Source organism: Rutidosis leptorrhynchoides, chromosome 10 (genome assembly GCF_046630445.1).
Source record: "Rutidosis leptorrhynchoides isolate AG116_Rl617_1_P2 chromosome 10, CSIRO_AGI_Rlap_v1, whole genome shotgun sequence".
Lineage (NCBI taxonomy): Eukaryota > Viridiplantae > Streptophyta > Magnoliopsida > Asterales > Asteraceae > Rutidosis > Rutidosis leptorrhynchoides.
The window spans coordinates 150,788,302-150,860,390 of NC_092342.1; the positions used below are offsets into that span (position 1 = coordinate 150,788,302).

Here is a 72,089-nt window from a genome sequence, read left to right on the forward strand (position 1 = left end):
TGTTGGACTAAATATTAAGACGGGGTTATTGGGTTTTGGACCATAATTGGGGTTTGGACAAAAGACCGACACTTGTGGAAATTGGACTATGGGCTATTAATGGGCTTTATATTAATTAAATGATATCTCGTTGATTTAATATAGGGATTTATAATTTGATGTATTTATTTATAACCACATACGCTTGACTGGGTACGGTGGGCGGGATATCTATAAATACTAATAATTATTCATTTGACCGGACACGGGGATGGATTAATAGTCACTGGACTCATTAAAACAGGGGTGGATTACATTCAAGGGTAATTGGTGTAATTGTTAACAAAGTATTAAAACCTTGGATTACACGCAGTCGATAACCTGGTTTATTCATTAAACAAAGTATTAAGACCTTGTTACAGTTCGAATCCCCAATTAGTTGGAATATTTGACTTCGGATATAAGGTTAATTTGGCGAAGACTCTCGCACTTTATAATTATGACCGATGGACTATTATGGACAAAACCAGATGGACACATCGAATAATCCAGGACAAAGGACAATTAACCCATGGTAATGAATTAAAATCAACACGTCAAACATCATGATTACGGAAGTTTAAATAAGCATAATTCCTTTAATTTATATCTCATCGTACTTTTATTTACCGTCATTTTATTTATAGTCATTTAATTTATGCTTTAAATTAAGTTGTATTTATATTTAATATTTTACATTAGGTTTTAATTGTGACTTAAGACATAAAATCGACAAATCGGTCACTAAACGGTAAAAAAAACCCCCTTTATACTAATAATAATAATAATACTACTTATATATATATATATATATATATATATATATATATATATATATATATATATATATATATATATATATATATATATATAAATATAGTTTAAAATATATATAGCGTTAAACTCAGCTAGCTCCCTGTGGAACGAACCGGACTTACTAAAAACTACACTACTTTACGATTAGTTACACTGCCTATAAGTGTTGTAGCAAGGTTTAGGTATATCCATTCTATAAATAAATAAATAACTTGTGTAAATTGTATCGTATTTAATAGTATTTCGTAGTAAAAAATAATAGTATTACGTACCCCTTCGCTTTAACATCATACCACCTCGGTGATAATTTAAATCCAAAACCATAAGTACAGTTTATACCAAATCGTACTTTTACCACAATCGACCAACGTAGGTCTCAACGCTAGCTCCGAATCCATATGAACATCGTCTAATATCAACACACTAGAACATCTTCGTGCGAGAGTACAAACTCCCCCACTTAAACTTCGTTCCATAACCACATCTTTGTTGACTCAGTCGACCGTCGAGTCCGTCTCCGTCTCACCGAGACTCATACAACCCACATGTTAAAGAAAGACAAGATCTATCTGTCTCGTATTCCATAATGTACCCATCACGATACCTTGCTCCAACCTTGAGCACACGAAGGATTTTAACCTATCCTTAATTACTTCGAACGAAGAGTTCACCACAAATTACACAAACTTAAATCTTGCAATTCTCCGATTGCTCTAGCTTGTCAAATTTCCACCTAGTCACTCATGTACCTAAGGGTTTCTTTCCGGTACCCTAAGTACAATGTAACCGCAACACCATCGGAGTAGAATACTACGCTAGTAGGTATGAAAGAGGCACCTAACATCGCATCACGTAGACTCCGTTACCAACACACATCGAGATCAAACACTCGATCCTTAGAGTTTTATCCACCCGTCGAACCTCATGGTTCGCCATCCTAAACGCAAAAGCGAACACGTTCTTAATAACCGAACACCAAAGCCTACTCCCATGGCTTGGTAGAAACATTTCCCAACACTAAGGAATGCTTGGTTGCACCAAGGCTTACGCCCTCCGTCCATTTATCAAAACGTCATCATATGGTATTTCCATTAGGAATGTCACCCATGTCAACAATACGCACAACACAATCGGAACCTTAAGGGTCTCACTAGAACGAGCTTAACGACCCGATATCAACCGAATGCCTAAGCACCTGAAGACTCGCACAATAGAGTCAAGGCGCAACACACCACTCATACACTCTACTGAGTGCATATCAATATCACAATCGTAGGCCGACCACCCGCTACTATTATCTCCAATGGAGAATAAAATTTAGCCAAGCCCTACACTCACACTGCATTTAACACAAAAGTACGTTATGCAAAAACAACATAATTGTACCTCATCGTCTCCTCGTGACGTTCGCCGTCCCTAGCGCGGGACACTCCGCTTTGCAATGCCCTCTTCCACGACAATTAAAACACACAACATCACCATCACCCGATGCCAGGCACTCCCAAAACTTGTGGCCTCTTTCGCCACATTTGAAACATCTAGACGCACTAGAACTCGATGTTCCTTTCCCCACATCACTCGTACCTCCAGTTGCGCTTTTGATTCTCTTACTCATACGAGTCAACCGTTCTCTTACTCAGAGCATTATTGATCCTCTCCCAAGGATATGGCTCAAAACCCTTAGCCACGGCAAATAGCTCGACAAACGAGTTCACTTGCCCAAGGCTTATCTTCCCACGTAACTCATCATTTAAAGCCTTACAGAAGTCTTGCATCAACAACCTTTCGTTATTCACGTACTCGGGGAAAAATCGCGCCTTAGACATAAAGGTAACCCGTAGAGTATTTAGGTCCATAGACCCTTGTCTCAACACGCGTATCTCCTCACGCATTCTTGTCAAGTCGGCTTGCGTTCGGAATTCTTCAAATAATTCTTTCTTAAAATTGCCCCATGACAAACTCATGAACGGTTCTTCGCCCGTATCAATTTTACCATCCAACCAATCCTTCGCACCATCTCGCAACAAACTAGTAGCGATTCTCGTTTTCTTGTCCGGAGGACACTCACTTGTACGAAAACATCCTTCGATAGCCGAGATCCAACGAGTACTCACTAACGGATCCGGTTCTCCATGATACATAGGAGGTTTAGTCACTCGAAACTCCTTGTAACTAAACTCCTTCTTACCATTACCTTAAGGCTCGATAAGCCTTCTTTCGAACTCTTCTCGAATTGTTTTCACTTGTTTTGCAACCTCGACCTCAACCCTCGCCGCAAACTCATCGTTGTTATTTCGTTCTCCGCTTGATGTACCATTTCCCGTCGCCATTCTAAATAATGCAAAAACGATTAAACACGGAAAAAAAATAAAACCACGCGCACCAAACCGCCCCATCTTTCTCAACACTCACCTTACATCACTTGTTAGACACGATTTACACCCGTAATAAGGTTTGAAAGTCCTTATTACGCACACACGCCGTATCAACTTGTTAGTACAATGACTATCTTGCTTGATGATATTCGCAATGCAAACAATAACAAAACACAACGCAATAGTATATTAATAATATCCGCATATTAATATAAACGTTAGCCCACCTACAATTAAGGCACTAGCCAAATTCTCATTCCGACCCGTAATCCCTACAAGTCCCGCAACAAATAAGCACACACAAAAGTCTAAGTCTAGGCACCTATCTCAAGTCACCTAAATCCCTTAGACCATGCTCTGATACCACTTGTAACGACCCAACCCATTATCCGACCAAAAACACGCCTTAATTTTTTTTTTGTGAGACTGTGCATCTGGACGGCGTCCAGTTATCTTGACGGCGTCCAGTTCTGAAGGACTGGACGGCGTCCAAGCCTTTTGGACGGCGTCCAAATGAACTAAATATTTCTGATCAGTTTACCAATTTTACGCGGGCGGAAAACCCGCTTCCCGACAATTTTAAACGAAAAGGTTTTCACAACACATTAATATAATTATAATTAAGAGATTCCCACATTAAAATCGAGTTTTACAACACCGGGCCCACATCGACCCAAATTACGACAAAGTGACCATTTCGAACCATTTTAGTTTCATACAAAACATAGACCGAGCATGGCGATTGGGGATACGCTACCCAATCCTAATCAATCCAAAAGCAAGATCTTCTAATCCCCACGCTTACCCGAGCCGCCAACACGCGAACCTATAAAAATATCAACAACGAGAGGGTAAGCTAATGCTTAGTGAACGTAAAGATACTATACACATACATATGCATAAAATGACTACGCATCACCAAGCACAAAGAGTAAACACATACCACCACCGCATACAAGCAAGCTATAAATAGGCACATACACAAAGTAGCTACACGCTACGAAAACTCCAAGCTAACGCCACATGATTAGCTACAACACAACAATAAGTATATACGTGCATACACAAATAATATACTCAATAACATTGACAAGGTTAACCCCTTAACCTAAACCACATGAAGGTTGGCCGAACATCACGCGCCTTAGTGAATCCGGATTTCACGCGACTCACTACCTCCAAACCACTTGACTATTAAGGATGGCCGAACTTCACGCGCCTTTATGAATCCGAACTTCACGCGATTCATAACTTAGTCATACATCACAATAGGGTTGGCCGAACTTCACGCGCCTTAGTGAATCCGAACATCACGCGATTCACTACCCGAATCATCACCACGACAAAAGCTAGCAAAACCCATCGCCAAAGGGTTTATCCAATACACTAGCCAATCACAACATCAAGGGTGGTAACCCAAACGCATAAGCGTATCACATGGACCCGAAGCACAAAAGGAGTCTATTCGCCCACACATACATAGAGCAAACCCGAGCAAGGGTCACTCCACACACACGCACCCATCCTATGCATACATACACATATAGTAAATTTACACTCACCTTAAACGCCTCGATGAAGTGCAATCCAATCCCGCAACTCGCCAATGGAACGTACATATTCCATTTAACACATAACAACCAACACAATTAGGGTGGATTTACAAACCAACTTAATTGACACTCAGTGCAATTTCGACCCAAATGCACTTCCAAGCACAAACCGCGCCCAAACTAACCAATAATCACTAACACAAGTGAAAATGGTCCTAAAACACCAATTGAACCCGAACACAAGTGTTAAACACTTATCTTGCCCAAATTGACATACAAACCCTAATTTTGACCCATTTCAAAATTAATCAACCAAACACCCCCAAATGGGTTCCAACACTTCCATAATCACTAACACTAGTGATTATACCCAATTTACAAACCCTAACCATGGCCAAGTCGGTTTCCAACCCAAAACCCACCAACAACAATAATAAACCCGATTACTAGCATCAATGAACTCACTTCAAGAGTTTAAATGGGTTTCTCAACATTTTAAGTTCAAACCCTAACTTGAATATCAAATCAAACAATGAAATTCGGAGTTAGAACTTACCACAACAACCACAACATAGTCAAGAACGAGATGAACAACTTTAATACTCGAGCTTTTGATCAATTCAAGCTTCTTCTTCCTTTTCTCAAGCTTTCTCACTCTCTAAAACTTGAGGTTGAAGATGAGAGGATAAGTTGGGTGAGGATAAGGTTGAATGAGCTCAACCTTGCCCATTTGTGGCTTAAAACCGGCCACCAAGTGAAAAGACCAACATACCGCTTTTAAAGTCTTAAAATTACACAGCTGGCCCGTCAGACCATTTGGACGGCGTCCAACAATCTGGACGGCATCCAGTCCTTCTCCAATGGACGGTGTCCCAAAACTTGGACGGCGTCCCAAAACTTGGACGGCGTCCCAATCAACTGAACTAAAACAGGGTCTTACAATGTAACGACCCTGGTTTTTCCAACATTATTTTATTAATAATTATTATTATTAATACGTGTGATTAAACGAATGTACGTTATTACATTTACTTGTTTCCATGATTGCCCGAACTTGACTTTAATTGCCCGAAACGCCCTTGCGACACCCGGAACTTGCACGAATAATATTTTCAAGTATTATTTACATTCATAATTAATTTTATTAATTATTTTGATTAACTATAGTTATTAGTTAATTACTTGGGCTTTAGATGGATTAATTTGTGAATTACTTGAACTTGGGCTTGTTAAATGTTATGGACTCATGATTGTGGACTTATAAGCCCACCCTACACTTTAATGGACTTAATTAGCCCAACACTTATGTAAGTATCACTTTAGGAGTTACCTAGATGAAAAACATGGTAAGAAACTTATTTACCACTTACTTGCACACTTACCCCACAAAGTTACCCTTTAACCATTCACCCTTAGTCAAAGAAGCATGCACATTGAGTGAGCAACTCCCTCCCCCATTGGTGGGAGGTTCACGGCCAAGAGAGCATGGGGAGGGGGGTTTTTGGTTTCCAAGTTTGACTACATAATCTCTTGCTTTCTCATTTCTCACACACACTTCAAACTTGCAACTAATTTCTCTCCTTTTACTCTCTAGTTCTTGTAAGTAACTTTGAGCAATTCCCTCTTCTTCCTCCTTGCTAAAACCGAACCAAAACACCCCTCTAATCATCATCATTTACTTGTTGTTACTTGTTCTTGTTCTTGTTACTTACTTATAGTTGTTTTGCTTACTAGTTCCTTGATAATACATACCAATTACTAAGGAGCAAACTTTCTAGTTTGATTCTTTATTTATCTTGTGTTAGCAAGAACATGCAAGAACAAAACTCTCTAGTTTATGTTCTACCTTTATTGTTTTGAAGGATAAAAGTTCATGTGTTGTGAGCATACTTGTGTTCATGAAGTAAACTTAAAAGTTTACTTTCTAAAGATCAAGACTTAGGCTTGAATCTTTAAAAGTATGAAACCCATGAACTTACTACTTGTGTAATTACTTTATTTTTCTCATTTGTTCATCTTTTAAAATCGTGATTTTGGTTGTGGATGGTCAAGTGTTACAAGTTAACTTTGATCTCGTTTCTCTTGAACTAAAGATTAACTTTAAAAAGGTTCAAGAACATAAAATTTACTTACAACTTTAGACCAATCTAAAAACTATGTACTACCACTTAAGATCTTGATTTATTTAGTTTATTTTCAAATTATAGTACAATGTTATTTTTACATTACATGCATGTGTTGAATCTATGACCTTGATGCAACTTTGGTTCATCAACCTTCATGCAACTCTAAAGTGAGTTGTGCTTCATATCATAGACTCACACAAGGGTTATGATGGTCAAATCATGGTCAAGATGATGCTAACACATCAACGAGTTGTGCACTTGAAGCTATATGCATCAAGGATGAGAACCGTGATGAGCATCAAGCACCAAACCACCGGAATCCATTTAAAACTTACTGTTTCTGTCCAACTTTCTGATCAGCTGAATTCGTAACAGACCAGTAGGTCTGGGCTGATCTAACCTTGATTTTTGGATAGAACTTTTCTAGTAGATAACTTTTCATATAAGACTCGTCTTCATACGAGTTACGGTTTAGAGTCTATGGCCCTCCGATCGTCACTAGGTCCATTTACTTTTCTGTTTCCTGTTTCTGTTTTCTGTTTACTGTTTTCTGAGTCAGACCCGAACACCTGGGCTACTGTAACTGTGATATTCAGTTATCTCTGTTCGAGTAGATAATTTTTCGTTTAGGACTCGTCTTAATACGAGTTACGGTTTAGGATTTATGGCCCTCCGATCGTCACTAGGTCCTTTAATGTTGTGCAGAAAATTCTGACCTACTCGCACTTAAACCGTCGCCACGGTCAAAATAAGACGAGTTTGCTTCTGAGATTTTTAGCACCCTTAAGGGACTCATAGACGGAGCCATGGCCACTGGTCTCACCTTATTTCAGTAGGTATAGAGACCGTGGTGACTGACCGAAATCAGCCTTTGTTTTAAAACTTCTTTTATGAACAAAACATACCTATACTTTTCGTTTGATGATGATTGATGATGACCCTTATGACCTTATTTACATACTTATAAACCTTTTAAGACAAGCTACTGACTTGGTACTATTTGACTTAGGTTGAGGACTTTTGGACCGATTACTTGCACACTTTCCCGACTCTACATTACTACTATTTTACCGCTACTTATCATTGTGAGTTATAGCTTTCCCTTTTTACTTTAACTTATTTTGGGAACTGAGAATACATGCGCATTTTATGTTTTACATAATAGGCACGAGTACTTAAACTTTATATATGTGTGGGTTATATAACGGCAGAAACATTCCCTTTAGCTCGGTAACGTTTAATCATTGGTTTTTGAACTGTGAACGCGAATCTTAGATATGGATCCATAGGGTTTGACATCCCCACTCGGGCTAGTCGCGCTAGCATTTAACGAGTGTTTAATACTTCGAGGTCATACGCACTTGCCATGTGCACTTTCAGGGGGTACATAAACGTTAAGTTAGTTACCGGGTGCCCGCGGTTAAGCATATACTTTTACATACTTTTGAAACGCTCGTTGTAGCACCGAAATCTCGTGGCCTACTTACATTACTGTTATACTTAAACTATAGCTCACCAACCTTTGTGTTGACCTTTTTAAGCGTGTATTTCTCAGGTGCTTGAAGTCGCTTCCGCTATCATACTAGTCGTGCTGTAGAACCCGCTGCTTAGAGTTGTTATCGCATGACTACTTATCTTGCATTCAAACTTATTTACTTTTGAAACTATGTTATGTAACGACCTTTGTGGTCACGTACACTTATTTAATGCTTCTACTTAGTGAAGCTTACTTTTGGATTGTAAAACATTCGACGTTTGATATGACGTCACTTTTATTAATGAATGCAAACTCTGTTTTGAAAACGCATATAGTACTTAACCTTGTAATGATCCTGTTGATGATGGTCCGTACGTGATGATTTAGTACGGGGCGTCACATTTGGTATCAGAGCCTTGGTTGTAGGGAATTAGGATGCATTAGTGAGTCTAAGACCGACCCAAGTAGGATTCACTAATAGGACTAATCTACAACTTGCTAGTTTACTTGTTTCCGCTGTGTTTACTACATGTTGCTGCTTACCTTTACTGCTATATGCCGTATGTTACTACATGTTTTCACTACTGCATGCTATTATTTGCTTTCGATTGCATGCTACTTTCATACGATTTGCTGTTATTGCCATGCTAGTTACTGTTATACATGATTTAAACTATTGGCCAATTATTTGCGTGCTTTATGACTTACTGACATGGAAAAATTTATTTTTCCTTGTTCAGATGTCGGACGTTCCACCTGCTGGCATTCCGGGCAGTACAGGCTCAGACCCCGTTGTCCCACCTACTGCTATACCTGCTGCTGCTGCTGCTGCTGCCGATATTTCGGCCCCGACACCCACTGGCGATCCCGGCGCTTCCACTTCCGGAGCTAGCTCTAGTGCACCTGCCCCAGCGTCTTCTTCCAGACCCCCGAGGCAACTGGCTCGCATTGGTGGTATGGAGATCCCCGCGGAGTTCGGGGAGGGTCCTTTTCGTAATCACTGGCGCACTCCCTGCCGACGCACTCCCGACGAATACCTAGCAGTGATTACGCCAGGCCAACACCGACAGATGTTGGCCGCCTTCGGATATCCAGTTGAGCCACCCGTGTCACCACCACATGATTCAGACGACGGGTCTTCCACCGATGCTCCTTCAGACGACACCACATCTGATGACTCCAGTGATGAGGAGGATCCCGCTGACAGACCGATTCAGGCACCCTCTACCCCGCCGAAGAAGCGGTATCGCTTCGCTGGCATTATTCCGGGTCGTACTATCACTGACGCTTTTGGTCGGCGTCAGAGGATTACTGCTCGTAAACGGCTGGTGCCGTACCCTGCTGACCCACTGATATTACCATCTCCACCCAGAGCCGGACCATCTACTTCAGCACCACTAGCACCACCTGCACCGCCAGCACCACCTGCCCCACCATCTTCCTCTAATGAGGGACTGAGGCGGGAGATTGAGATCCTTCAGGCCCGAGTTACTGAGCTTGAGGAGCAGTTGGCTCAGGTTTTGGACATCTTGCACCCACCATCACCGTAGGACTTTGTATTAGATTCTGTATTGTAATCTCTTTTGGAATTTCATATTTCCCTTATGTATCGTACGAACTTATTGTAATGTATGGAACTTATTATCTTTAATGAATGGAAATTTGTGTTGTTTACTTTTTGCACAAGTGTTCTATTTACATTATCATGGTTTTGTGGTACTTATATCTGCTTGCGTTACTTAATCAACATGTGTTGTGCTGTTTTCATGTTGATTGTTATACACTATATTATTATTATTTGCATACTGGATTTTGACTTGAGTCAAAATGTTTGTTTAGAACATCATGGCCAACGGGAGATCAACCCCTACCGCAGCACAAATTGAGGAAATTATTAACGAGCGTGTTGCTGCTGCTCTAGCTGAAAGGCAACCCCAAGCTCCACCACCACCACCACCGGTTGTTCCACCCGTCCAAATTGGGTGTACATATAAGGAATTCCAAAGCTGTAAGCCGCACTACTTCAGTGGCACTGAGGGACCAGTCGGTCTCACAAGATGGTTCGAAAAATTAGAATCGGTATTCAGGGTTAGTAATTGCTCTGAGGCTAACAAAACGAAATTTGCATCTTGCACGCTTTCCGATGGCGCGCTTACATGGTGGAATACCATGGCCCAAGCACAAGGAATTGATGAGGCGTATGCTACGCCTTGGGAAGAATTTAAATCTGCTATGATCGAGGAATACTGTCCGAGGACCGAAATCCAAAAGATGGAAATTGAATTTATGCAATTGAAGACCGTAGGGAACGACCTTAACAGTTACAATCGTAGGTTTTTGGAGTTGGCTCTTATGTGCCCGACCATGGTCACCCCCGAATTTAAGCGCTTGGAAAAATACTTCTCGAGACTTCCTAAGTCCATCAAGGGCAATGTTACCTCATCCAAGCCACCAAGTGTTCCCGAAGCAATGCGCATGGCGCATACTCTCTTGAATCAAATCATCCTTGACGAGCCGGAGAAGGCTAAGTTTGAAACTGGTAGTGGCGAGAAGAGGAAATGGGACAACAACCACAACAACAACAACCGAGGTAGAAACTATGATCAAAACCCGGCAAAGCGACATGAAGGTTTCAGGCAAAACAACAACAACACCAACCCCGGCACAAGCTCTAACCCGAACTACAAAGGAACTTTACCACAATGCAAGAGGTGTTATAAGCACCACACCGGGTATTGCAATGTTGTCTGTGAGAAATGCCAACGGACTGGGCATGTTGGTAAGGATTGTAAGGTTACTACTTTGAACGTGAAGCCAAACCACAACAACAATGGGCCTAGGAAATGTTATGAGTGTGGAAAGACGGGGCATTTCAGAAACGAGTGCCCAAACAAGCGTAAAGATGGCGGACCACCACGTGCTAGAGCCTTCAATGTTAATGCAAGGGACGCACGCGACAACCCCGACTTGGTGACAGGTATATTCAAAATCAACAATCTTTTAGCTTCTGTCCTATTTGACACTGGTGCCGATAGGAGCTATGTGTGTAGACATTTTTGTGATAAGTTAGATTGGTCGTTAGTTCCTTTAAAGGAAAGTATGCTTGTCGAGGTAGCCAACGGAAAACTTGAAAAAGTGGACCAAATTGGCCGAGGGGCTATTATCAACATAGCCGGGGTAGACTTTGAGATAGACTTGATACCCATTAAGTTGGGGAGTTTTGATGTTATTGTTGGCATGGACTGGCTAACTAAGATAAGGGCTGAGATTATTTGTGGAGACAAAGCACTCCGCATACCGCAAGGAGATGACGAGCCATTGATCATTTATGGGGAGAGATGTAGCTCTCAACTGAACCTCATTAGTTGCGTGAAGGCGCAAAAGATCATGAAGAAGGGACGATTTGCTGTCCTAGCTCATGTGAAAATCGTAGGAACCGAGGAGAAGAAAGTAGAAGATGTGCGTATTGTGAACGAGTTCTCCGATGTCTTTCCCGAAGAATTGCCTGGATTACCGCCACCGAGGGCAGTAGAATTTCAAATTGACTTAGTGCCAGGAGCTGCACCTGTAGCTCGCGCACCCTATAGACTTGCACCTTCCGAGATGCAAGAATTGCAAAGCCAGCTACAAGAGTTACTTGATCGAGGGTTTATTCAACCGAGTTCTTCGCCGTGGGGCGCGCCTGTGTTGTTTGTAAAGAAGAAGGATGGATCCTTCCGAATGTGTATCGACTACCGTGAGCTCAAAAAATTAACAATCAAGAATCGATATCCTCTACCACGAATTGACGATATTTTTGACCAACTGCAAGGATCGTGTGTTTACTCAAAGATCGATTTACGGTCCGGCTATCACCAGTTGAGGGTGAAGGAAAGTGACGTGATGAAAACTGCATTTAGAACCCGCTACGGACATTATGAGTTTCTTGTAATGCCATTCGGTCTGACCAATGCACCTGCTGTATTTATGGACCTTATGAATCGTGTTTGCAAGCCGTACTTGGACAAATTTGTTATAGTCTTCATAGATGATGTCCTCATCTACTCTAAGAGCGAAGAAGAACACGAGCATCATCTCCGATTAGTACTTGAACTTTTGAGACGTGAGCAACTTTACGCAAAGTTTTCCAAGTGTGAATTCTGGTTGAAGGAAGTTCAGTTTTTGGGTCATGTTGTGAGTGACCAGGGCATCAAAGTTGATCCCGCCAAGATCGAAGCTATCAGCAAGTGGGAGACCCCCACTACTCCGACCCACATCCGCCAATTTTTGGGCCTTGCCGGTTATTACCGAAGGTTTATCGAAGGTTTCTCTCTGATTTCACGTCCGCTAACCGCACTCACTCACAAAGGAAAGAAATTTGTTTGGGGAGACGAGCAAGAGAAAGCGTTTCAATTCTTGAAACGGAAGTTAACCACCGCGCCTATCCTATCACTTCCTGAAGGTAATGACGATTTTGTTGTTTACTGCGACGCCTCGAAAACTGGTTATGGTTGTGTGCTTATGCAACGCATGAAGGTCATTGCCTATGCTTCTCGTCAACTTAAGATCCACGAACGAAACTATACTACACACGATCTTGAACTTGGAGCCGTTGTATTCGCGCTCAAATTGTGGAGGCACTACCTTTATGAAACTAAATGCACTATCTTCACCGATCACAAGAGTCTCCAGCATATATTCGATCAGAAACATTTGAATATGAGACAACGAAGGTGGATTGAGACGCTAAATGATTACAAGTGTGAACTTCGCTATCATCCGGGTAAGGCCAACGTTGTTGCTGACGCCTTAAGCCGAAAGGAGAGATCGGCACCTCTTCGCGTTCGAGCATTGAACATCACGATTCATTCCAATCTCCAGAACCAAATCCGAGCAGCCCAAGAACAGGCTCTCATAGAGAAGCACTTACGATATGAATATTTGAACATTCTCGTCTCTAAATTCGAGGTTAGAGAATCCGGACTCCGATGTTATGCCGGAAGAATTTGGGTACCACGCTATGGAGACTTACGGAGCCTCATATTGGATGAAGCTCACAAGTCAAGATATTCGATTCATCCCGGAGCGGGCAAGATGTACCATGATATTAAAGAACAATATTGGTGGCCGAATCTCAAGAAAGACGTTGCAGCTTATGTTAGTAAGTGTTTGACTTGCTCAAAGGTTAAAGCCGAGCATCAAAAACCTTCTGGGTTACTTCAACAGCCAGAAATCCCACAATGGAAGTGGGAGATGATAACTATGGACTTTATCACCAAACTGCCAAAGACAGTGGGCGGATACGATACCATTTGGGTTATTGTTGACCGTCTTACCAAGACTGCACATTTCTTAGCAATGAAAGAAACCGATACAATGGAGAGACTTGCTCAACTTTATATTAAAGAGGTTGTATCACGACACGGTATACCCTTATCGATCATCTCCGATCGCGATCCTCGATTTGCTTCTAGATTTTGGCGTTCTTTGCAAGAAGCCATGGGAACTCGTCTCGACATGAGCACTGCATATCACCCTCAGACTGACGGTCAAAGTGAACGAACAATTCAAACCTTGGAGGACATGCTACGTGCATGTGTTATTGATTTTGGAAAGGCCTGGGAAAGGCATTTGCCACTCGCCGAATTCTCTTACAACAACAGTTACCACTTGAGCATTAAAGCTGCACCTTTTGAAGCATTGTATGGCCGCAAGTGCCGTTCTCCTCTTTGTTGAGCCGAGCTAGGTGAAGTGCAACTCACCGGGCCCGAGATAGTCCACGAAACATCAGAGAAGATTGCCCAAATTCAAAACAGACTCAAGGTAGCTCGTGATCGCCAAAAGAGTTATGCTGATAGTAAGCGTAAAGACTTTGAATTCAACATTGGTGACCGCGTTATGTTGAAGGTTGCACCTTGGAAGGGTGTGATTCGTTTTGGAAAGCGCGGAAAGTTAAACCCGCGGTACATTGGCCCTTTTGAAATTTTGGAGCGTGTTGGACCCGTTGCTTATCGTCTTGACCTTCCAACACAATTGAGCTCAGTTCATCCTACCTTCCACGTATCAAACTTGAAGAAGTGTCTTGCTCCACCTGAACTGATCATACCATTGGAGGAATTTACTATTGACGACAAACTTCACTTTGTGGAAGAGCCTGTTGAAATTATGGAACGTGAAGTTAAGGAGTTGAAACACAATAGGATTCCGATCGTCCGAGTTCGATGGAATGCCAAACGAGGACCTGAGTTTACTTGGGAGCGAGAGGATCAAATGAGACAGAAGTATCCTCACCTTTTTCCACCTCCTCCATCACCTTCAGATTCAGCTTAAAATTTCGGGACGAAATTTTCTTTAACAGGTGGGTAATGTAACGACCCTGGTTTTTCCAACATTATTTTATTAATAATTATTATTATTAATACGTGTGATTAAACGAATGTACGTTATTACATTTACTTGTTTCCATGATTGCCCGAACTTGACTTTAATTGCCCGAAACGCCCTTGCGACACCCGGAACTTGCACGAATAATATTTTCAAGTATTATTTACATTCATAATTAATTTTATTAATTATTTTGATTAACTATAGTTATTAGTTAATTACTTGGGCTTTAGATGGATTAATTTGTGAATTACTTGAACTTGGGCTTGTTAAATGTTATGGACTCATGATTGTGGACTTATAAGCCCACCCTACACTTTAATGGACTTAATTAGCCCAACACTTATGTAAGTATCACTTTAGGAGTTACCTAGATGAAAAACATGGTAAGAAACTTATTTACCACTTACTTGCACACTTACCCCACAAAGTTACCCTTTAACCATTCACCCTTAGTCAAAGAAGCATGCACATTGAGTGAGCAACTCCCTCCCCCATTGGTGGGAGGTTCACGGCCAAGAGAGCATGGGGAGGGGGGTTTTTGGTTTCCAAGTTTGACTACATAATCTCTTGCTTTCTCATTTCTCACACACACTTCAAACTTGCAACTAATTTCTCTCCTTTTACTCTCTAGTTCTTGTAAGTAACTTTGAGCAATTCCCTCTTCTTCCTCCTTGCTAAAACCGAACCAAAACACCCCTCTAATCATCATCATTTACTTGTTGTTACTTGTTCTTGTTCTTGTTACTTACTTATAGTTGTTTTGCTTACTAGTTCCTTGATAATACATACCAATTACTAAGGAGCAAACTTTCTAGTTTGATTCTTTATTTATCTTGTGTTAGCAAGAACATGCAAGAACAAAACTCTCTAGTTTATGTTCTACCTTTATTGTTTTGAAGGATAAAAGTTCATGTGTTGTGAGCATACTTGTGTTCATGAAGTAAACTTAAAAGTTTACTTTCTAAAGATCAAGACTTAGGCTTGAATCTTTAAAAGTATGAAACCCATGAACTTACTACTTGTGTAATTACTTTATTTTTCTCATTTGTTCATCTTTTAAAATCGTGATTTTGGTTGTGGATGGTCAAGTGTTACAAGTTAACTTTGATCTCGTTTCTCTTGAACTAAAGATTAACTTTAAAAAGGTTCAAGAACATAAAATTTACTTACAACTTTAGACCAATCTAAAAACTATGTACTACCACTTAAGATCTTGATTTATTTAGTTTATTTTCAAATTATAGTACAATGTTATTTTTACATTACATGCATGTGTTGAATCTATGACCTTGATGCAACTTTGGTTCATCAACCTTCATGCAACTCTAAAGTGAGTTGTGCTTCATATCATAGACTCACACAAGGGTTATGATGGTCAAATCATGGTCAATATGATGCTAACACATCAACGAGTTGTGCACTTGAAGCTATATGCATCAAGGATGAGAACCGTGATGAGCATCAAGCACCAAACCACCGGAATCCATTTAAAACTTACTGTTTCTGTCCAACTTTCTGATCAGCTGAATTCGTAACAGACCAGTAGGTCTGGGCTGATCTAACCTTGATTTTTGGATAGGACTTTTCGAGTAGATAACTTTTCATATAAGACTCGTCTTCATACGAGTTACGGTTTAGAGTCTATGGCCCTCCGATCGTCACTAGGTCCATTTACTTTTCTGTTTCCTGTTTCTGTTTTCTGTTTACTGTTTTCTGAGTCAGACCCAAACACCTGGGCTACTGTAACTGCAATATTCAGTTATCTCTGTTCGAGTAGATAATTTTTCGTTTAGGACTCGTCTTAATACGAGTTACGGTTTAGGATTTATGGCCCTCCGATCGTCACTAGGTCCTTTAACGTTGTGCAGAAAATTCTGACCTACTCGCACTTAAACCGTCGCCACGGTCAAAATAAGATGAGTTTGCTTCTGAGATTTTTAGCACCCTTAAGGGACTCATAGACGGAGCCATGGCCACTGGTCTCACCTTATTTCAGTAGGTATAGAGACCGTGGTGACTGACCGAAGTCAGCCTTTGTTTTAAAACTTCTTTTATGAACAAAACATACCTATACTTTTCGTTTGATGATGATTGATGATGACCCTTATGACCTTATTTACATACTTATAAACCTTTTAAGACAAGCTACTGACTTGGTACTATTTGACTTAGGTTGAGGACTTTTGGACCGATTACTTGCTCACTTTCCCGACTCTACATTACTACTATTTTACCGCTACTTATCATTGTGAGTTATAGCTTTCCCTTTTTACTTTAACTTATTTTGGGAACTGAGAATACATGCGCATTTTATGTTTTACATAATAGGCACGAGTACTTAAACTTTATATATGTGTGGGTTATATAACGGCAGAAACATTCCCTTTAGCTCGGTAACGTTTAATCATTGGTTTTTGAACTGTGAACGCGAATCTTAGATATGGATCCATAGGGTTTGACATCCCCACTCGGGCTAGTCGCGCTAGCATTTAACGAGTGTTTAATACTTCGAGGTCATACGCACTTGCCATGTGCACTTTCAGGGGGTACATAAACGTTAAGTTAGTTACCGGGTGCCCGCGGTTAAGCATATACTTTTACATACTTTTGAAACGCTCGTTGTAGCACCGAAATCTCGTGGCCTACTTACATTACTGTTATACTTAAACTATAGCTCACCAACCTTTGTGTTGACCTTTTTAAGCGTGTATTTCTCAGGTGCTTGAAGTCGCTTCCGCTATCATACTAGTCGTGCTGTAGAACCCGCTGCTTAGAGTTGTTATCGCATGACTACTTATCTTGCATTCAAACTTATTTACTTTTGAAACTATGTTATGTAACGACCTTTGTGGTCACGTACACTTATTTAATGCTTCTACTTAGTGAAGCTTACTTTTGGATTGTAAAACATTCGACGTTTGTTATGACGTCACTTTTATTAATGAATGCAAACTCTGTTTTGAAAACGCATATAGTACTTAACCTTGTAATGATCCTGTTGATGATGGTCCGTACGTGATGATTTAGTACGGGGCGTCACATACAACGCCCAAGATTGGTATGGTTCCGTATGGTTGTCGTGTTTGCTTGGTTCTTCCCGCCATATGCACGGTCACACTCCTAGCGTGTGTGGGTATGAACGGGTATGATGTAGACAATCATTATAAGAAATTCTTAACGCAAAGAAAGCCAATGAGATTGATCGTGTGATCTCATTTGTTTGTTTGTAGATAGAATTGTACGTGTTATGGGTTGAACGAGATTCAAGCCGGAAAATAGTTGAAATTGCCGGTATGACATGAATAGTCTTCAATCGTAATCCATCAACTCGAAAGTGATGATATATAGTTTATCGGCCAAATTTTTATTTTTATTTTTTTATTTGGCGAAAAAACAAAGAACGTATATAACCAAGGATTTTTCATCAAACGATGAAAAACCTATCAAAAGATACAAGGGGACCGGAAAGTCTCGCGACTAGAAAGCGTAACCTAACATCCGAAAACAAGCCATGAAACGGCTATCTACCCGCGAGCTGAGCCGAAAAGGAATACAAGGGACTGAGCGAAAACCTATTCAGCACAAAACAACCAAGCACAAACGACCCAAAACAAACAAGCACAAACGACCCAAAACAAACAACTAAAACAACAAAGCTACACAAAAGCAAAAGTAACGTACAAACATAAAACCTCGACTAGATACAACAAAAGACCGCATCCAACCGACATCATCAAAAGGACATCTTATTGCAAGTCGGCCCGAGAAGATTTCATTCCCTTCAAATCCGGTCTCTGAACCTTACCCTCAACCTTATCCTTACGAAAATGTTTACCCCCACGAGACTTAATAAAAGACGAGAAGGGCGATTCGAAAGATGAGAATCGCACAATCTTGCCAATATTCGAAGACTCATCCATCACTTCAACATCATCACCACGAACAACAAATGGGACGTCACACCCGAACCACTCACCTTGTTTTTAATGAATTTATCCGATGTAGTCTCAAAACAGTTTGAACCAATACGTACAATATCGATACTAGACATTACCAAAAGAGATTTCAAATTCACCACCTTACTCCTCTCCTCACAAACATTTATTGGTTGATAAATGGACCATTATCTTCCAAACAAACATCCTTGGCAATATTCACCACTTTTTCACTTAAGGGTCAGAAGAACCAAAATTCGAAAATGAACGAGTACCTCCATCCACGCGTCCACCGTTACTTCACGATGCACTCAAACTCAACATTAAAATTACGCATAAACCGCGACACCTAAATACATTTTCTTCTCGCACTTTTTACCGGCACATGGGAACGATACAAAATCAACCTTAGATTGCGAATCATCTTGCTCAGAAGCTAACGAAGAGTGATGAGCAGCACGACTTGTTTCCACAACGAAAGCACAGCCCGACCCAACACTATTACGATCAGCACTAGAGCAGAACCCCTTGGCAACCAAAGCCGTCCTATACGATTTTTCGTGATCCCAATAAACTACAGCCGTAGGGCGATCTAAACCAACCACATTAGTAACACATCTTCTTGTAAATTTATTAATGAAAACTTCGGATTATTTGATTTTGAAAAATCTAGTAAATAAGACAAACAGACGTAGATCTATTATTTTTAAATCTGTATAATTATTAATAAATAATAATTAAAAAGTAATTCATGATTGCAAAATTGTCACAAAAAAGGAACCCGTAAAGGTATATACCCAATATAATTCGTTCTTTTCTGTTATAACAACTGAAATTGAACACTTTGCTGCATCAACTATCAACTAATTGATAAAAAAAAAAAAAAAAAAAAGTTTCATGGGTACTACTATCATGGTAATTACTTCAATATCCTGATCTCAACTGTTAGGGTTTGATTTTATCAACACAAGTTTACTTTTCTGGGTAGGTTGCCACTATATGTACTGAAGTTTCTGTTATTTTGCTTTATTTGTAACAAACACATTATATGATTCTTGATTTGTTTTAATTACAGGGAAGGATGTTTAAAGTTGCAGGGTTCAGTTTGGTAGCAGGGTTGTTTATTTTATTGAGCCTAAAAGAAGTGGCATCACATGGAGATCATGCTTTTGCAAAGATTGGTATATATCAAGTGACATTTGCTATAAGTGATGATGCTTCAATCAAAGCTTTTCCTACAATTCTTGGATTAAAGGTTAATAAAGTTGAGTTTTAAGTTTGGTAATTCATATTCATATTATAATATATTTATTGCCATGTTAGTTCTTATACCAGTTTTGAACTTGAAATTAGCGACTGAATAAGTGTGATTTTTTTAAACTTATGCAGCTTTTTTTTGTTTTTTTTTGTTTTTTTTTTTTTTAGAACCAAAATACTGAATGGGTGACTGTAGATATTAGCAACTTGAATCCATCAATTGATGATTGGATTGGAGTATTCTCCCCTGCCAATTTCAGGTTCTTATAATTTTCGTTTTATTTATTACACCAGTTTTTCTGATGGGGCAGGACCAAGGTTGTAAAAGTCATGAGCCGGGGACGAGTCGGTGGGGACCCTCGAGAACGAGTCGGCGTTGACCAACTTTGACTTTTAGTAATAAATAAATTAAACATTTTTATTACACATAAATATATCAAACGTATATATTTCAAAGAAAGATTTTTGACACAAAATATATTATTAAAAATATAAAATTTTTACCTAACTTTGACTTTGACCTACTCAGACCCGACTCGGACCACTTTGAACGAGTTGACCGAGACTTTGACCGGACTTTTTAGCGTTGACTGACTTTTAAGGTAATTCAGAGACGGGCTAGCCCCGAACCGACGCGTCGGCTGACTCTGCGGACTTTTACAACAGTGTCTAACAATTTTATTGTTTTCAGTGATTCTACATGCTTCCCCGAAAACTCAAGATTTAGCCCTCCGTATTTGTGCACTGCGCCTATTAAGGTTTGTTTACTTGGGTCCTGGCTAGTTTCATGTATTAAGCGGTGTTTAATTTGTTTTTTTTTTCATCACAATATGTTTAGCTAACTTTGCAACTTACTTTTTCAGTACCAATATGCAAATTACACCAATCCTAATTACAAAGTTACAGGAAAAGCTACATTAAAACTTGAGTTGATCAATCAAAGATCTGACTTCTCTTTTGCATTGTTCACAGGCGGATTATCGACTGTAATTTTTCTCTTAATCCACTTACCTTTTTTTTATATAGATTTTTTAAATTTGCATCTCTTGGTCGAATTTAATTTAAAAAATTTCGGTCATATGTGGACAGCCAAAGCTGGTGGCAGTTTCAAATACAGTTGCTTTTGCAAACCCGAATGCACCAAATTTCCCCCGGTTAGCTCAAGGAAAGATGTGGGATGAAGTGAGCTCCACCTCTATTTTATTCGTATATGTATACAATTATATATGTATATACATGGGCTAAACTGCATAGACTTATATATATATATATATATATATATATATATATATATATATATATATATATATGGTCATAATCAAGAGGGAAGTACTTTTTTGGGGGAAGGGGGAAGCAAATTTTTTTTTTCTTTCGTTTTTTGAAAAAACTTTGTTCACGAATATTATAGATTAGATGAAAATATGAACATTTAAAAAAGACACTTTGTGATGAATGTCATTATTTTGGCGGGAAAACGCTCAAAGAAAAAAATAAAAAAAAACATTCAATGCATTTAATGTTATGCTTCTGAGTTTATTTGCATCGTTTTGTTTTCATCTTGTGTGAAGTGTTTTTTTCGAATTTAGCCCGATTTAGAGTTTAGGGTTTAGGGTTTAGGGTTTTCGGGTTTACTCCGTAAACCCTCAACCCAAAACCCTAAACCCAAAACCCAAAACCCTAAACTCTAAGCCGTTCGTGTTAAAACTTTTAATCTAAACCTTAATTTCTAAACCCTAAACCCTAATTTCTAAACCTTAAACCCTAATTTCTAAACTCTAATAGCTAAACCCTAATTTTTAACCCCCTAATTTCTAAACCCTAATTTCTAACCCTTTAAAAAAAAACTCTGAATCAAAACATTCAATGCATTGATTAAATCTCTCTCTCTCTCTCTCTCTCTCTCTCTCTATATATATATATATATATATATATATATATATATATATATGGGCAGGCTCAATGGGGAAGTAACCAATCGGGGGGAAGCAAATTTTTTTTTTTTTTTTTTTTCGTTTTTTGAAAAAACTTTGTTCACGAACATTATAGATTGGATGAAAATATGAACATTTAAAAAAGACACTTCGTGATGAATGTTATTATTTTGGGGGGAAAACGATCGACAAAAATAACATTCAAGATAATATTGTTCGTGAAGAATGTTAACGTTTTTTTTTTTTTTTTTCATGTTTTGTGAAGTAAAATTTAGCCCGATTTAGGGTTTAGGGTTTAGGGTTTAGAGTTTGGTGTTTTGGGTTTATTCCATAAACCCAAAACACCAAACCCTAAACCCTAAACTCTAAACCGTTCGTGTTAAAAACTCAATCTAAATCCTAAATCTAAACCCTAAACCCTAAATTTCTAAACCCTAATATCTAAACCCTATAAACCCTAATATCTAAACCCTAATATCTAAAACCTCAACATACTCTCGAAAAACACGATAATTGTTATATATTACTTCTTCGAGCGTTTTCCCGCCAAAATAAAAACATTTATCACAAAGTGTCTTTATTAAATGTTCATATTTTCATCCAATCTATAATGTTCGTGAACAAAGTTTTTTCAAAAAATGAAAAAAAAAAAAAAAATATTTGCTTCCCCCCGCTTCCCCCGATTAGTTACTTCCCTCTTGATCCTACCACTATATATATATATATATATGACTTAATTTTCAGATGACTGTAACATGGACCAGTGGATATGGAATCGATAAAGCAGTGCCGTTTGTCGAATGGGGGCAGATAGGTGGAGAGCAGAGGCACTCTTATGCTGGAACGTTGACTTTTGACCGCAATAGCATGTGTGGTGTGTATAACATAAAGTTTATTTATAAAAAAAATTAATAATTATGGGAATTTCATATTTTGGAGTGGCACGTTTCAATTTTATTGATGTATACGTGTATGTGTATGTGTATGCAGGTGCACCAGCAAGAACTGTGGGTTGGCGTGATCCTGGTTATATTCATACTACCTTCTTGAAAGACTTATGGCCCAATCAAATGTATGCTATACCTTTTTTATAAAATAAATGAAAGCGGATACCGTATATCGGCACTATCAATAGTCTTATAAAGAATTATACAGTAGGTGGGCAGGTGGCAATTTCTATCCATTAACTTATGAGTTGGTCAATGTGGGTTTTGTTCTAATGTTGTTCTGTAGTAATAACTACCTCGTTAACTATTCATAAAAATAAATATAAGGTACAAGTGTGTGGGTTAGCCAACCTGACTCGGTTCAACGTCATAAAATTTGACCCTTTTTGGCAGACTCACCCTTTTTGGCAGCGTTTCAAACGTCTTGTAACAAAGATTTATATTTAACATGTTTATATAGGTATACATACAAGCTAGGGCACAAATTACCAAATGATACTATCATTTGGAGCAAAACGTACCAGTTTAAATCATCTCCATTTCCAGGTCAAGACTCTCTACAACGTGTTATCATTTTTGGTGACATGGGAAAGGTTTGAACTTTATTATTCAGATCGCGTTTTTTTCAAGCGAAAAATCAATTGCTTGTGTTTATATATGATATTTATGTGAACTCAATGCAGGATGAGGCCGATGGGTCCAACGAATACAATAATTTTCAACCTGGATCGCTTAACACTACAAAGCAACTAATCAATGATTTGGAAAACTTCGATATCGTCTTCCATATTGGAGATATCTGCTATGCAAATGGGTATCTTTCACAGTGGGATCAATTTACTTCTCAGATTGAACCAATAGCCTCAGTTGTACCCTATATGATTGCTAGGTATCCTTAGATTCTATTCTTTTAATTGTAATCAATCATCGAGAAGGACCATTGAGCTAATAGCTCAGGGGTACCCGTTGCCTTAGAAGCTAGGGCCTGCCGATCTACACTGAGGAGTTTGACTCTGAGGTCAAACAACTTTCTACATTTACTTGATTTTTTAAAATAGCTTCTAAGGTATTTCTTGTTTTACTTGTACGCAAATTTTATGTGGTTACCAAACTTTTCTCAAAATCAAAGTTATTTTATAGCGTTAAGAAGTTTCAGATTAATGCTTGACCTCAAAAGTCAAATCAACTCTTGATCTTGCATAACTGATTTGGAGTTACTAAACTCAAATTTAGTACTTCCAACGGTCAGATGGAATAAAAAACACGAATTTAATATTTTTGAGAAAGTTGAAGGATATGTTTGACCCAAAATCCAAAAATGTGTCTCTTATTCTTGGAGGTCTTTGTTACAGTATTAATTTTCGATAATCAAATGATAGTCTTTTCTTTGTAGTGGTAATCACGAACGTGACTGGCCCAACTCGGGATCCTTTTACGAGAACAATGATTCTGGAGGAGAATGTGGTGTTGTGGCTGAAACTATGTTTTACGTCCCAACTGTTACAAGAAATAAAGTCTGGTACATATCAAGTCTTGTACTTCCATAATAATATCCTTAAATTAGGTTGATGTAAACTAACATTGACTTTGATTTGATTTTATTTGATTTTATTTTTTTGTTTTTTTATTTCAGGTATTCTACAGACCATGGGATGTTTAGGTTCTGCGTTGCTGACACGGAGCATGATTGGAGGGAAGGCACAGAGCAGTACAATTTCATTGAAAAATGTTTCGCATCTGTAGATCGACAAAAACAACCGTGGTTAATCTTTATCGCACATCGCGTACTCGGATATTCGTCCTCGTTGTTTTATGCAGTTGAAGGTTCATTTGCAGAGCCAATGGGGAGGGACAGCCTTCAAAAGCTTTGGCAAAAATACAAAGTTGATATAGCTGTTTATGGTCATGCGCATAATTATGAGAGGACCTGTCCAGTTTATGAGGTATGTTTATAACCACGATCGCTAGAGGTGATAAGATGGATGGGTTTGGTTACATGTCAAATTGGGTTGGGTTGTGTTGGAACATACATATTAAATAGATATCGACATGGGCCAGGTGGTTGTTACGATAATAAATAATATGTTAACTAATATAATAAAAATCATATTGTAACAATAATGGTGATAATAAATAATATATTAACTAAAATAATAAAAATCATATTGTTACAATAATGATGTAATTCTTCGAATAAACAATTTAGGAGGTTCTAGGTTGTATGAATTCGAAATAGACTTTGACCAACTTTGACTCGACTTATTAGCGTTGACTGACTTATTAGGCTTTTTTGTGGGCGATTCGGGACGGGATAGACCCCAAACCGATGCGTAGGCCGACTTTTAGAACAATGTCTAAAATAAAATATCATGTGTTACATTCTTATAGATAATGTAAGTATTGATTGTAATGAAAACTTGCTGATTCAGAATATTTGCACGAACAACGAAAAGAACCATTACAAAGGCAGTTTAAACGGGACAATACATGTGGTGGCTGGGGGAGGAGGGGCAGATCTCACTCCATTTGCGCCATTTAATACCGTTTGGAGTATCTTTAGAGACTACGATTACGGGTTTTTAAAACTTACTGCGTTCAACCACTCGACTCTTTTGTTTGAGTACAAAAAAAGCAGTGATGGGCAAGTGTATGATTCGTTTACGATTGCTCGGGATTATAGAGACATCTTGGCATGTACGATCGATAGTTGCTCGAGTACAACACTGGCATCTTGATGATTATAATGATTCGACTTTTTGGTGCTTTCGATCTGGCATTAAGCAATGGGGAATCATGATATACACACACAAAAGAGAAGTCCGGGTTGTTAATGTATCAATGGATAATAGTATAGGGGTATGGTGTATATTTTATTTGTAATTATTGAACTAGAGAAACTAATAAATAATGGGGACTTGTGCTTGGTTGTCATGATTTTGATGTTTTTATCTATAAATTTAAGAAATATGTATAACATGATCTAGTATCATAGAACTCGGAATTACTCGGATAGTACTCGGTCAAACTCAGTCGAACTCTGCCAAAACTCGAGTTTATTTGGAAATTCGGTCAAACTCGGTCAAAATTCTGCCAAAACTTGGGATACTTGGAAAATCAGTCAAAACTCTGCCAAAACTCAAGATTACTTGGTAAATTAGTCAAAATCGGTCAAAACTTAATCAACAAAATCAACCAAGTCAATCTTGGTCCATCTGTGTACTCCTAAAAAAGTCCCACCCGAGTACTCCTCGAGTAGTGAATTTTGCAAGACTCTGGATTACTTGGAAAGTCATTCAAAATCGATCAAAAAGCCACAATCAAACTTGGTCCATCCGAGTACTCCATAAAAAGGTCAAACTGATAACTCCTCAGAGTAACGAGTTCTGCATCCTTGACATAATCTTATGTAACTGAAATCTTTATTTTTAATATTTTATAGAAATATAAATTTAAAGTTCACACTTGTTTGTTATCTATAGATTTTGAAGGGTGAATGGATAACAGAGGATATAACAATGTCAATGTCAAAGATTATTTTAAGTTTAAGTTGGCTAGAAAATGAAAATAGATGACCTGAGGACCTCATTATTTTAATCCAGTCATGTGGCTTGGAACATTGCATATTAATGTTGAAAATGACTATATAATAAACAAGAGCTTTCAAAAAACTCTCTTTATTCATTATTTGAATCTATAATTTTCTTCTTTTGTTTTCAACTTCTTCCCAAATGGATTATCTTTCATAAATTCATAAACAGATGCCAGTTTTCAAGTGAAAGAATCCAAACATTTTTTTAATAAAAAACAAATACTTTTGAAAAAGCTGGATTGTGTTGAAGTTGCAGAAAGATAGAAATCATGGAGTTTTGGGTTGTTGCAGCAGCTACTGGTGCTGGTTATGTGGCCAAACACTGGCACAACTTATCAGGAGGAGATAAAGAGAGCCCCCCGTCGAAGATTTCGTGTGACCTATCACCACAGGTGCAGCCAGAAACATGCCAGCTGTTAGGTAAAGTTCCTAACTCGGTTTTCGTGTTGCCAAAGTTAGCAAAAGGATGCCTGTCAGAAGGAGATGGTTCGTCAGCTGAGGATGAACATGATGAATGCTTTGACAGTTATGGAAATCCTTTACTTGAATTCAGAACTAAGAGCTTGAAGCGAAAATCTTTCTCGAACCTAAGGTCTTTAGTGGTAAACGAAAATAGCGTAGATTATCAAAGAAAACAGACGACACAAATTAATGATGTGAAAGATGATAAGATCATGTTCATGGATGAAAATGGAGCATCGATGGAAGCTGAGTTCTTTGAGCCAGCTTCAGTAATGCTCCCGAGAAGACCAGAACATATTTCAGTCAAGAAGTTTGAAACACGAGAGCTTCATTCACAAGGTTCGCCATTGCTTTCTCAAATTTTTAAACATACATGTGACAAAGTGGTCAGGTTGGGTCGGGTCCAAATGGTTCAGGCCAGAACGTGGTTCGCCTCTTGTCCACCTGAGTTGTTTACTTCATTTTCGGACCTGAAAAACCAATGACTCTTTTCTAACTGTTCAAAACAAGTTGGTTGGGTAGACATGCAAAATTAGGGTAAAAATTAAGGGTAAGACCATGAATAACAAGCCCGAGTTAGGTTCATGTGCTCCTAGCACTCACCGAGCATGCCCCTAGCACACACCGAGCATGCCCCTAGCAAGGGGTGCTGGTGGTCATTTGGGCTGAGCGTGCTCGTTGGTTGCACAGAGAGATAAGTGAGCGTGTAGGCGACGTGTTTGTATTCCATATTTCATTTTTTTATTTTTATATCCCTTTTTTACACTTCCAATCATCTTTTACCACATCACCCAACACGACACTCAATACGCCACTCCATTATTTACCAATTTACCAGCACGTCCGCCAAGCACCCCACCCATATTCCTCAACACGCCACTTTTACCCATCATTGTTAAAAATGCTCTAACAGAGATGGACTCTAACCATAGGGACTAAATTGCATGTTTAGGTAAAAGTAAAGGGTAATAGAGATAGATTTTAACCCTAAAAGTAAAGTGGGACGGAGGGAGGGTAATAGAGATATATTTTAACCCTAAAAGTAAAGTGGGACGGAGGGAGTATTTTTTTTTTTACCCAATTTAACTAATAGAGATAGACTCTAACACTAAATTGCCTCCTATGGTAAAACGAGGAAACGGAAAAGGTTTTACCTTGTTTAGGCTACCCGAGGGGAGGGGAGTATTTTTTTTACTTAGATGTACGCTGCCTATTTGAATATCCCGTGATCATTTCCAACCCTTTTCCCCGACCAAGATATGCATCCAACGAGGTTTGAAACCGAGACCTCTTGGGAAGAACTCAGCAAACACTAAGCTATCTTGGGATTGGGATGGTTAAATTGCCACCTCTAGATTAGATATACAATTTTCCGTCTGTACTAACCAAAATCGTTTGAAACAGGGAATGACATGGTGTCCATATTCCTTGGGATTATAATCGGAATATTGTCAACGATTGTGACTAATCAACACGAAATTCAGCATCTAAATGAGCTATTAGAACAAGCTGAGAGCATGGTTCAAGATCTACACAAAAAACTTGAATCAAAAGATGGGTTTACCACACACGAGAATGGGACTGAGCCACATGGAACTGCAGCCGATAGTCCAAATGTTGATAACATTGGGTTCATGAGTGACATTGAGGCAGAACTTGAGGCCGAGCTTGAGCGATTAGAAGAAAATATGATGGGTCCCACCCTGCACAGATTGTCTAATGTTGTGGAGGTAAGCTACTAATTGCAGACGTGGCAACTTTAAAGATTCGTTTATAAATGGGTCAAGTTGGGTTATACTTTGTTTATAAATGGGTCAAGTTGGGTTATACTTTGTCTCTAATGGGCTAAACGGGTAACGTTAAACAAACAGTTAACTAGAAATAAGTGAAATGAGTCAAATTTCAGCCAAACTGTATTTGTAATGCATAAAACATTCTAAATCATTTGATTTAGATTGTTTCTGAACCTTCGTTTTTGACACAAACTATTTTTAACTAAACAAGTATTGGAAAATTGACTAAATCTTCTGGGTGAATCCACCTGCAGCGGTTTGTGTTTCGACCCACACCAGAATTACCTGTTTTGACACCCACCCCTACCAAGTTTGTCACCTTTACAAGTCGTGATTTTATGTTGCAGATTGATTCAGACGTCGAAGCAGACATGGCTAGAGAAAACTTGAACCTAGATGCACTCACATGGCACCTTGATAGCCGATCAGAATCTGACCAAGTTGACCATAAGGTCAAATGTGAAAGCACCGGGAAGCCCATTTACAGTCCCAATTACACCGTTTCATCGCTAGATTTAAGATTACGTCTTCATGAAGTAATTGAGTCAGAACTCAGAGCACGTATTGAGGAGCTGGAGGCAGTTCTAGAGAAACGATATAGTCAAAGTAGGCCCCACTCTCTAGAACAACAAGATAATAACTCTGTCTGGGACTTCGACCACACGAGAATTGAATCTTTCTCATCAACCCCTTAAGCTGCATACTAGTTATCATAGAGACAACCATTGAAGCATATTGTACATATCAAACGGTATATATGAAGAAATGAAAGTATTTAAATTAGCAACTTTTCACATTTCTTATCCATGTAGATAAAAGTATTTACTGATAGAAAGAAACATGTTACTTACATGTTTAATGTTGATCATATCTTCTGTTTTTGTGACGAAAAAACTTGAACTATTTCCTTGAGTTTTAGCGAGGGAACTTAGATGAGTTCATATCTGAAAATTTGATTTAGGACCAACTATCACTATTTCCATCACTTGATTAACCTTTAACAAAACATAACTACATTAATATTTAAAATCGAAGAAATGTCAAATAAAAGCAATAGCATCAATTAACCTCAAATGCAAAAGATTTGGCAATAAACCTCAAATACAAAAGTTACCTTTTTTGGGCAAAAAACAAGGAGTATATTAGAATCGCAAATCATCGAAAACAATGATTTTGTAAAGGAACAAAAAATAGGGGTCATCAAAGACCCAATATAAAACAGACCAACGTGGTCAGTACAAAAGATTGCTTAGTTGCAAGGACATAGTTTTAAAAGCACCAATTCAACCAAGTGAGCCATCATAACAGAAATACAGGAGTAGATGTAGTGCAAGCAAAAGAAGTGAATCGTCCTAGGCCCGAATAAGCAACCACGGGTTGTTTTCCCAAACATAGAACTGATGAGAATGACATAGTTTTGCTCCGAGAGCCCAATGAAAAACTTTTTATTTTGATTTCTTTGACGATGTGCAACCAACATGAGACTTCAAATGGCCCATAAAGATGCAGGCCCGTTTAACCTCCAAAATTTCGAGGCATTAACACCCATTCCCGTAAACCAATCGGAAGTAAACATGATTGAAGTGGAGATCGTCCACCTAATATTCCGCCATGTGAACAACTCGGACCAAATTAAAAATAGAACTGATGAGAATGACATAGTTTTGCTCCGAGAGCCCAATGAAAAACTTTTTATTTTGATTTCTTTGACGATGTGCAACCAACATGAGACTTCAAATGGCCCATAAAGATGCAGGCCCGTTTAACCTCCAAAATTTCGAGGCATTAACACCCATTCCCGTAAAACAATCGGAAGTAAACATGATTGAAGTGGAGATCGTCCACCTAATATTCCGCCATGTGAACAACTCGGACCAAATTAAAAATGCCAAGGGGCAGTGTCAAAATAGATGATCGACTCTTTCTTCATTCAAGAAACAGTAATTACACCTCACATTTTGACCACGTTGAAGAATATGACAATGAAGAAGAACCGACTTCACCGGGAGACTTCCTTGTATTGCGAGTTAATGTAAGATTAGAACCTTGGTCGGTATTGGATCATGCCATATCATACGGGACCAACCCGGCACATTACAATTAACCAAAATTCGAACACCCTAAGTAACAGTGTATAACGAATCAGACGAGGGAGTCCAAGCCACCTTATCTATTCCATTTGGATCCAAAGTAACCGAATCCAGATCGGATAAGAGGGAAACATATTCCCAATAGTCAAACTCAGGAAGTGGGAACTGGATATGTAAAAACCAAATGAAGCCTGCACTAAGATTTGATACATGGTAAATAATTTTAAAAAAGTAAGCCCCCGGTGAGGATCGAACTCACGACCTTTGCCTTACGAAGGGAACGCACAACCACTATGCTACGGAGGCAGATCTTGTTGTCTAACTGATGATTTTAAATATAATTAGAATATTTATGCGTTTACCACAGCTTTCTAGCCGTCCACGCCAATTATAATTACCACTGTATTCGTTACAAAGATTTATGCGACTTCCAATTCTCCGATTCTATTCCGGTATGATTTTTGGTTTCATCATGTGATCTATCTATTGTTTAATGGTTTTTTGTTACTGCATACTTAACTACTTTAACTATCGTTTTTTTTTTTTTTTTTTTCTCGATTTATTTTCGTTTCTGTTGTGAGCAACAAGTGTTCGATAAAATTCTCCAATGAGATTATTTAGTTTCTTTATAATATCTTCACACAAAAGCATTTAATTGAACTTAAATTGTTGATGTCGGTTGTGCAAATTTGATATCTATTTGAAACTCTTATAAAATTATGTGATCCTGATCTTTAATACAGTACTGATTTTAGGGTATCAGTAAGGGATTGTTGGACTAAGCTTATTTTGAGAGCTTATATACTTATAAAAATTCGGAAAAGCCATTAAAATCCAGCTTATTGGCTTTCAGAATTTTATAAATCTTTCAATCGTCAATTATGTTGTTTTATTTATAATCTTACCCTTTTAATATGTGTCTAGTTTAACTGATCAGAATTTATATATTATGTGTTTGAAACAGATCCTAGTTGAAGTTTCAGGATACATACATGATGGTTGTAGGAGCCCGAATTCGACTTAGAGGTTGGCAGCAGGCTGCAGTTGCCGTTGGGTCTGCAGTTGGTGCGTTAGTGGATCCAAGAAGAGCTGATTTGATAGCTGCTTTGGGGGAAACAACTGGGAAACCTTTTTTCGAGAGAGTTCTTGAAAGAATGAAAAGGAATCCTGAAGGCAGAGTATGATTTCTGTTAATTCTGCTATTTGTCTTATTCATTGTAGGTGAAACGAATGGGTGGGCAGGTTATGGGTCCTGTTTGAAATTGATAACTTTTAGTATGGGTAAAAAAAACTTGGTTGGTTGACCTGCAAACGCTACATATGTTTACGAAAACAATACTGGTATTACAATAGTAGTAATACAGTTTTGACTAAATGATTTGGAAGGTTTATCGTATGCCATAGAAGTACATTTTTGACGATCTTAAACCTGTTTGACATTTCCCCTTTTTGTTTTACTTGGCCTGTTTTTGAGATGAAAAGACAATCCAAACCGATTCATTTGTAATTGAATAGGTTGAAATTGCCAGCTGATATTTGTTCTCTTGTTCCATAACTTATGAGATGGGCTTAGGGTTTGAGCTGATTGGTATGTCCTATATTTTTATCATTGTGACTATCATATCGTGAGAAGACAATCTATTAAAAACTATTGAAACTTATCTTCTTATAAATATAATAATGCAGTACATTAGAGATCTATAGTTAGTGAAATGTTATGTATTGCCTTTTAAGAAATGTTTGCTATGACTTAACGAGTTTGAGGTATATTGGGGTAGGCATTTCTGTTGAATAGCTTCATCATCCACAAAACACACCTGAGAAACATAGAGTTTCAGAACATACTTTTCATTAGGAGGTTGTGAACACCTGACTACCTGAGTATGTTTTGTGGTTATTAGCCCATAAAATAATTAGGAAGTCGTAAACACTTAAGTATGTTTTGAACGACTGTTCCCTTTTCACATATATTTTAGGCTAACCCAGTTGACCCATTAACAATAAAGTCTAACCGGAAGTTGACTAATTATCACAGTAGCACATTGAACATGGATAATCTTATTAAAAAGTAATGTTAAAATCACACGGTCTGCAAGATCCAAAATTATTGGTTATACACTATCGGGTATGGTCATCTAAGTTTCATGGCTTAAGGTCTGTAATATAAATAAGCTTTCATGCATTTGTAGATTAGTTTGTCTAGCTATCTAAGTGCGATGGTTTATATGCGTCCAAAAAATGTCACAGAATTAGAATTTTCGTGAATCATATCATATGCATTATTTACTGAATGCAGTAACAAAAGAATAAAGAATCCTTGAATATCGGTTTTCCTCTCTTTAAATAAATCACGTGTCTAATGGGATAGTGTTTTCTCTCCTTGAATAGATATATAATATATAAGCCAAAACCCATGTATAAATAATTGGTTTGAAATTGCCCTCTCTAGTACTAATAATTCTTTTTATTCCAGGCAATACTATTGGACCGTCCACGTGTCATCTCTAAGAACGTTGGGCACGCGTGGGACCTACCCGAGAACACATTTGGTGCTGCGTATGCAAAGTTCATGGGATCAAGAAACTTCTCACCAGACGATAGACCACCGGTTAGGTTTATGGAAACAGATGAGCTGGCATACGTAGCAATGCGTGCACGTGAGGTGCACGATTTCTGGCATACTTTATTTGGCCTTCCAACAAATTTGATCGGTGAATCTGCCCTAAAAGTTATTGAATTTGAGCAAATGTTGCTTCCAATGTGTTTCTTGTCTGTCATTGGAGGAACTGCAAGGTTTAGTGACAAACAACGATCCGTCTTTTATCAACATTACTTCCCTTGGGCAGTTCGGGCAGGCATGAAATCAACTGACCTAATGTGCGTGTATTACGAGAAGCATTTTCATGAAGATTTAGAGGAAGTGAGACAGAAATGGGGTATAATACCTGCTCCTTCTATCGAGCGGTAGGTAGTCCGATTTTGTTTTTAATGAGTTTGGAAATAAGAGGTTGTCTTAAGTTTGTACTGATGTAGATTTTAGCATATACTGTCATAATTTTGCTTGGACTATGAAATAATGATTTGGTTATCAGATATTTTTTCTTCAAATTACAAGTAAAATAAGCAGAAACTGTCTAAAAGGTCGTATTAGAAATTTAGCTAAGTTGATTTCAAGCGACAGGGTGAGATTATTATCTCGATAACAGCCAACTTGTTGGGCGGGAGTCTTTGATCCATGGCCTCAAACTCTAGATTCAACATATCGGATTCATTTTGTATAGTTGCATTAGAAGACCTTGATATTATCGTCACCTCCCAAAGATATAAAGATGAGAAGTGGTGCTCTTGTGATGGACCTGTAAGACTTTACTCACCACTTGACAAGTTAATTTCTGATACCAACAGAAGTTTATGATGACGGTGGGGTTTTAGAGCGGAAGCATGACCGTCGGTGTTACAAAGTGAAAAGACAATCAATTAGGATTCGAGTAATGTTCGATGATCATTCGGTACTCAGCCAAACACAACAAGCCACAGCTGGCTTCTAATCGAACCGAACAAACATCTCAAAATATCTGACGTCAGCAATCGTCTTCTCCACGTATTCAGCCTTTGCAGTTCGTGCCCTAATGGCATCCTTCTATTCGTAATTACTCTTATATCCACCTCAATCTGTCAATTATTATACAAACAAATAGAAAACCCCTGAAATTATCCTGTAAATAACATATCAATCTTATTCTTTGTAATGTGGAAGCTGAAGCTGCAATTATTGGTTTAAGATTGATTGACTTTCAGTTTATAGGTCATTTGTAATGGAGATATTGAAGTGACACACACACACACACACACACACACACACACACACACATATTTATACATACATACATACATACATACATACATACATACATACATACATACATACGTGGAACTATCTAGAGTAATAACCCAATGTATATGAATGAAACATAAGTTATACAGAGATAACTGGCTCTAGTGTTCATTAGTTTCAAATGCTGTCTAGAGTAATTTGAGGGAACATGGAACTATCTTTTGTTGACAAGTTAATTTGTTATTGTGAGGAAAAGACCTCATATTGATTGATGGTAAAGATTCTGATTTTTTTTTTTTTTTTTTTTTTTTTTTTTTTTTTTTTGTAAGTGAGGAAACCCTCATATGAACGAGCAAATTGGCTCCCTCATAGAAGGTAAAACCTCGGGTAATCAAGCCTCCCGAGCGCGAGATCTGGTACCGGGTGATTTGCGCATTATGCGCACTCTCTAGTCACACTTCCTTTTTGAACAATTTGGCATAGTCAGAGATTGAACCCGGGTGGTGTGTTTCATTGGGCAACTCGGTGGCCAATTCTGATTTTGATCTGGAGTCTGATGATCTAGTGACTCTACTTAATGCAGATGGCAGGCTTTTTCTTACCACCATCTGAGTCAACTCAACTTCTAAATGACAATGATATTATTTGGTCAGTGATGCAGGTGCAGCTGATCGCCACTATGGTCAGATTTACAGGAGAAGGAATAAGCAGATGCGGAATGGGTCAGCTGTTAATGGGCTGCAAAGTGATTGGGCTCAATGGGTTTTCTGATCCAGTATTAATTGGCAGCAGAGATCTAGAAAGTCATGGCTGGAAAGTGGAAGAGCTAGAGTCCTAGTTATTTATGATATGTTAATTTAATAGGACCCTTTCCAGCTAGTATAAAAAGAACACAAAGGTTATTTTTTCTTTGGCAGTTTTTTTTGATGTATCAGACTTTTTACTCAGTTTAATAAAAGAAGCCTTGAGCTTTTTGTGTTTACAGTGAGTTCTCATTCAATTCTTCTTGTTTTTCTTTTTATGTTCAATTAGGCCATCAGGTCCTGCACTATTTGGTATCAGATTCAGAGATGGTGGAACATAATTTTCGTGGGGGTTTCGGTAGAGGAGGTAACCACAGATTCGCTGGACGTGGTGGTCACATCGATCCTTATGCCGAAATTGAACGATTACAGAGAAGAATTGCTGAATTGGAATTCAACCGTGACCATGATTTTGACGAAAGTGATTCTGATCAGCTCAGTGATACGACTGATACGAATCCTTTCGCCCCTAGAGGTCCTCGTTGGGAACACAAAGACGATCCGTTGCGTGGTCTAGGGATGAAATTGGAGATTCCTGAGTTTACCGGATCTATGCATCCGGATGATTTCCTAGATTGGATTAGCACGGTGGAGCGTATCTTTGATCTCAAAGACATCCCCGACAACCTCAAGGTGAAATTAGTCGCCATAAAGTTGCGCAAGCACGCATCTTTATGGTGGGAACACGTGAAGAAAGATAGGGCTGCTGCCCGAAAATCCAAAGTAAACACGTGGGAAAAGATGAAAAAATTATTACAACGAAAATTCTTGCCTGTAACTTTTCGGCAGGAGGCGTTCGTTGACTATCAAAATTTTCAACAACGTTCACTAGGTATGGAGGAAACTATTCAAGAATTTGAGAAGTTGCGTATGAGATGCGGTGCAAAAGAGGAAGAGGAGAAGGTCATCGCTCGATTCTTGAACATTATTAAACCGGAAGTTTCTGATGTTGTTAGTCTACAACAGTATAATTCATTTTCGGAGGTGTGTCGTCTTGCGTTACAAGTAGAGAAGCAACAAAAGAAGGCTAAAAGCAAGCAACAATTTTCTCGTTCTCAACCTGTTACTCCTGCAAAATTCGTACAACCAACAGAAAAGGGTAAAAACGAACAGCGCACTTCCACGAACCAAGGGAACAGTAGTCGAGTACCAAAATGTTATAAGTGTGGCGGTACTGGGCATTACCTTCGTGACTGTCCAAACAGCAGGACTGTCACAATTAAAGAAGAAGACTATGGGCCAATATATGATAGTGAACATGATGCTGAACAGGGAGTCTACCTCACGGATGATAACGATGAGATTGTGTACGCAGATGAGGGTGAAGCACTTGTCATTCATCGTGCACTTAATGCAACAGTGGACTCAACTGATGACAATTCATGGCTCCGTAATAACATTTTTCGTACCAAGGTAACGTCTAACGGCAAAGTTTGTTCGATGATAATAGATGGTGGAAGTTGCGAGAATGTCGTGTCTATCGAGATGGTGGAGAAACTTGGCCTCAAAACCGAAGATCACCCGGAACCTTACAAGTTGACATGGCTTAAACGAGGTAATCATGTCAAAGTCAATAAACGTTGTTTGGTTAATTTTTCGATTGGGAAAAAATATAGTGATGAAGTGTGGTGCGAGGTCATCCCTATGGACGTATGCCACTTGTTGTTGGGGCGTCCATGGCAATTCGATAGGAAGACCCGACATGACGGCTTTCGCAACACGTATAGCTTCATAAAAGATGGTGTGAGTATTACACTTGCGCCTTTGGATACTCGCAAAAAGTCATCAGTTGATCCTAATATGTTTCTGAGTCGAGCTGAAATTAGGCAGGAGGCCAAAACAACCAATCTGATGTATGCTTTGGTCATGGCAGAAGGTAATCAGGAGGTAACAGAAGTGCCAAGTCAAATGCAACCCTTACTAACTGAGTTCAGGGATATATTACCGGATGAAATACCACCCGGATTACCTTTAATGCGTGATGTCCAACATTGCATCGATTTCGTACCCGGTTCAACTGAAAGGACCCGTTCATATACATTATAAACGATTCACAATAGTTGATTACATTGCGAGGTATTTGACCTCTATATGATACATTTTACAAACATTGCATTCGTTTTTAAAAGACAAACTTTCTTTACATCGAAAATTGACAGGCATGCATATCATTTCATAATATCTACTATCCAACTATAAATTGATTTAATAATAATATTTGATGAACTCAATGACTCGAATGCAACGTTCTTCGAAATATGCTATGAAAGACTCCAAGTAATATCTTTAAAATGAGCAAATGCACAGCGGAAGATTTCTTTAACACCTGAGAATAAACATGCTTTAAAGTGTCAACCAAAAGGTTGGTGAGTTCATTAGTTTATCATAATCATTTATTTCCATCATTTTAATAGACCACAAGAATTTCATTTCCAGTTCTCATAAATATACGTCCCATGCATAGAGACAAAAATAATCATTCATATGGTGAACACCTGGTAACCGACATTAACTAGATACATATAAGAATATCCCCTATCATTCCGGGATCCTCCTTCGGACATGATATAAATTTTGAAGTACTAAAGTATCCGGTACTTTGGATGGGGTTTGTTAGGCCCAATATGTAGCGACCCCGACAAATCGTCAAGTGACGGCGTCGGCTACGTGGGTCCCATTACCTGATTATAAGTCTTTAAGATAACGTTTGACCAAAATATGTCGCCTTCATTTCAAAATAAAGATTGTTTCAAAGTTTACAAGGATTGTTCAACCAAAAGTTAAGTTACAACGTTATAAGTACGATTGAAATCTAGGCGACACGGTTTAAAGTAAAGTCAAAAGACGCTCCATGAAATGCATGTATACTCGACATCGGATGCAAGTATCAAATAGTAAGCGGAAGCATGTTTCACATATCGTGCATGACCTGAGAAAAACATAGAAATCTGTCAACGAAAACGTTGGTGAAATCATAGGTTTAAGTAAGTAAGTACAAGTGAACCACAAGATTTGCATCAATGAAATAATAGTAATACATTCCAAAAGTTTGTTTCACGAGCACCCAATTATCAAAGCTTAACATTCCTTCCATTGTATACCCCATCACTTAGTGCTAGAACAAACACTGATTCTCGAAAATATATTTCATCCGTAGACGGTAGCGAACCGTCAAGGATGAGGGCTGTCAAACCCATATGGCCATATAACATAAGTTCTCGCTTACACCCGGCAAGTGTAACTAATGATAATCGAATTGAGGATTTTGTTCTAAACTCGTATGTAGAATGTTTGTTTTCCCGTTCTTGTGTTCACTTAGTTCAAAAGAATCGTTTATGTTTTCTCATCCCAATATAAGTTCAAAAAGAGTAAAAGTGGGACTATGATCTCACCTCGAGTGCACGAGTATAAAAGTACTTCAACAAGTAAACGTGTGCATGAAAGTTGCTTAGCCTTGACCTAAACAAGTAAGTTATATCAATTAACCGGTTACGACACAAGGTCGGGTGAAATGTGTTCAATTAGTCCTATGGCTCGACACGACTCGATTATGTAGCATGTGAAGCAAATTGTCAAGTTTCATGCAAGATATAAGTATAAAAGCATGTTAGGAAGATTGCATTAAAAGTTTGGTTAAGTTTGACTAAAAGTCAAACTTGGTCAAAGTCAACGAAAAAAAGTCAACGCGTTCGGGTTCGGTCCCGAACTATTTTTCTGAGGTTTTTACTCATATATAAGCATATTAGAACAAGTTTCATGTGAATCGGAGGTCGATAGCTAGTCAAACATTTCACGTGAAACGGGACGAGGAGGTCAGAATCTGACCAGGCACATCGGCGCGCCGCGCGGGGAAGGGGCGCGCCGCGCCACCCTCTGTGCAGGGATTTCTGGTCAGTTTTCAAAGTATGCACGAACCAAAACACAAACAATCACATTTTATGATCCGCAAACAATTAGAACATGTATTTTATATCATCGGAAAGCTATTTCGACAAGGAATACAACTAACCACATATCATCAATCAAAAACATCATTTACAATAAACGAAAACTCGTCAATTGATCGAGAAAGGTTTATTTTCAAGATTCAAGTTCGTAAAACGTATTTTATGATTCGGGAATCCAATTTACACATACGATATGCCGTTTTGAAGGTAATGAAGCATACATTACTACTAGACACTAACAATTAACATTCCATGACATTTAAGCATCCAAAAGTTCATGTCAAGAACTATCAAACCCTAGTCAAACATCACAAAATCATTAATCGGGTTTTTGAAGTTTCCTTAATCAACCTACACATCCAAATGTGGCTAATGATACTAGTAACACAATTAAAACATGCACTTTAACAATCTAACAACATTAACTCATCCAAAATCAAGGATTAAGCATCCACTTTTCATTTCCAAGCTAGTTACACCAAAACATCAAGATCGAGCATACAAATCATATAATCATGCTAGACACGAGCCATAGACATTAACTAACAACATTTCAAGTCAAAAACACGAATTTAAAGAAATCTAGAGTTTTAGAAATGTTACCCAAAATCGGTGTAGTTAGTATCAAATCGTAGAGGATGAAGAGAGGATCACGAAAATGTAATTTGTTTTGTTGTAAGCCTCCTAGATCGAATTTAGATGATGATTTAGTGAAGTTGGGAGAAATGGGGTTCTTGAGCTAGAGAGAAAAGGGAGAGAGATGGAGGGATTGAATGGATGAGAATGGTGGGTTGACTAGTTGACCTAGTCAACTAGTTTGCCCACTTGACAACTTCGGTCCCTCAAGTTTCAAAGCGGGTGCGGGAATTAACCAACGAAATATTTTAAAAACGCTCGAGTAACCGAGTGATGTTATAATTAAATAGCGGAAATATAATGAACGTTACTCACGGAAACTATTACTTTAAATACGAAAGATTATGTTTTTAAAAAAAAAGACGGTGTTAAAATTAAATTTAACGGAAAAACGCGGGATGTTACATTATCCACACCTCAAAAGAAATTTCGTCCCGAAATTTAGTTGGAAGTAGTAGTTGTTGAATCTTACTCGAGACCTTGCGTTGTAAATTCTACGAATAAGTGAAGGTACGTCCTTGAGTATTTCCACGAATTTTGACGGTCGGGATCATATGTTGTTTTAAGGTTTGGCTTCCATGATTCATGGTTTCAACCGGTCCTCCTAGGAAGTGAGGGTTATCGTCGATAGTGAGTTCATCAAAGGAGATAACAAGTTCTCGTTTCGCAAAACACGTCTTTGAGTTGATACATTGAATGTAGGATAAACGGAGACCCAAAATGAGTCGGAAAAGTCTAAACGGCTAGCTACGGGTCCAAAACACCCCAAGAATTTAAAGGATCAAAATATCGTGGATTTAGCTTCCTACGTTTTCCCGAAACGGATTGCACCCTTCCAAGGTGCGACTCTTAACGTGACGCGGTTTCCCACGTGGAATTTGAAATGTTTACGTCTAACATCGGCGCAGCTCTTGGTGATTACGAGTCGCGTAGGGTTTTGCCTGAATATGAATAAATTTTCTCGGTTGCTCATGAATAACCTCGGCCCCGGTGAATTGATCATCGTTTACTTGGTTCGACAAAGGAGAGTGACGTTTCCGGTCACACGTGGTTTCAAAAGGAGTGACGTTAAAAACTCGAATGAAAATCATTGTAGTACGAGGATTCGGTTAAAGGAAAATATTTTTCTCAAGTAAATTTGAAGTTGGTAATACAAATTCGTATTATGGTTTCCAAGGTTTAAATCGCATGTTTGTTCGGTCCGTCGGGTTGTGGATGGTACGCGGTACTCATGTCTAAACGCGGTCCCGAGGCTTCTTGTAAAACTAGAAGTGAAACGAGTATTTCGATACGGGATAATTAACAAAGATACACCGTGTTGGAATAGAATCTCTTAAGATATGTTTGAACGAGTCAGTTAGGGTTCGAAAAAAAAAATGTTCGTTAGGACTATTCACCCTCGTGGCGAATACTTATGTAATATGAGGAGTTTCTCTATCCATGGAGAAATGTTACAAGGAGTTTCTTTAAACGGAAATGCGAACGGTAAAGATAGTAGTGAAATGAGGACTTAGAATAGGATGAGTTTACATCTCGAGGTTGCCATAACGTGCCTCTAGTTGTCAAAAGTCGAAGTCTGAAAGAGAAACGAGATCGTACACGTAGTTGTTTAGTTCGGGGTTGAATAATAGTTGGCCGATTATTAGAAACACAATGACATTAAGTCAAAGAAGAGTGAAGTATCATTGGATCGTGTGTTATCTTAAGTTCCAGTAATATCAGACGGTAACGGTGAAATAACAGAGATATGTAGCGTGGTATGTGATGACGAGAAAATTGATCGGATCCACAATTTAGTATTAGAATTCTTCGCGCAAAATAACGAATTTCAGTTACACTGATTTTGAGTCGAGAGAGCATGCCTTCCGGCGTTCATGTAGAAATATTTTCATAATTGAGTTCCATCTGGTGCTATACGATTTTTAACTAGAAATATTGGTGTGAAGTATCACGCTCAAGGTTCGGACATGGGGGGGGTTTAAATTTTTCCCTCAGTGAGTTAACGAGGTTAAAAGTCGTGTAACACGAGAAAAGGCAGAAATGAATCTTCGGTAATAACCGGCGAGATCTAAGATTTTACGAATACAAGTCTGAGTCGGGGGAGTTTCCTGATTACATGTGGCTTGATTTCGAGATTGATTGAAATGCCTAGACCATTCACATCATGGTTTAGAAAATTGTACTTCGTTCAACAGAAATTCTCACTCGGAGAATTTGGTATAGAGTTGCTCTTTTCTCAAAAGTTCGAGCGTAAGATGGTGATGTTGTTCGTTTTCCTTCTTTACTTGAATAACTCAAGATGTCATCTATAAATACGATAACCGATTTGTCTAGATAAGTTCGCATACGTGGTTTAGGAGGTTCATGAATACGGACAGAGTCCTAAATAAATCGAATGGTACTAAGAAAGATTTACAACTTAACGTTGCGAGTTCGGAAAGTGGCTTAGGAGACATCGTCTCACTTAACCCCCAATTGATGATAACCGGAACGGAGGTCGATTTGGAACATACGGGATTCGTGCAAATAATCATGAGGTCATGGGTGCGAGGGAGAGGGTATCGGTTTCCAACCGAAAATTACTCAGTTCACAATAATCTATACAAGATGATGGGGAAACATTTTTTTTTTTTTTTTTTTTTTTTTTTTTTTTTTTTTTTTTTTTACGAATAGATTCCGAGCTCCCTAGTTCTATAGGTGTCAAGTCAAAAGTCTTAACGTATTTCCTCCAATAAAATTTATAGGCACACAATATTTTTCCGTCGGTCACTTAAATCGTCTAAGTAGTATCTGGGGGAAAGAGGTGGAATATAAAGAGCATGAGTCAAATCCTTGGTTATAAAACGTCTAGCGGTAATCGAATCGAACAAGTATGAAATATACGGTTTGTTGTGAAGAAACGTACCCGTTACTAGTCCATCGTCGTTCCGGGCATCCTTGGTGTCGATGTCGAAGGTTCAACGGCGTGCGTTGGGGTTGATTTTCTTATTTGGGCACACATTCCTAAAATGACCCAGTTGGCCACATTCGAAGCAAGCATCCGTTCTGTGTGCGTTGGGCATCTTTCGAGCGACGGGTCCTTGGCGCCGGTGGCGAAACCTGCCACATCCTTCAAAGTGATGCTTGTGGCATTCGTCACAAAAAGGCAGCTTTCCGGCATAGCCTTTCTTGTCGTTGGAGGTAAAAGGCTTCTTGGCGGGGTTGTTGTTATTGTTGTGGTTGCTTGATTGAGAGGCTTCCCATGTTCTTTTGTTGTTACTCGGGTGGTTCTCGACCATTGGTGCCGGTGCTTCCATTTCATTCACCGTTTCTAAGGCTTGGCGGGCCATTGTTAAAGCCTCTTGTAGGTTAGTGGGTTGAGATGTCATTACCTTGTGTTGAATGCTCTTAGGGAGGCCATCCATGTAAAGTTCGATTCTTAGGGATTCGGGAGTCATGAGAATTGGACACATCGAGACTAGTTCGGTAAACCGTTGATTATAAGCTCCGAGGTCATTCCCGACCGTTCTTAAATTCCTTAGCCCTTGCTCGAGCCTTCGAGTCTCATCGCGCGGGAAGTATTCGGTGATCATTCTTTCTCTTAATTCGGTCCAAGAGAGTGTAAGGGCTTCATCGATACCCACTGATTGTACATACGTGTTCCACCATGAGAGAGCGATACCGGTGAAAGTGAGGGTGGAAAACTTGACCTTATCTTGGTCTCGACAACCGCTTGTGTTAAAAATGGTCTCCATTTGTTCAAACCATCGGGTGAGAGTAACCGGTCCTCCGGTTCCATCGAAAGTGGGAGGATTGTACTTCATGAAGTTCTTGTAGGAGCAACCTTCGATTGAATTACCGGCTCCATGATTGTTGTTGTTAGAAAAGTGATCGGCCACGGCCGTACCCACGGCGGTGGTTATCATTCGTTGAAGAGCTTGTTCTAGGGTTTCGAGAGGAGTATTGTGTTGACCTTGGTGAGCCATTGTTCCTTCATGAGACAAGAATATCGTTGGTTAGTATTTTCAACAATACTAACCGTGGCATGGAATAAGAATATCGTTGACTCGCCTTAAATTCTCTATGTCATAATGTCGGAACGTCCATGTGAATCACCGTAATATAATCCCGGAAATTATATTACCCTGATTCTCATGTGCATTTAACATTACTTCATAAAGTCAAGGTGGCGCACCAACAAAATTTATCAACGTAAGATCAAGATCGAATACGAGTTAGATATGATAGAAGAGTTCGAGTATAAATGCACAATTAGTCAAATAATTCCTACTTCAGTCTATATGCCGGTTGTAGTCTAGATTCACCTATGTACCCTATGACTCGGGGTGAACACAAATGAACTCTAAATCCCTACAACCAAGGCTCTGATACCAACTGTAGCGACCCCGACAAATCGTCAAGTGACGGCGTCGGCTACGTGGGTCCCATTACCTGATTATAAGTCTTTAAGATAACGTTTGACCAAAATATGTCGCCTTCATTTCAAAATAAAGATTGTTTCAAAGTTTACAAGGATTGTTCAACCAAAAGTTAAGTTACAACGTTATAAGTACGATTGAAATCTAGGCGACACGGTTTAAAGTAAAGTCAAAAGACGCTCCATGAAATGCATGTATACTCGACATCGGATGCAAGTATCAAATAGTAAGCGGAAGCATGTTTCACATATCGTGCATGACCTGAGAAAAACATAGAAATCTGTCAACGAAAACGTTGGTGAAATCATAGGTTTAAGTAAGTAAGTACAAGTGAACCACAAGATTTGCATCAATGAAATAATAGTAATACATTCCAAAAGTTTGTTTCACGAGCACCCAATTATCAAAGCTTAACATTCCTTCCATTGTATACCCCATCACTTAGTGCTAGAACAAACACTGATTCTCGAAAATATATTTCATCCGTAGACGGTAGCGAACCGTCAAGGATGAGGGCTGTCAAACCCATATGGCCATATAACATAAGTTCTCGCTTACACCCGGCAAGTGTAACTAATGATAATCGAATTGAGGATTTTGTTCTAAACTCGTATGTAGAATGTTTGTTTTCCCGTTCTTGTGTTCACTTAGTTCAAAAGAATCGTTTATGTTTTCTCATCCCAATATAAGTTCAAAAAGAGTAAAAGTGGGACTATGATCTCACCTCGAGTGCACGAGTATAAAAGTACTTCAACAAGTAAACGTGTGCATGAAAGTTGCTTAGCCTTGACCTAAACAAGTAAGTTATATCAATTAACCGGTTACGACACAAGGTCGGGTGAAATGTGTTCAATTAGTCCTATGGCTCGACACGACTCGATTATGTAGCATGTGAAGCAAATTGTCAAGTTTCATGCAAGATACAAGTATAAAAGCATGTTAGGAAGATTGCATTAAAAGTTTGGTTAAGTTTGACTAAAAGTCAAACTTGGTCAAAGTCAACGAAAAAAAGTCAACGCGTTCGGGTTCGGTCCCGAACTATTTTTCTGAGGTTTTTACTCATATATAAGCATATTAGAACAAGTTTCATGTGAATCGGAGGTCGATAGCTAGTCAAACATTTCACGTGAAACGGGACGAGGAGGTCAGAATCTGACCAGGCACATCGGCGCGCCGCGCGGGGAAGGGGCGCGCCGCGCCACCCTCTGTGCAGGGATTTCTGGTCAGTTTTCAAAGTATGCACGAACCAAAACACAAACAATCACATTTTATGATCCGCAAACAATTAGAACATGTATTTTATATCATCGGAAAGCTATTTCGACAAGGAATACAACTAACCACATATCATCAATCAAAAACATCATTTACAATAAACGAAAACTCGTCAATTGATCGAGAAAGGTTTATTTTCAAGATTCAAGTTCGTAAAACGTATTTTATGATTCGGGAATCCAATTTACACATACGATATGCCGTTTTGAAGGTAATGAAGCATACATTACTACTAGACACTAACAATTAACATTCCATGACATTTAAGCATCCAAAAGTTCATGTCAAGAACTATCAAACCCTAGTCAAACATCACAAAATCATTAATCGGGTTTTTGAAGTTTCCTTAATCAACCTACACATCCAAATGTGGCTAATGATACTAGTAACACAATTAAAACATGCACTTTAACAATCTAACAACATTAACTCATCCAAAATCAAGGATTAAGCATCCACTTTTCATTTCCAAGCTAGTTACACCAAAACATCAAGATCGAGCATACAAATCATATAATCATGCTAGACACGAGCCATAGACATTAACTAACAACATTTCAAGTCAAAAACACGAATTTAAAGAAATCTAGAGTTTTAGAAATGTTACCCAAAATCGGTGTAGTTAGTATCAAATCGTAGAGGATGAAGAGAGGATCACGAAAATGTAATTTGTTTTGTTGTAAGCCTCCTAGATCGAATTTAGATGATGATTTAGTGAAGTTGGGAGAAATGGGGTTCTTGAGCTAGAGAGAAAAGGGAGAGAGATGGAGGGATTGAATGGATGAGAATGGTGGGTTGACTAGTTGACCTAGTCAACTAGTTTGCCCACTTGACAACTTCGGTCCCTCAAGTTTCAAAGCGGGTGCGGGAATTAACCAACGAAATATTTTAAAAACGCTCGAGTAACCGAGTGATGTTATAATTAAATAGCGGAAATATAATGAACGTTACTCACGGAAACTATTACTTTAAATACGAAAGATTATGTTTTTAAAAAAAAAGACGGTGTTAAAATTAAATTTAACGGAAAAACGCGGGATGTTACACAATAGATCTATCTTTAGGATTCGCGTCAATTAGGGTGTCTGTTCCCTAATTCTTAGTTTACCAGACTTTAATAAAAAGGGGCATATTCGATTTCGATAATTCAACCATAGAATGTAGTTTCAATTACTTGTGTCTATTTCGTCAAACATTTATAAAAGCGCATGTATTCTCAGTCCCAAAAATATAAAGGGTAAAAAGTCAAATGAAACTCACCATACTGTATTTCGTAGTAAAAATACATATAACGTCATTGAACAAGTGCAAGGTTGGCCTCGGATTCACGAACCTAAATTAATTATATATATTTATGTGTTGGTCAATATTTGTCTAACAAATTAGGTCAAGTCATAGTGTACCACAATCCTAATGCTCGAGACTAATATGCAAAAGTCAACAAAAGTAAATTTGACTCAAAATAATTTCCAAAAATCTATACATAATTAATATATAGTTTAAATATCGTCGTTTTATATTTTTAAATATTTTTAAAAGATTTATTAGAGTAAATAATATAATTTATTTATTAATAAATAAAATTTTATATTAAATTTATATAATAAAATATACTTTTATATATATTAAGTAATAAAATTTACAGGGTTCATTTAATATCATAAAGATAATATGATAGGTATTATTAAATTAAGTTATTACACGTAGTAAAAATATGTTTGTATCACATATTTATTTGATAAAATAATATCTATAATGATAGTAAGTAAAAGTTGTATTATTTTGTAATAATAATTATTATTATAAAAATATCAATATTTATAATTACTAAGATGACATTATGATAAAACGATAATTCTAATTATGATAACTTTAATATTTACGATAATTTTTAATATTATCTTTAAAATAATAATTCTATTTAAAATAATAATAATGATGATATTTTATAGTAACAATGACATTTCTATTAAAATGATAATTTTTGTTAAAATGATAGTTTTAATACTAACGATACTTTTAAAAATAATAGTAATGATAAAAATAATAAGAACGATAATTTTATCTAAATCAATATCTTATAATATTTTAATTTCATCATGATACTCTTACTCATTATTTCCTAATCGTTTCGATTAATAGCTTTTAATCGTCTTTTATATCGTGTTTATAATAATGATAATAATAGTAATCAAAATAATTAGGTGTTACAAATATTTGTTTTAATTACACTAATATTAATAATGATAGTTACTATAACATTATTAACGATAATACTAATAATTATCTTAATGATAATATAGTAATAATAATAATAATAACAATAACTATTTTTAAATAATGATATATACATTAATAATGATAATAATAATAATAATACTAATAATAATAATAATAATAATAATAATAATAATAATAATAATAATAATAATAATAATAATAATAATAATAATAATAATTGGATAATAATAATAATAATAATAATACTAATTATAACTTTAACGATAATAACGATAGTAATAATAAAAAAAAATAACAATTTTTAATGATAAATCTTTTTTATTGATAAAGATAATAATAATAATGATAAGAATAAGATAAAACTAGAACGACGATAAAAACGACGATAATAATAATCATTTTTAATAAAAATATCGAAAATTCAATTGATTATAACTTCTAATTCGTTCATCGAAACCATTCGATATCTAAAGGAAAAGTTCTTAATTTTTCGCTAGCTTTCCAAGAACATGCATATCTTATACCTTATCTCAACCGCAAGTGTAACTAATTCAAGATTCAACCTAACCTGTCTAAGGGCAATATCAAAAGTACAAGCATGCATAATCCTAAATACTCGAGCACTAGTCAGGAATACACTATTAGTATGTAAAAGTTAAATTATGAGTACTCACTTATCAATATTGAGATTCAATATTGCAGGAAAGGTACGTAGATGCAACGGAAATGATAAACACTATATTGACCTCACGAGCATACCCATGAACCATACTCAATCACCTCCATAGCTATAACCCATTATTTCTTTAATCCTATCCTACTCGAAAAACAATTTCGAAATCACTCGGACAGCACTCCGTCGTAATAATTTATGTATACTAATAATATCTTGAAATAATACGGAGTAAATATATATATGTAAATCGATTGAGAGAGTTTAGAGAAAAATATTTTCAAGTTTCTATGAAATAATTAAACCTATTGAATTCTATTTATAATAGATTTTTGAATTATTAAAGTGAATTATTAAAGTATGAATTATTAAAGTGAATTATTAAAGTATGAATTATTAAAGTGAATTATTAAAGTATGAATTATTAAAGTGAATTATTAGAGTATGAATTATTAAAGTGAATTATTAAAGTTAAAGTAAAGTAAAAATAAAGTAAAGGTAAAGTTTAAGTATAGTAAAAATATAAAACTATGTACGTATAATACGCGTATAAATATATATAATATTAATTTTAATCGTTATATATATTTAATAAAATAAAATATAAATATCGTTATCTTTATCATACTAGTTAAGTAATGAGTTGTCAAAAGTGGTTCTAGATATTTATAAAAGTTATATACGTTTTAATAATAAAGTTCTTTTTAAACTGAAAACGTTTTTGTACGTTTGAAACTAAATAGATCAATCGAGTCTTTATGAGATTCAATCTTCCACTATCCTTTGTCTAGTTCTCAATGATTGACAATTTGTTCTTATTTATAAATCACTTTACCATTTTCCGAATATTGTTAAAATGGAAAGATTTCTCAAATCAACGTGGGCCTTTCAACAGAGACTTGTAATCATAAATCAATATATCTGATAATTCAATCATTTGATCTTATCTTCTAATTCTATTGATAAACATTTTGAAACAGATACAATCATATAAAGTATTTAATCTAATATTTTGTTTACGTTTCAAGTTATAATATATATACACATATACATATAATCATATTCGCTTAATGGTTCGTGAATCATTGGAACTTGGTCGAGGTTGAATGAATGTATGAACATAGTTTAAAATACTTGAAATTTAACTTAACAAATATTGCTTATCGTGTCGGAAATATATAAAGATTAAAGTTTAAATTTGGTTGGAAATTTTCGGGTTGTCACATCAACTATACCGAATAAACCCGCATATCATTTAAATCCAAAGGAGTTTGAGGAGTTACAACGACAAGTGGGAGAGTTATTGGAAAAGGGTTTGATAAGAGAGAGTATGAGCCCGTGTGCGGTACCTGCGTTGCTCGTACCAAAGCATGATGGAACCTTTCGAATGTGTATTGACAGTCGAGCCTTTAATAAAATCACAATTAAATACCAATTCCCGATTCCACAGTTCGATGATCTACTTGATCAATTACATGGAGCTACGGTATTTTCTAAAATTGATCTGAGGAGCGGTTACCATCAAATCCGAATGCGGCCGGGTGACGAATGGAAGACCGCATTTAAGACACGAGACGGGTTATATGAGTGGATGGTTATGCCTTTCCGTCTTTCAAATGCTCCTAGCACGTTTATGAGATTAATGAATCGAGTTTTTAAAGCTTTCATTGGGCGTTTTGTGGTCGTGTATTTCGATGATATTTTGGTTTATAGTCCTGATGTGACTCAACATTTGAAGCACCTACGTGAAGTTTTTCAAGTTTTGCGCCAACAAAGGTTATTCGCGAATGGGAAAAATGTCATTTTCTTACTCACGAAAGTCACATTCTTGGGTTATATTGTGTCGGGCCAAGGGATTAAGATGGACGAGAGTAAAGTCAAGGCTATCACCAGTTGGCCTCTTCCAACGAGCATTCATGAGGTGCGTAGCTTTCACGGTTTGGCTTCGTTCTATCGACGTTTCATCAAAAACTTTAGTACCGTGATCGCACTGGTTACCGAATGCATGAAAGGTGGACGTTTTACTTGGACCAATGATGCTACTGTTGCATTTGAGAATTTAAAAAAGTTGGTTACAAGAGCACCGATCCTTGCACTGCCAAATTTCAACGAGGTGTTCCAAGTCGAATGTGATGCTTCAGGAGTTGGTATTGGAGGCATCCTATGAAAAGTCCCGTTCTTATTGATTAAAAACGTTCCATATTAATTGATTTCGTTGCGAGGTTTTGACCTCTATATGAGACGTTTTTCAAAGACTGCATTCATTTTTAAAACAAACCATAACCTTTATTTCATAAATAAAGGTTTAAAAAGCTTTACGTAGATTATCAAATAATGATAATCTAAAATATCCTGTTTACACACGACCATTACATAATGGTTTACAATACAAATATGTTACATCGAAATTAGTTTCTTGAATGCAGTTTTTACACAATATCATACAAACATGGACTCCAAATCTTGTCCTTATTTTAGTATGCAACAGCGGAAGCTCTTAGTATTCACCTGAGAATAAACATGCTTTAAACGTCAACAAAAATGTTGGTGAGTTATAGGTTTAACCTATATATATCAAATCGTAACAATAGACCACAAGATTTCATATTTCAATACACATCCCATACATAGAGATAAAAATCATTCATATGGTGAACACCTGGTAACCGACATTAACAAGATGCATATATAAGAATATCCCCATCATTCCGGGACACCCTTCGGATATGATATAAATTTCGAAGTACTAAAGCATCCGGTACTTTGGATAGGGTTTGTTAGGCCCAATAGATCTATCTTTAGGATTCGCGTCAATTAGGGTGTCTGTTCCATAATTCTTAGGTTACCAGACTTAATAAAAATGGGCATATTCGATTTCGATAATTCAACCATAGAATGTAGTTTCACGTACTTGTGTCTATTTTGTAAATCATTTATAAAACCTGCATGTATTCTCATCCCAAAAATATTAGATTTTAAAAGTGGGACTATAACTCACTTTCACAGATTTTTACTTCGTCGGGAAGTAAGACTTGGCCACTGGTTGATTCACGAACCTATAACAAAATATACATATATATCAAAGTATGTTCAAAATATATTTACAACACTTCTAATATATTTTGATGTTTTAAGTTTATTAAGTCAGTTGTCCTCGTTAGTAACCTACAACTAGTTGTCCACAGTTAGATGTACAGAAATAAATCGATAAATATTATCTTGAATCAATCCACGACCCAGTGTATACGTATCTCAGTATTGATCACAACTCAAACTATATATATTTTGGAATCAACCTCAACCCTGTATAGCTAACTCCAACATTCACATATAGAGTGTCTATGGTTGTTCCGAAATATATATAGATGTGTCGACATGATAGGTCGAAACATTGTATACGTGTCTATGGTATCTCAAGATTACATAATATACAATACAAGTTGATTAAGTTATGGTTGGAATAGATTTGTTACCAATTTTCACGTAGCTAAAATGAGAAAAATTATCCAATCTTGTTTTACCCATAACTTCTTCATTTTAAATCCGTTTTGAGTGAATCAAATTGCTATGGTTTCATATTGAACTCTATTTTATGAATATAAACAGAAAAAGTATAGGTTTATTGTCGGAAAAATAAGTTACAAGTCGTTTTTGTAAAGGTAGTCATTTCAGTCGAAAGAACGACGTCTAGATGACCATTTTAGAAAACATACTTCCACTTTGAGTTTAACCATAATTTTTGGATATAGTTTCATGTTCATAATAAAAATCATTTTACCAGAATAACAACTTTTAAATCAAAGTTTATCATAGTTTTTAATTAACTAACCCAAAACAGCCCGCGGTGTTACTACGACGACGTAAATCCGGTTTTACGGTGTTTTTCGTGTTTCCAGGTTTTAAATCATTAAGTTAGCATATCATATAGATATAGAACATGTGTTTAGTTGATTTTAAAAGTCAAGTTAGAAGGATTAACTTTTATTTGCGAACAAGTTTAGAATTAACTAAACTATGTTCTAGTGATTACAAGTTTAAACCTTCGAATAAGATAGCTTTATATGTATGAATCGAATGATGTTATGAACATCATTAATACCTCAAGTTCCTTGGATAAACCTACTGGAAATGAGAAAAATAGATCTAGCTTCAAAGGATCCTTGGATGGCTTGAAAGTTCTTGAAGCAGAATCATGACACGAAAAGAATTTCAAGTAAGATTTCCACTCAAAATAAGATTGTTATAGTTACAGAAATTGAATTAAAGTTTGAATATGATTATTACCTTGTATTAGAAAGATAACCTACTGTAAGTAACAAAGGTTTCTTGATCTTGGATGATTACTTGGAATGGATTTAGAAAACTTGGAAGTAAACTTGCAATCTTGGAAGTATTCTTGATTTTATGAAACTAGAACTTTTGGAATTTATGAAGAACACTTAGAACTTGAAGATAGAACTTGAGAGAGATTAATTAGATGAAGAAAATTGAAGAATGAAAGTGTTTGTAGGTGTTTTTGGTCATTGGTGTATGGATTAGATATAAAGGATATGTAATTTTGTTTTCATGTAAATAAGTCATGAATGATTACTCATATTTTTGTAATTTTATGAGATATTTCATGCTAGTTGCCAAATGATGGTTCCCACATGTGTTAGGTGACTCACATGGGCTTCTAAGAGCTGATTATTGGAGTGTATATACCAATAGTACATACATCTAAAAGCTGTGTATTGTACGAGTACAAATACGGGTGCATACGAGTAGAATTGTTGATGAAACTGAACGAGGATGTAATTATAAGCATTTTTGTTAAGTAGAAGTATTTTGATAAGTGTATTGAAGTCTTTCAAAAGTGTATGAATACATATTAAAACACTACATGTATATACATTTTAACTGAGTCGTTAAGTCATCGTTAGTCGTTACATGTAAATGTTGTTTTGAAACCTTTAGGTTAACGATCTTATTGAATGTTGTTAACTCATTGTTTATTATAACAAATGAGATGTTAAATTGTTATATTATCATGATATTATGATATATAATATATCTTAGTATGATATATATATACAGTTAAATGTCGTTACAACGATAATCGTTACATATATGTCTCGTTTCGAAATCATTAAGTTAGTAGTCTTATTTTTACATATGTATTTCATTGTTAATACACTTAATAATATATTTACTTATCATTTAACATAATTAACCAAGTGTATCAATATCTTAATATGATTCATATGTACCTAGTAAGACGTTGTTATAACGATAATCGTTATATATATCGTTTTCGAGTTTCTTAAATTAATAGTCTCATTTTTATGTATATAACTCATTATTAAAATACCTAATGAGATACATACTTACAATAAAATCATGTTAACTATATATATATATATATATAACCATATATATGTCATCGTATAGTTTTTACAAGTTTTAACGTTCGTGAATCACCGGTCAACATGGGTGGTCAATTGTCTATATGAAACCTATTTCAATTAATCAAGTCTTAACAAGTTTGATTGCTTAACATGTTGGAAACACTTAATCATGTAAATAACAATTTCATTTAATATATATATAAACATGGAAAAGTTCGGGTCACTACAGTACCTACCCGTTAAATAAATTTCGTCCCGAAATTTTAAGCAGTTGGAGGTGTTGACGTATCTTCTGGAAATAAATGCGGGTATTGTAGCGACCCCGACAAATCGTCAAGTGACGGCGTCGGCTACGTGGGTCCCATTACCTGATTATAAGTCTTTAAGATAACGTTTGACCAAAATATGTCGCCTTCATTTCAAAATAAAGATTTGTTTCAAAGTTTACAAGGATTGTTCAACCAAAAGTTAAGTTACAACGTTATAAGTACGATTGAAATCTAGGCGACACGGTTTAAAGTAAAGTCAAAAGACGCTCCATGAAATGCATGTATACTCGACATCGGATGCAAGTATCAAATAGTAAGCGGAAGCATGTTTCACATATCGTGCATGACCTGAGAAAAACATAGAAATCTGTCAACGAAAACGTTGGTGAAATCATAGGTTTAAGTAAGTAAGTACAAGTGAACCACAAGATTTGCATCAATGAAATAATAGTAATACATTCCAAAAGTTTGTTTCACGAGCACCCAATTATCAATGCTTAACATTTCCTTCCATTGAACCCCATCACTTAGTGCTAGAACATACACTGTTTCTCGAAAATATATTTCATTCGTAAACGGTAGCGAACCGTTTGAATGAGGGTTTGTCAAACCCATATGGATCCATACAACATAAGTTCTCGCTTACACCCGGCAAGTGTAACTAATGATAATCGAATTGAGGATTTTGTTCTAAACTCGTATGTAGAATGTTTGTTTTCCTGTACTTGTGTTCACTTAGTTCAAAAGAATCGTTTATGTTTTCTCATCCCAAATACAAGTTCAAAAAGAGTAAAAGTGGGACTATGATCTCACCTTGAGTGCACGAGTAGTAAAGTACTTCGACAAGTAAACGTGTGCAAAGAACAATGCTAGTCTTGACCTAAACAATAGGTTGTATCAATAACGGTAAACACGATAGGTCAAAGATGTTCAATTTGTCCTATGGCTCGTTACGACTCGATTACTTAGCATGTGAAATCAAATTGCCAAGTTTCATGCAAGATACAAGTATATAAATAAGTTAGGAAGGTTGCATAATCATTTGGTTAAGTTTGACAAAAAGTCAAACTTTGGTCGGTCAAAGTCAACGAAAGTCAACACGTTCGGGTCGGGTTCCGAACTATTTTTCTAATCTTAGAAATCATATATGAGCATGTTGGCCAAGTTACATGTTAATCGGAGGTGCGTAGCATAGCAAACATTATTCGAAAATTGACCAAATTGGACAGACCCAATCGGCGCGCCGCGCGGGGGGTATGGCGCGCCGCGCCACCCTGCTGCTTCAGCTATTTTTCTGCTTTTTAAATGTGCACGAACCAAAACCAATTCTAACACAATTCTTGACCCGCAAACGCTTATAACGCCTATCATACATCGTTGGAAAGGTATTTTGACAAGGAATGCAACTAAACACATATCATCAATCAAAAACATCATTTACAATAAACGAAAACTCGTCAATTGATCGAGAAAGGTTTATTTTCAAGTTTCAAGTTCGTAAAACGTATTTTATGATTCGGGAATCCAATTTACACATACGATATGCCGTTTTGAAGGTAATGAAGCATACATTACTACTAGACACTAACAATTAACATTCCATGGCATTTAAGCATCCAAAAGTTCATGTCAAGAACTATCAAACCCTAGTCAAACATCACAAAATCATTAATCGGGTTTTTGAAGTTTCCTTAATCAACCTACACATCCAAATGTGGCTAATGATACTAGTAACACAATTAAAACATGCACTTTAACAATCTAACAACATTAACTCATCCAAAATCAAGGATTAAGCATCCACTTTTCATTTTCAAGCTAGTTACACCAAAACATCAAGATCGAGCATACAAATCATATAATCATGCTAGACACGAGCCATAGACACTAACTAACAACATTTCAAGTCAAAAACACGAATTTAAAGAAATCTAGAGTTTTAGAAATGTTACCCAAAATCGGTGTAGTTAGTATCAAATCGTAGAGGATGAAGAGAGGATCACGAAAATGTAATTTGTTTTGTTGTAAGCCTCCTAGATCGAATTTAGATGATGATTTAGTGAAGTTGGGAGAAATGGGGTTCTTGAGCTAGAGAGAAAAGGGAGAGAGATGGAGGGATTGAATGGATGAGAATGGTGGGTTGACTAGTTGACCTAGTCAACTAGTTTGCCCACTTGACAACTTCGGTCCCTCAAGTTTCAAAGCGGGTGCGGGAATTAACCAACGAAATATTTTAAAAACGCTCGAGTAACCGAGTGATGTTATAATTAAATAGCGGAAATATAATGAACGTTACTCACGGAAACTATTACTTTAAATACGAAAGATTATGTTTAAAAAAAAAAGACGGTGTTAAAATTAAATTTAACGGAAAAACGCGGGATGTTACATTATCCACACCTCAAAAGAAATTTCGTCCCGAAATTTAGTTGGAAGTAGTAGTTGTTGAATCTTACTCGAGACCTTGCGTTGTAAATTCTACGAATAAGTGAAGGTACGTCCTTGAGTATTTCCACGAATTTTGACGGTCGGGATCATATGTTGTTTTAAGGTTTGGCTTCCATGATTCATGGTTTCAACCGGTCCTCCTAGGAAGTGAGGGTTATCGTCGATAGTGAGTTCATCAAAGGAGATAACAAGTTCTCGTTTCGCAAAACACGTCTTTGAGTTGATACATTGAATGTAGGATAAACGGAGACCCAAAATGAGTCGGAAAAGTCTAAACGGCTAGCTACGGGTCCAAAACACCCCAAGAATTTAAAGGATCAAAATATCGTGGATTTAGCTTCCTACGTTTTCCCGAAACGGATTGCACCCTTCCAAGGTGCGACTCTTAACGTGACGCGGTTTCCCACGTGGAATTTGAAATGTTTACGTCTAACATCGGCGCAGCTCTTGGTGATTACGAGTCGCGTAGGGTTTTGCCTGAATATGAATAAATTCTCTCGGTTGCTCATGAATAACCTCGGCCCCGGTGAATTGATCATCGTTTACTTGGTTCGACAAAGGAGAGTGACGTTTCCGGTCACACGTGGTTTCAAAAGGAGTGACGTTAAAACTCGAATGAAAATCATTGTAGTACGAGGATTCGGCTAAAGGAAAATATTTTTTCTCAAGTAAATTTGAAGTTGGTAATACAAATTCGTATTATGGTTTCCAAGGTTTAAATCGCATGTTTGTTCGGTCCGTCGGGTTGTGGATGGTACGCGGTACTCATGTCTAAACGCGGTCCCGAGGCTTCTTGTAAAACTAGAAGTGAAACGAGTATTTCGATACGGGATAATTAACAAAGATACACCGTGTTGGAATAGAATCTCTTAAGATATGTTTGAACGAGTCAGTTAGGGTTCGAAAAAAAAATGTTCGTTAGGACTATTCACCCTCGTGGTGAATACTTATGTAATATGAGGAGTTTCTCTATCCATGGAGAAATGTTACAAGGAGTTTCTTTAAACGGAAATGCGAACGGTAAAGATAGTAGTGAAATGAGGACTTAGAATAGGATGAGTTTACATCTCGAGGTTGCCATAACGTGCCTCTAGTTGTCAAAAGTTGAAGTCTGAAAGAGAAACGAGATCGTACACGTAGTTGTTTAGTTCGGGGTTGAATAATAGTTGGCCGATTATTAGAAACACAATGACATTAAGTCAAAGAAGAGTGAAGTATCATTGGATCGTGTGTTATCTTAAGTTCCAGTAATATCAGACGGTAACGGTGAAATAACAGAGATATGTAGCGTGGTATGTGATGACGAGAAAATTGATCGGATCCACAATTTAGTATTAGAATTCTTCGCGCAAAATAACGAATTTCAGTTATACTGATTTTGAGTCGAGAGAGCATGCCTTCCGGCGTTCATGTAGAAATATTTTCATAATTGAGTTCCATCTGGTGCTATACGATTTTTAACTAGAAATGTTGGTGTGAAGTATCACGCTCAAGGTTCGGACATGGGGGGGGGTTTAAATTTTTCCCTCAGTGAGTTAACGAGGTTAAAAGTCGTGTAACACGAGAAAAGGCAGAAATGAATCTTCGGTAATAACCGGCGAGATCTAAGATTTTACGAATACAAGTCTGAGTCGGGGGAGTTTCCTGATTACATGTGGCTTGATTTCGAGATTGATTGAAATGCCTAGACCATTCACATCCTGGTTTAGAAAATTGTACTTCGTTCAACAGAAATTCTCACTCGGAGAATTTGGTATAGAGTTGCTCTTTTCTCAAAAGTTCGAGCGTAAGATGGTGATGTTGTTCGTTTTCCTTCTTTACTTGAATAACTCAAGATGTCATCTATAAATACGATAACCGATTTGTCTAGATAAGTTCGCATACGTGGTTTAGGAGGTTCATGAATACGGACAGAGTCCTAAATAAATCGAATGGTACTAAGAAAGATTTACAACTAACGTTGCGAGTTCGGAAAGTGGCTTAGGAGACATCGTCTCACTTAACGGGGGTCGATTTGGAACATACGGGATTCGTGCAAATAATCATGAGGTCATGGATGCGAGGGAGAGGGTATCGGTTTCCAACCGAAAATTACTCAGTTCACAATAATCTATACAAGATGATGGGGAAACTTTTTTTTTTTTTTTTTTTTTTTTTTTTTTTTTTTTTTTTTTTTTTTTTCGAATAGGTTCCGAGTTCCCTAGTTCCATAGGTGTCAAATCGAAGTTCAAATTACTTACCCAATAAGTTTAACGTACTCCCTCCGATAAAATTTATCGATACGCAATGGTTTTCCGTTGGTCACTTGAATGGCGTAAGTAATATCTAGGGGGGGGGGAGGGGTGGAGTGCAAAGAGTAGGCTCCAAAGCCCTGGATACAAAACATTTATCGATACCCGAATCGGATAAACATGAAACATAAGAGTCGTTGAGAAGAAACGTACCCGTAACTAATTGTCGTTCCGGAAATCCTATGTGTTAAGGTTGAAAGCTCATTCGCGTACATTAGGGTGGGCGTTCTTCTTGGGACATGCATTCTTAAAATGACCCAGTTGTCCACATTCAAAACAAGCACCCCTTCTGCGTGCACTGGGCACCTTTTTAGCGACGGGGGCGGCACCCTTACAACTATGGGCCACATGGCCACTTCTTTGACACTTGATGCAAAATGGTCCGCCACATTTTCCATAATGATGTTTGTGGCACGTGTTGCAAAAAGGTCGTGTTCCAGCATAATTTTTCCTGCCGCCGGGGGTGAAAGGCTTCTTGGTGGAGTCGTTGTGGTTGTGGTTGCTTGATGGAGAGGCTTCCTGTTTTCTTTTGTTGTTAACTGGTTGGACCTCGGCCGTTGGTGCCAGCGCTTCAATTTCATCCACCGTTTTTATAAATCGGCGGGCTATCATCACAGCCTCTTGTAGGTCGGCGGGTCTTAATGGCATTACCCCGTGTGGAATGCTCTTAGGGAGGCCATCCATGTAAAACTCAACTCCTTGGGGCCCGGGAGCCCGGAGGTTTGGACAAATTGAGGTTAGTTCGGCAAACCGTTGATTATAAGCTTCGAGGTCATCTCGGGCTATTTTTAAATTTCTTGGCCCCTGTTCGAGCCTTCGAGTCTCTTCGCGCGGGAAGTATTCGGTGGTCATTCTTTCTCTTAATTCGGTCCAAGAGAGTGTAAGGGCTTCATCGATACCCACCGATTGTACATACGTGTTCCACCATGAGAGAGCAATACCGGTGAGAGTGAGGGTGGAAAACTTGACCTCATCTTGGTCCCGACAACCGCTTATACTAAAAACGGCTTCTGTTTGTTCGAACCATCGGGTGAGAGCAACCGGTCCTTCGGTTCCATTGAAAGTGGGAGGATTGTACTTCATGAAGTTCTTGTAGGAGCAACCCTCGATTGAATTACCGGCCCCATGATTGTTGTTGTTAGAAAAGTGATCGGCCACGGCCGTACCCACGGCGGTGGTTATCATTTGTTGAAGAGCTTGTTCCAGAGTTTCGAGAGGAGTATTGTGTTGACCTTGGTGAGCCATTGTTCCTTCATGAGACAAGAATATCGTTGGTTAGTATTTTCAACAATACTAACCGGAGTATGGAAAATAGGATAGAGAGGAAATTTTTCCTTGACTCGCCTTAAATTCTTTACGTCATAATGTCGGAACGTCCATGTGAATCACCGTAATATAATCCCGGAAATTATATTACCCTGATTCTCATGTGCATTTAACATTACTTCATAAAGTCAAGTGGCGCATCAACAAAATTTATCAACGTAAGATCAAGATCGAATACGAGTTAGATATGATAGAAGAGTTCGAGTATAAATGCACAATTTGTCAAATAATTCCTACTTCAGTCTATATGCCGGTTGTAGTCTAGATTCACCTATGTACCCTATGACTCGGGGTGGACACAAATGAACTCTAAATCCCTACAACCAAGGCTCTGATACCAACTGTAGCGACCCCGACAAATCGTCAAGTGACGGCGTCGGCTACGTGGGTCCCATTACCTGATTATAAGTCTTTAAGATAACGTTTGACCAAAATATGTCGCCTTCATTTCAAAATAAAGATTTGTTTCAAAGTTTACAAGGATTGTTCAACCAAAAGTTAAGTTACAACGTTATAAGTACGATTGAAATCTAGGCGACACGGTTTAAAGTAAAGTCAAAAGACGCTCCATGAAATGCATGTATACTCGACATCGGATGCAAGTATCAAATAGTAAGCGGAAGCATGTTTCACATATCGTGCATGACCTGAGAAAAACATAGAAATCTGTCAACGAAAACGTTGGTGAAATCATAGGTTTAAGTAAGTAAGTACAAGTGAACCACAAGATTTGCATCAATGAAATAATAGTAATACATTCCAAAAGTTTGTTTCACGAGCACCCAATTATCAATGCTTAACATTTCCTTCCATTGAACCCCATCACTTAGTGCTAGAACATACACTGTTTCTCGAAAATATATTTCATTCGTAAACGGTAGCGAACCGTTTGAATGAGGGTTTGTCAAACCCATATGGATCCATACAACATAAGTTCTCGCTTACACCCGGCAAGTGTAACTAATGATAATCGAATTGAGGATTTTGTTCTAAACTCGTATGTAGAATGTTTGTTTTCCTGTACTTGTGTTCACTTAGTTCAAAAGAATCGTTTATGTTTTCTCATCCCAAATACAAGTTCAAAAAGAGTAAAAGTGGGACTATGATCTCACCTTGAGTGCACGAGTAGTAAAGTACTTCGACAAGTAAACGTGTGCAAAGAACAATGCTAGTCTTGACCTAAACAATAGGTTGTATCAATAACGGTAAACACGATAGGTCAAAGATGTTCAATTTGTCCTATGGCTCGTTACGACTCGATTACTTAGCATGTGAAATCAAATTGCCAAGTTTCATGCAAGATACAAGTATATAAATAAGTTAGGAAGGTTGCATAATCATTTGGTTAAGTTTGACAAAAAGTCAAACTTTGGTCGGTCAAAGTCAACGAAAGTCAACACGTTCGGGTCGGGTTCCGAACTATTTTTCTAATCTTAGAAATCATATATGAGCATGTTGGCCAAGTTACATGTTAATCGGAGGTGCGTAGCATAGCAAACATTATTCGAAAATTGACCAAATTGGACAGACCCAATCGGCGCGCCGCGCGGGGGGTATGGCGCGCCGCGCCACCCTGCTGCTTCAGCTATTTTTCTGCTTTTTAAATGTGCACGAACCAAAACCAATTCTAACACAATTCTTGACCCGCAAACGCTTATAACGCCTATCATACATCGTTGGAAAGGTATTTTGACAAGGAATGCAACTAAACACATATCATCAATCAAAAACATCATTTACAATAAACGAAAACTCGTCAATTGATCGAGAAAGGTTTATTTTCAAGTTTCAAGTTCGTAAAACGTATTTTATGATTCGGGAATCCAATTTACACATACGATATGCCGTTTTGAAGGTAATGAAGCATACATTACTACTAGACACTAACAATTAACATTCCATGGCATTTAAGCATCCAAAAGTTCATGTCAAGAACTATCAAACCCTAGTCAAACATCACAAAATCATTAATCGGGTTTTTGAAGTTTCCTTAATCAACCTACACATCCAAATGTGGCTAATGATACTAGTAACACAATTAAAACATGCACTTTAACAATCTAACAACATTAACTCATCCAAAATCAAGGATTAAGCATCCACTTTTCATTTTCAAGCTAGTTACACCAAAACATCAAGATCGAGCATACAAATCATATAATCATGCTAGACACGAGCCATAGACACTAACTAACAACATTTCAAGTCAAAAACACGAATTTAAAGAAATCTAGAGTTTTAGAAATGTTACCCAAAATCGGTGTAGTTAGTATCAAATCGTAGAGGATGAAGAGAGGATCACGAAAATGTAATTTGTTTTGTTGTAAGCCTCCTAGATCGAATTTAGATGATGATTTAGTGAAGTTGGGAGAAATGGGGTTCTTGAGCTAGAGAGAAAAGGGAGAGAGATGGAGGGATTGAATGGATGAGAATGGTGGGTTGACTAGTTGACCTAGTCAACTAGTTTGCCCACTTGACAACTTCGGTCCCTCAAGTTTCAAAGCGGGTGCGGGAATTAACCAACGAAATATTTTAAAAACGCTCGAGTAACCGAGTGATGTTATAATTAAATAGCGGAAATATAATGAACGTTACTCACGGAAACTATTACTTTAAATACGAAAGATTATGTTTAAAAAAAAAAGACGGTGTTAAAATTAAATTTAACGGAAAAACGCGGGATGTTACAGGTATATCTTCTTCATCTGATCTTCACGCTCCCAGGTGAACTCGGGTCCTCTACGAGCATTCCATCGAACCTTAACAATCGGTATCTTGTTTTGTTTAAGTCTCTTAACCTCACGATCCATTATTTCGACGGGTTCTTTAATGAATTGAAGTTTTTCATTTATTTGGATTTCATCCAACGGAATAGTGAGATCTTCTTTAGCAAAACATTTCTTCAAATTTGAGACGTGGAAAGTGTTATGTATAGCCGCGAGTTGTTGAGGTAGCTCCAGTTGGTAAGCTACTGGTCCGACACGATCTATAATCTTGAATGGTCCAATGTATCTTGGATTTAGTTTCCCCCGTTTACCAAATCGAACAATGCCTTTCCAAGGTGAAACCTTAAGCATGACCATTTCTCCAATTTCAAACTCTATATCTTTTCTTTTACTGTCCGCGTAGCTCTTTTGTCGACTCTAGGCGGTTTTCAATCTTTGTTGAATTTGGATGATTTTCTAGGTAGTTTCTTGTATTATCTCCGGACCCGCAATCTGTCTATCCCCCACTTCACTCTAACAAATCGGAGACCTGCACTTTATACCATAAAGTGCTTCAAACGGCGCCATCTCAATGCTTGAATGGTAGCTGTTGTTGTAGGAAAATTCTGCTAACGGTAGATGTCGATCCCAACTGTTTCCGAAATTAATAACACAAGCTCGTAGCATGTCTTCAAGCGTTTGTATCGTCCTTTCGCTCTGCCCATCAGTTTGTGGATGATAAACAGTACTCATGTCTAGACGAGTTCCCAATGCTTGCTGTAATGTCTGCCAGAATCTTGAAATAAATCTGCCATCCCTATTAGAGATAATAGAGATTGGTATTCCATGTCTGGAGACGACTTCCTTCAAATACTTTCGTGCTAACTTCTCCATCTTGTCATCTTCTCTTATTGGCAGGAAGTGTGCTGACTTGGTGAGACGATCAACTATTACCCAAATAGTATCATAACCACTTGCAGTCCTTGGCAATTTAGTAATGAAATCCATGGTAATGTTTTCCCATTTCCATTCCGGGATTTCAGGTTGTTGTAGTAGACCTGATGGTTTCTGATGTTCAGCTTTGACCTTAGAACACGTCAAACATTCTCCTACATATTTAGCAATATCGGCTTTCATACCTGGCCACCAAAAATGTTTCTTAAGATCCTTGTACATCTTTTCCGTTCCAGGATGTATTGAGTATCTGGTTTTATGAGCTTCTCTAAGTACCATTTCTCTCATATCTCCAAATTTTGGTACCCAAATTCTTTCAGCCCTATACCGGGTTCCGTCTTTCCGAATATTAAGATGCTTCTCCGATCCTTTGGGTATTTCATCTTTTAAATTTCCCTCTTTTAAAACTCCTTGTTGCGCCTCCTTTATTTGAGTATTAAGGTTAGTGTGAATCATTATATTCATAGATTTTACTCGAATGGGTTCTCTGTCCTTTCTGCTCAAGGCGTCGGCTACCACATTTGCCTTCCCCGGGTGGTAACGAATCTCAAAGTCGTAATCATTCAACAATTCAATCCACCTACGCTGCCTCATATTCAGTTGTTTCTGATTAAATATGTGTTGAAGACTTTTGTGGTCGGTATGTATAATACTTTTGACCCCATATAAGTAGTGCCTCCAAGTCTTTAATGCAAAAACAACCGCGCCTAATTCCAAATCATGCGTCGTATAATTTTGCTCGTGAATCTTCAATTGTCTAGACGCATAAGCAATCACCTTCGTTCGTTGTATTAATACACAACCGAGACCTTGCTTTGATGCGTCACAATAAATCACAAAATCATCATTCCCTTCAGGCAATGACAATATAGGTGCCGTAGTTAGCTTTTTCTTCAATAATTGAAACGCCTTCTCTTGTTCATCCTTCCATTCAAATTTCTTCCCTTTATGCGTTAATGCAGTCAAGGGTTTTGCTATTTTGGAGAAATCTTGGATGAATCTTCTGTAGTAACCAGCCAATCCTAAAAATTGACGTATATGCTTCGGAGTTTTTGGGGTTTCCCACTTTTCAACAGTTTCGATCTTTGCCAGGTCCACCTGTATACCTTCTTTGTTCACTATGTGACCGAGGAATTAAACTTCTTCCAACCAAAATGCACACTTTGAAAACTTAGCGTACAGTTTTTCTTTCCTCAATACTTCTAGCACTTTTCTGAAATGTTCTTCGTGCTCTTGATCATTCTTTGAGTAAATAAGTATGTCATCGATGAAAACAATGACAAACTTGTCAAGATATGGCCCACACACTCGGTTCATAAGGTCCATGAACACAGCTGGTGCATTAGTCAATCCAAACGGCATAACCATAAACTCGTAATGACCATAACGCGTCCTAAAAGCAGTTTTTGGAATATCATCCTCCTTTACTCGCATTTGATGATATCCAGAACGTAAATCGATCTTCGAATAAACCGACGAGCCTTGTAGTTGATCAAATAAGTCGTCAATTCTCGGCAGTGGATAACGGTTTTTGATGGTAAGTTTATTCAACTCTCTGTAGTCAATACACAACCTAAATGTACCATCCTTCTTCTTGACAAACAAAACAGGAGCTCCTCATGGTGATGTGCTTGGTCGAATGAAACCACGTTCTAATAGTTCTTGCAGTTGGCTTTGCAGTTCTTTCATCTCGCTGGGTGCGAGTCTATAAGGAGCACGAGCTATTGGTGCAGCTCCTGGTACAAGATCTATTTGAAATTCAACAGATCGATGTGGAGGTAGTCCCGGTAATTCTTTCGGAAATACATCGGGAAATTCTTTTGCGACGGGAACATCATTGATGCTCTTTTCTTCAGTTTGTACTTTCTCGACGTGTGCTAGAACAGCATAGCAACCTTTTCTTATTAGTTTTTGTGCCTTCAAATTACTAATAAGATGTAGCTTCATGTTGCCCTTTTCTCCGTACACCATTAAGGGTTCTCCTTCTTCTCGTACAATGGGAATTGTATTTTTATAATATACGATCTCTGCTTTCACCTTCTTCAGCCAGTCCATGCCAACTATTACATCAAAACTCCCTAACTCTACTGGTATCAAATCAATCTTAAATATTTCGCTACCCAGTTTAATTTCTCGATTCCGGCATATATTATCTGCTGAAATTAATTTACCGTTTGCTAATTCGAGTAAAAATTTACTATCCAACGGCGTCAATGGACAACTTAATTTAGCACAAAAATCTCTACTCATATAGCTTCTATCCGCACCCGAATCAAATAAAACGTAAGCAGATTTATTGTCAATAAGAAATGTACCCGTAACAAGCTCCGGGTCTTCCTGTGCCTCTGCCGCATTAATATTGAAAACTCTTCCGCGACCTTGTCCATTCGTGTTCTCCTGGTTCGGGCAATTTCTAATAATGTGGCCCGGTTTTCCACATTTATAACAAACTACATTGGCATAACTTGCTCCGACACTACTTGCTCCGCCATTACTCGTTCCGACACCATTTGTTCCTTTCATTCTGTTAACCCCTGGTCCGTAGACCTCACACTTCGCCGCGCTATGACCATTTCTTTTACACTTGTTGCAAAATTTGGTGCAGAACCCCGAGTGATACTTTTCACACCTTTGGCATAGCTGCTTCTGATTGTTGTTGTTGTTGCGGTTGTTATTGTTGTTGGGATGATTGTTGTAGTTGCTGTTGTTGTTGTTGTTGTTGTTGTTGTTGTTGTTGTTGTTGTTGTTGTTGTTGTTGTTGTTGTTGTTGTTGTTGTTGTTGTTGTTGTTGTTGTTGTTGTTGTTGTTGTTGTTGTTGTTGGGTCGTTTGTTGTAGTTGCGATTGATGTTGCGATTGTTGGGATAATTGTTGCGATTATTATTGTAATTGCTGTTGTTATTGTATTGGTGATTCTTATCACCGTTTTCCTCCCACTTTCTTTTGACTTGCTTCACATTGGCCTCTTCAGCCGTCTATTCTTTAATTCTTTCCTCAATCTGGTTCACTAGTTTGTGAGCCATTCTACATGCCTGTTGTATGGAGGCGGGCTCGTGTGAACTTATATCTTCTTGGATTCTTTCCGGTAATCCTTTCACAAACGCGTCGATCTTCTCTTCCTCATCTTCGAACGCTCCCGGACACAATAGGCACAATTCTGTGAATCGTCTTTCGTACGTGGTAATATCAAATCCTTGGGTTCGTAACCCTCTAAGTTATGTCTTGAGCTTATTGACCTCGGTTCTGGGACGGTACTTCTCGTTCATCAAGTGCTTGAATGCTGACCACGGTAGTGCGTACGCATCATCTTGTCCCACTTGCTCTAGATAGGTATTCCACCATGTTAACGCAGAACCTGTGAAGGTATGCGTAGCGTACTTCACTTTATCCTCTTCAGTACACTTACTTATGGCAAACACTGATTCGACCTTCTCGGTCCACCGTTTCAATCCGATCGGTCCTTCGGTTCCATCAAATTCTAAAGGTTTGCAGGCAGTGAATTCTTTGTAGGTGCATCCTACACAATTTCCTGTACTGCTAGATCCAAGGTTATTGTTGGTATGTAGCGTAGCCTATACTGCGGCTATGTTTGAAGCTAGAAAAGTACGGAATTCCTCTTCATTCATATTCACGGTGTGTCGAGTAGTCGGTGCCATTTCCTTCAAAATATTCAAATGGAACAAGTTAATCATACAGAATATTAAGAGTAGTTAATAGTATTTCGTAGCATAATATGAACTCATTTATAAAAGCTTTTTCTTCATATTAGCATTTTATAAGTTTAAATTCGGGTAGTACCTACCCGTTAAGTTCATACTTAGTAGCTAATATACAATTCAACTACTACAATTCTATATGAAAAACTGATTATAATAATATTTCGCGTTCAAACTTTTATACAATATTTTTCAAACTTACAATACCGCTTATTTTACATAAAGCATGAAATATAGCACACAATAACTTTGATACAAGATAGTTGTGAAGATAATTCTAGCTAGTACACAAGTCGTTCAGCGAAGGCAATAAAGACACGTAATTCATACGTCCAGAAACAAGTCATGCATTCTGGTTTTACTAGGACTACTTCCCATCCTTGGTCTTGTGGAACATAACTGTTATGGCCGTTGATAAGACAGCGTGTTGTAACGTCGTCAAAGGGACGAGGGTTACGTAATGACCAACAGTCTCGTAATAACCTAAAAACCTCATTTCTTACACCAATTACCGACTCTGTCACTTATGGGAACGTTTTGTTTAATAGTTGTAGCCCGATGTTCTTTTTCTCACTTTGGTGAGAAGCGAACATTACTAACCCGTAAGCATAGCATGCTTCTTTATGTTGCATGTTAGCCGCTTTTTCTAAATCATGAAGTCCTATATTCGGATACATTGATTCAAAATAATTTCTTAACCCGTTGCGTAAAATAGCATTTGGGTTCCCCGCAATATATGCGTCAAAGTAAACACATCGTAACTTATGGGTTTCCCAATGAGATATCCCCCATCTTTCAAACGAAAGTCTCTTATAAACCAAGACATTCTTGGAACGTTCTTCGAATGTCTTACAAACTGATTTCGCCGTAAATAGTTGTGCCGAAGAATTCTGACCGACTCTAGACAAGATTTCATCAATCATGTCTCCGGGTAGGTCTCTTAAAATATTGGGTTGTCTATCCATTTTGTGTTTTTATACTGTAAAATAGACAAGAGTTAGATTCATAAAAAAAATACTTATTAATACAAGCAATTTTTACATATATCATAAAGCATAAGCACACTATATTACATATATTACACCACACGAATACAACTATCTTATTCCGACTCGCTCATTTCTTCTTCTTCAGTTTTGGTTCGTTTTGCCTAGTTTCTAGGGATATATGATGTTCCCCTAATACGAGCTGTCGTTTTCCACAACGGTTTAGAAAAACCTGGTGGTTTAGAGGTTCCCGGGTCATTGTTACAACTTAAGGGCTTCGGGGGTTGACGATACATATAAAGTTCATCGGGGTTGGAATTAGATTTCTCTATTTTATGCCCTTTCCCTTATTATTTTCTTTTGCCTTTTTAAATTCAGTTGGGGTAATTTCTATAACATCATCGGAATTCTCGTCGGAATCTGATTCATCGGAGAATTGGTAATCCTCCCAATATTTTGCTTCCTTGGCGGAAACAACATTGACTATAATTAACCTTGGTCGGTTGGTTGAGGATTTTCTTTTACTTAACCGTTTTATTATTTCCCCCACCGGTTCTATTTCCTCCTCCGGTTCCTCCTCTTCCGGTTCTGATTCTTCTTCCGGTTCTGATTCTTCTTCCGGTTCTGCTTCGGGAACTTGTGAATCAGTCCAATATACGTTCGACTCTTCGTTATTATTAGGTGAGTCAATGGGATTTGTGCTAGAGGTAGACATCTATCACACAATATCAAACATGTTAAGAGATTAATATATCACATAATATATACATGTTAATAATATATAGTTTCCAAAAAAATGTTAAGCAATCATTTTTAAAGAAAACACGGTCAAAGTCCAGACTCACTAATGCATCCTAACAAACTCGATAAGACACACTAATGCAAATTTTCTGGTTCTCTAAGACCAACGCTCAGATACCAACTGAAATGTCCCGTTCTTATTGATTAAAAACGTTCCATATTAATTGATTTCGTTGCAAGGTTTTGACCTCTATATGAGACGTTTTTCAAAGACTGCATTCATTTTTAAAACAAACCATAACCTTTATTTCATAAATAAAGGTTTAAAAAGCTTTACGTAGATTATCAAATAATGATAATCTAAAATATCCTGTTTACACACGACCATTACATAATGGTTTACAATACAAATATGTTACATCGAAATCAGTTTCTTGAATGCAGTTTTTACACAATATCATACAAACATGGACTCCAAATCTTGTCCTTATTTTAGTATGCAACAGCAGAAGCTCTTAGTATTCACCTGAGAATAAACATGCTTTAAACGTCAACAAAAATATTGGTGAGTTATAGGTTTAACCTATATATATCAAATCGTAACAATAGACCACAAGATTTCATATTTCAATACACATCCCATACATAGAGATAAAAATCATTCATATGGTGAACACCTGGTAACCGACATTAACAAGATGCATATATAAGAATATCCCCATCATTCCGGGACACCCTTCGGATATGATATAAATTTCGAAGTACTAAAGCATCCGGTACTTTGGATGGGGTTTGTTAGGCCCAATAGATCTATCTTTAGGATTAGCGTCAATTAGGGTGTCTGTTCCCTAATTCTTAGATTACCAGACTTAATAAAAAGGGGCATATTCGATTTTGATAATTCAACCATAGAATGTAGTTTCACGTACTTGTGTCTATTTTGTAAATCATTTATAAAACCTGCATGTATTCTCATCCCAAAAATATTAGATTTTAAAAGTGGGACTATAACTCACTTTCACAGATTTTTACTTCGTCGGGAAGTAAGACTTGGCCACTGGTTGATTCACGAACCTATAACAATATATACATATATATCAAAGTATGTTCAAAATATATTTACAACACTTCTAATATATTTTGATGTTTTAAGTTTATTAAGTCAGCTGTCCTCGTTAGTAACCTACAACTAGTTGTCCACAGTTAGATGTACAGAAATAAATCGATAAATATTATCTTGAATCAATCCACGACCCAGTGTATACGTATCTCAGTATTGATCACAACTCAAACTATATATATTTTGGAATCAACCTCAACCCTGTATAGCTAACTCCAACATTCACATATAGAGTGTCTATGGTTGTTCCGAAATATATATAGATGTGTCGACATGATAGGTCGAAACATTGTATACGTGTCTATGGTATCACAAGATTACATAATATACAATACAAGTTGATTAAGTTATGGTTGGAATAGATTTGTTACCAATTTTCACGTAGCTAAAATGAGAAAAATTATCCAATCTTGTTTTACCCATAACTTCTTCATTTTAAATCCGTTTTGAGTGAATCAAATTGCTATGGTTTCATATTGAACTCTATTTTATGAATCTAAACAGAAAAAGTATAGGTTTATAGTCAGATAAATAAGTTACAAGTCATTTTTGTAAAGGTAGTCATTTCAGTCGAAAGAACGACGTCTAGAAGACCATTTTAGAAAACATACTTCCACTTTGAGTTTAACCATAATTTTTGGATATAGTTTCATGTTCATAATAAAAATTATTTTCCCAGAATAACAACTTTTAAATCAAAGTTTATCATAGTTTTTAATTAACTAACCCAAAACAGCCCGCGGTGTTACTACGACGGCGTAAATCCGGTTTTACGGTGTTTTTGGTGTTTCCAGGTTTTAAATCATTAAGTTAGCATATAATATAGATATAGAACATGTTTTTAGTTGATTTTAAAATCAAGTTAGAAGGATTAACTTTTATTTGCGAACAAGTTTAGAATTAACTAAACTATGTTCTAGTGATTACAAGTTTAAACCTTCGAATAAGATAGCTTTATATGTATGAATCGAATGATGTTATTGTAGTGACCCGAACTTTTCCATGTTTATATATATTAATTGAGATTGATATTTACATGATTAAATGTTTCCAACATGTTAAGCAATCAAACTTGTTAAGACTTGATTAATTGAAATATGTTTCATATAGACAATTGACCACCCAAGTTGACCGGTGATTCACGAACGTTAAAACTTGTAAAAACTATACGATGACATATATATGGTTATATATATAGTTAACATGTTTTTATTATAAGTATGTATCTCATTAGGTATTTTAACAATGAGTTATATACATAAAAATGAGACTATTAATTTAAGAAACTCGAAAACGATATATATAACGATTATCGTTATAACAACGTCTTACTAGGTACATATGAATCATATTAAGATATTGATACACTTGGTTAATTATGTTAAATGATAAGTAAATATATTATTAAGTGTATTAACAATGAAATACATATGTAAAAATAAGACTACTAACTTAATGATTTCGAAACGAGACATATATGTAACGATTATCGTTGTAAAGACATTTAACTGTATATACATCATACTAAGATATATTATATATCATAATATCATGATAATATAATAATTTAACATCTCATTTGTTA

General features: G+C 37.3%; 4 protein-coding genes and 1 non-coding gene across 8 annotated transcripts; 4 read left to right on the plus strand and 1 right to left on the minus strand.

Moving 5' to 3' along the window:
* The first annotated feature begins 19,337 nt into the window (after positions 1-19,337).
* On the plus strand, positions 19,338-25,720 carry LOC139871588 (probable inactive purple acid phosphatase 1). 4 transcript variants are annotated; one of them, XM_071859290.1, is made up of 13 exons: positions 19,338-19,455; positions 19,742-19,930; positions 20,092-20,183; positions 20,615-20,681; positions 20,787-20,909; positions 21,013-21,105; positions 22,599-22,728; positions 22,845-22,926; positions 23,262-23,394; positions 23,485-23,690; positions 24,195-24,320; positions 24,435-24,744; positions 25,231-25,720. In XM_071859290.1, exons 2-13 carry the CDS (start codon positions 19,748-19,750, stop codon positions 25,534-25,536), a joined length of 1,851 nt encoding a protein of 616 aa, XP_071715391.1. In that variant the 5' UTR covers positions 19,338-19,455; positions 19,742-19,747; the 3' UTR covers positions 25,537-25,720. The 4 variants fall into 4 exon arrangements, with proteins under 4 accessions (XP_071715391.1, XP_071715389.1, XP_071715393.1 ...); XM_071859288.1 differs by lacking the exon at positions 19,338-19,455 and adding an exon at positions 19,524-19,650; XM_071859292.1 differs by lacking the exon at positions 19,338-19,455 and adding an exon at positions 19,524-19,650 and having other exon boundaries at positions 23,485-23,615.
* A 739-nt stretch (positions 25,721-26,459) lies between these two features.
* On the plus strand, positions 26,460-29,441 carry LOC139872929 (uncharacterized). Its single transcript, XM_071860863.1, has 3 exons — positions 26,460-27,191; positions 28,257-28,582; positions 28,993-29,441. Exons 1-3 carry the CDS (start codon positions 26,660-26,662, stop codon positions 29,338-29,340), a joined length of 1,206 nt encoding a protein of 401 aa, XP_071716964.1. The 5' UTR covers positions 26,460-26,659; the 3' UTR covers positions 29,341-29,441.
* A 1,528-nt stretch (positions 29,442-30,969) lies between these two features.
* TRNAT-CGU (transfer RNA threonine (anticodon CGU)) lies at positions 30,970-31,041 on the minus strand. The gene has a single exon. It is a non-coding gene; the product is annotated as a tRNA-Thr (tRNA).
* A 72-nt stretch (positions 31,042-31,113) lies between these two features.
* LOC139872949 (ubiquinone biosynthesis protein COQ4 homolog, mitochondrial-like) lies at positions 31,114-33,842 on the plus strand. The gene is made up of 3 exons (XM_071860884.1): positions 31,114-31,187; positions 31,700-31,913; positions 33,209-33,842. Exons 2-3 carry the CDS (start codon positions 31,728-31,730, stop codon positions 33,701-33,703), a joined length of 681 nt encoding a protein of 226 aa, XP_071716985.1. The 5' UTR covers positions 31,114-31,187; positions 31,700-31,727; the 3' UTR covers positions 33,704-33,842.
* Positions 33,843-35,153: 1,311 nt separating this feature from the next.
* On the plus strand, positions 35,154-50,730 carry LOC139870679 (uncharacterized). The gene is made up of 4 exons (XM_071858460.1): positions 35,154-35,401; positions 35,506-35,554; positions 35,611-37,260; positions 49,831-50,730. The coding sequence occupies exons 1-4, from the start codon at positions 35,154-35,156 to the stop codon at positions 50,728-50,730; spliced, it is 2,847 nt and encodes a 948-aa protein (XP_071714561.1).
* Positions 50,731-72,089: the final 21,359 nt, after the last annotated feature.

Bases quoted from the DNA above. Each gene is read 5' to 3' on its own strand.
- LOC139871588 (XM_071859290.1), top strand. From the start codon at position 19,748: ATGTTTAAAGTTGCAGGGTTCAGTTTGGTAGCAGGGTTGTTTATTTTA. The intron at 20,910-21,012 runs GTAATTTTTCTC...ATATGTGGACAG, and splicing joins TCACAGGCGGATTATCGACT to CCAAAGCTGGTGGCAGTTTC. The intron at 21,106-22,598 runs GTGAGCTCCACC...CTTAATTTTCAG, and splicing joins AAGGAAAGATGTGGGATGAA to ATGACTGTAACATGGACCAG.
- LOC139872929 (XM_071860863.1), top strand. From the start codon at position 26,660: ATGGAGTTTTGGGTTGTTGCAGCAGCTACTGGTGCTGGTTATGTGGCC. The intron at 27,192-28,256 runs GTTCGCCATTGC...CGTTTGAAACAG, and splicing joins ACGAGAGCTTCATTCACAAG to GGAATGACATGGTGTCCATA. The intron at 28,583-28,992 runs GTAAGCTACTAA...TTTATGTTGCAG, and splicing joins GATTGTCTAATGTTGTGGAG to ATTGATTCAGACGTCGAAGC.
- LOC139872949 (XM_071860884.1), top strand. From the start codon at position 31,728: ATGATGGTTGTAGGAGCCCGAATTCGACTTAGAGGTTGGCAGCAGGCT. The intron at 31,914-33,208 runs GTATGATTTCTG...TTTTTATTCCAG, and splicing joins AAAGGAATCCTGAAGGCAGA to GCAATACTATTGGACCGTCC.
- LOC139870679 (XM_071858460.1), top strand. From the start codon at position 35,154: ATGGCAGGCTTTTTCTTACCACCATCTGAGTCAACTCAACTTCTAAAT. The intron at 35,402-35,505 runs GTCCTAGTTATT...TTGATGTATCAG, and splicing joins TGGAAAGTGGAAGAGCTAGA to ACTTTTTACTCAGTTTAATA. The intron at 35,555-35,610 runs GTGAGTTCTCAT...TTAGGCCATCAG, and splicing joins TTGAGCTTTTTGTGTTTACA to GTCCTGCACTATTTGGTATC.